Source organism: Camellia sinensis, chromosome 10 (assembly GCF_055761805.1).
Source record: "Camellia sinensis isolate YWXY chromosome 10, ASM5576180v1, whole genome shotgun sequence".
In the NCBI taxonomy this organism is placed as follows: Eukaryota; Viridiplantae; Streptophyta; class Magnoliopsida; order Ericales; family Theaceae; genus Camellia; species Camellia sinensis.
In genome coordinates this window covers 172,539,853-172,611,941 of record NC_138970.1, presented here as the reverse complement: position 1 = coordinate 172,611,941, position 72,089 = coordinate 172,539,853, and the positions used below count along the sequence as shown (strand labels likewise).

General features: G+C 35.4%; 2 protein-coding genes and 1 long non-coding RNA gene across 12 annotated transcripts; 1 reads left to right on the top strand and 2 right to left on the bottom strand.

Annotated features, from left to right (window-relative positions):
• Window positions 1-19,100: 19,100 nt before the first annotated feature.
• LOC114301066 (protein DETOXIFICATION 31-like) lies at window positions 19,101-29,962 on the bottom strand. The gene is made up of 7 exons (XM_082890623.1): window positions 27,603-29,962; window positions 24,004-24,090; window positions 21,138-21,194; window positions 20,762-21,000; window positions 20,126-20,244; window positions 19,809-19,895; window positions 19,101-19,214 (listed from the first exon to the last, which is right to left on the bottom strand). The coding sequence occupies exons 1-7, from the start codon at window positions 28,217-28,219 to the stop codon at window positions 19,101-19,103; spliced, it is 1,320 nt and encodes a 439-aa protein (XP_082746749.1). The 5' UTR covers window positions 28,220-29,962.
• A 6,124-nt stretch (window positions 29,963-36,086) lies between these two features.
• On the bottom strand, window positions 36,087-43,132 carry LOC114301068 (protein FAR1-RELATED SEQUENCE 5-like). The gene is made up of 4 exons (XM_082890622.1): window positions 43,070-43,132; window positions 37,661-37,780; window positions 36,762-36,908; window positions 36,087-36,512 (listed from the first exon to the last, which is right to left on the bottom strand). The coding sequence occupies exons 1-4, from the start codon at window positions 43,130-43,132 to the stop codon at window positions 36,087-36,089; spliced, it is 756 nt and encodes a 251-aa protein (XP_082746748.1).
• A 4,132-nt stretch (window positions 43,133-47,264) lies between these two features.
• Window positions 47,265-55,800, top strand: LOC114301087 (uncharacterized). 10 transcript variants are annotated; one of them, XR_014342936.1, is made up of 7 exons: window positions 47,265-47,417; window positions 47,530-47,739; window positions 48,628-49,293; window positions 49,965-50,070; window positions 51,057-51,146; window positions 51,309-51,475; window positions 53,017-55,800. It is a non-coding gene; the product is annotated as an uncharacterized LOC114301087 (long non-coding RNA). The 10 variants fall into 10 exon arrangements; XR_014342931.1 differs by having other exon boundaries at window positions 49,965-50,123; window positions 51,316-51,475; XR_014342928.1 differs by having other exon boundaries at window positions 49,965-50,123.
• The last annotated feature ends 16,289 nt before the right edge of the window (window positions 55,801-72,089 follow it).

The following is a 72,089-nucleotide window of genomic DNA, read 5'->3' as shown; positions in this document are numbered from 1 at the left end:
ATGAAGAATGAATGACCAATTCTCTATCCAAATTGAAGTGAGGGAGATGGAATTTATAAATTCCTTCGTGACTTTTCAGAAAGGTTGTGACCCTTCAAAATGACATACTCTTCCATCTCAAGAGACACAACCATAGAAGTAAATTTTAATTCAAATTTTCCAACAGATAGACTTAGAAGAGGGGTAAGAGAGGGCGAATGTCCCTTCTACAATTTCATTTTTATTATTATTTATATATACTAGTATTAACTTTTAATTATTTTTAAATTATATAGATTCACTCTTTTAGGTTTTAAAAAAACAAACAAAGTAGTTGCACAACATACACATCTCTATCTATGATGATGTACAAATTTTGTAATTTAAATAAAATAAAAAAATAGACTTATACTTAATTAAATTGATTTCCATAATAATAAATCATAAATCTAACTCACGCTTGAGACTACATTTTGAATCAAATTACAGAATATGAAAACATAGGAAATTACAAGTAGATCAAATAGAAATACACAACAAAATAAAGCATAGAAAAGATAGCAAACTGAAGCCTGTGTGGTATCACAGTCTTCTTAATACCGATTTGCTGCCTCACCGTGGGTGCTGGAGGTCTGTCGGTGTCTGTCTCCCAAGATACGATGGTCTAGAACCCACTAATACAGAAACACCTTTTATTAGCTTCGGTGAACTGACAACAGCACAACTTTCTCTTACAGAAGAATATATTATGGAGTAGACTGACTATAATATGCGAGCAAAAATTTATGTGTTGAAACCAAGGAAGATGACCTCCTTTTATACATAATGGGGAAGAGAATAGAAGCCTCCCAACTATAAAGGTTGGCAACAAATGCACCTATTACTCTTGCAAACTGATGGAGTAATGTACAACGATGGGGAATAAGTGTGTAAGTTATATAGTATATATACACGTGTGTATATTTGTAGCCACCAAACAAATCTAGCCCAAAAAGATTAGGTTGGTGGATTACCAATCCGGCCTAGCCCAAACCTAACCCATTACAACAAGCCTCAAGTCCAAGCCCCAAGTCCCAAGCCCCACGATCTACGACCCACGACCCATGGATCACAGATCACGGACCACGGACCCAGGTCTAGCTCGATCCGGTTTGGTCCAGGCAGGCAGTGTGCACGGGTGCGCATGTAGCAATTTTTGCATAACCAACTTGGACCATAGTATTGGCCCAAGTCCATCCTTGAAGCATCCATAACTCCTTTCCTTCGGAAAATTTGAATGCCCCAAAGTGCTCATGCCCTTATCAAAATCTTGAGATTTAAATATCCATCAAAATTTTCCTCTACAATCATTGTGGGATTGATAGTTGTTATACACAATTCCCAACACCTCATTCATGAGGCCAACTTTATGAGACAATTTCATATTCAATTGTTAATGGTTTTTGGTCATTCTTTTTGTGGTGTAAATATCTTGTTACAAAGAATCTAAACCCATTTAATCCCATCTCAACCAATGGTTGGGACCTACTTTAATTTCACATTAAAGTCACGATAAAATCATTTTTTCCAACAATCTTCCACATGAATAAAAGTTGACTGAATAAAGAAAACTTTTACAACAAAGATTTGGAGAGAGAGAGCACACAGACTAACCCTGCACCAGAAAAGATAGTTGTTGGCCTTAAACCTTTCGTAGTGAAAGCCTATCGGATTTACTGGCTGACTAGTGAACGTGATGTCTTGAACTGCTCTGCTATTTGTGTAAATTGAGACAATAAACCTCACACAAGAGTTGGTCTAACCATTGTTACTGTTCTCACTAGTGTGTCCGTTATGACCCTGGAACACTAGCCTGGTTCAATGAGTGTTTTTAAAGAATTCAGCCTTACTAATTCTTAAAGAAATGGCTCCACTTCGCACTCACCTAGGTGACCTATATAAGGCATCTCATTATACCACAGATAATTATTCATATCACTTAGGTCATTAAAAGTATTAGCTTAACCTTCCACGTCCACAGGGTATCACCGTACAAAGGAATGGGTAAGAGGATTTACTTCTTCAGTGACTCACCCGTTACACGAAGTTAGGTTGTCCCTTTGAACCTAGATCTTGGGATCTCCAGTCAACTAGGTTGGGTTTTCCGTTTCGGTAACATTACTAAAGGCCTTAACCCCAATCCTTTTAACGACGTTTGTACTAACTCTCTAGTTAACTCTTTGATTAGTGGATCTGCAATGTTGTCCTTAGACTTTACATAGTCTAGAAAGACAACTCCATTAGAGAATAGTTGTCGTATGGAATTATGTCTACGAACGGATATGTCTAGACTTTCTATTATACATATTACTCTGTGCTCGTCCAATTGTCGATTAGCTATCACAATGAGTATAGCTGGTATAGGTTTCGGCAACGTGGAATATCTTCAACGAACTGGCGAAGCCATTCAGCATCTTCAGTTGTTTTATCCAAAGCAATAAACTTAGATTCCATCGTTGATCTCGATATATACATTTGCTTGGAAGATTTCCAAGACATGGGTGCCCTTCCTAGGGTAAACACATAACCACTAGTGGATTTGGAGTCCTTTATACCAGATATCCAATTAGTGTCTCTATATTTCTAGTATCGTTGGGTATCTGGTATAATGCAACCCATAATCCCGAGTGTAGCGTAGATAACCTAACACCCGCATAATGCCCCTTCAATGAGTAGTATTCGGATTACTCGTGTATCCACTAAGCCTGCTTATATCTGGCCTTGTACAACTCATCAAATATGTCAAATTCCTAATGACCCGAGAATACTCTAACTGAGAGACACTCTCACCATTATTCTTGGTCAAGTGTCGACTCAAGTCTGCTGGTGTCCCAGACACACTTGTATCTGATTTACTAAATTTCTCAAGTATCTTCTCAATATACTGAGATTAAGAAAGTACAATACCACTAGATGTTATGGTAATCTGAATACCCATAATTACATTTGCAAAGCCCATATATTTTATGTCAAACTTAGAGTTTAACAATCTCTTGATAGTTTTAATCATTTCATCATTACTACCAACAATGAGTATGTTATCGACGTATAGACACAAAATGACATAGCCTTTGTCTGTATCTTTGACATATACGTATTTGTCATACTCATTGATTTTAAACCCATTTGACAACATAGCATTGTCAAACTTAGCTTGCTTCAAACCATATAATGACTTGACAAGCTTACAAACTTTCTTATTTAGCCCAGGAGCTGAAAACCTCTCAGGTTGCTCAATGTAGATTTCTTCATCTAAATCTCCATTTAAGAAAGTTGTCTTTACATCCATTTGATGTATCTCCAAACCACGTAAAGCGGTTATCGCAATCATCATGTGAATGGATGTAATCATTGTCATTGGTGAATACATATCAAAGTAATCTGGACCTTCTCGCTGCTTATATTCTTTAATAACTAGCTTAGCTTTATACTTATCAATTGATCCATCCGCTTTCATCTTTTTTCTAAATATCCACTTACTTCCCAAGGCCTTACTGTCTGGGGGTAGATTAATCAACTCCTACATATGGTTCTATAAGATGGAGTCAATCTCACTCTTAATTGTTTTTTTCCATAAGGGACTTTTAGGTGAAGTTACAATTTCATGAAAAGTTCGAGGTTCTCTCTCTAACATATAAGTCAAGAAGTCCGGGCCAAAGGACTTGGTAGTCCTAACCTTCTTACTCCATCTCGGCTTAGCTACTTCTTCATCTTGATCACTATCATTAGGATCATTTTCATGTTCCTTTTTAGAACTTTGATCCTCTCCTCGATTTTGGCAAGGAAACATATCCTCAAAGAAAGACACATTCCTTGACTTCATCATGGTATTCTTGTGTATATCTGAAATATTAGACTTGTGCACAAGAAACCTATATGCACTATTATTATGTGCATAACCAATGAATATACAATTCACTATTTTCGGACCTATCCTAACCCGCTTGGATGTAGGTACCGCCACTTTTGGAAGACACCCCCACATTCATAAGAAATTATAAGAAAGCTTGCGGCCTTTCCATAATTCATATGGAGTCTTGTTCACTTTCTTCTGAGATATTCTATTTAGAATGTAATTTGCGGTGATAATTGCTTCCCACCACAAGTTCTATGGCAACCCAGAACTTATCAACATTGCATTCATCATTTCCTTCAACGTCTATTTTTCCGCTTAGTGACACCATTTGACTGAGGGGAATAAGGTGATGTAGTTTAGTAGATAATTCCAAATTGAGCACAAACCTCAATAAACAAAAATTCATATTCTCCACCATAATTACATCTTGAAGCCTTAATCTTTCGACTTAGTTAATTCTTAACTTCATTCTTAAAAAGAATAAATTTATCAATCACCTCATTTTTGCTTTTAAGCAAATACACATAGCAATATTTAGTGCAATCATTAACAAAAATGATGAAGTACTTGTTGCCACCACGTGATTGTACCACTTTCAAGTCACACACATCACTGTGCACTAAATCTAAAGGTTCGGTACTTCTTTCAACAGAATGAAATGAAGTCCTTGTCAATTTAGCTTTTACACAAGTTTCACACTTATGATTTGGATTAATCTTGAAAGATGGTATGTGACCTAACTTGATTAATCTACGCAAAAAGTCAAAATTCACATGACCAAGTCTACCATGTCATAATTTAGGGGACTCAAGCATATAAGCAAAAGAAGAAGCTTTCTCATTAACTTTAGGGATAATAGTCATCATATTGAGCTTAAACATACCGCTCGACATATACCCCTTCCCCACATAGACCCCACTCTTGGTCAACATGACCTTATTAGACTCAAACACCATGCGGAAGCCATGCTTGCTTAGGAGTGACCCCGAGATAAGGTTCTTACAAATGTCCGGAACAAATAGGACATTGTTCAGAGTTAGCTCTTTTCTTGAAGTCATCTTCAGGACGGCCTTGCCTTTACCCTTAACAATTGAGGTTGCAGAATTTCCTATGAACAACTTCTTACCGTTTGAAACCGGTTTAAAAGTTGTGAACATCTTTTTCTCAGCACAGATGTGGTGAGTGGCCCTAGTGTCCACTCACCATTCCTTCGGGTTGTACTCGACCATGTTCACCTTAGAGACGACAGCTGACAGATGCATGTCGTCCACATTTTGTGACAGATCCTCTATTTCAACCATGTGAGCCCGACTTTTGTTCTGTGGAGGGTACTTCTTGCAAGGCTTCTTCTTTTTGTGGCAATCAACCACCCGATGCCCATCGCTTCCATAGTTGAAGTACTTTTCATTGAACTTGAAATTAGATTCCTATACCTTGTAAACCGGCCTTTTGAAGACACCGCTTCTTGCCCCCAGTTTTGAACTTTTGCCTGTAAGTGGCTTCTTCTTTACCCACAAGGATTGGCCATGTTCAACCACGTTTGCTTTCACAGTAGAGGTATTCCCCCATTTGCTCTTGTTGTCTTTTTCAATTTAGAGCCTGACAATGAGCTCTTCGACTGTCATCTCCTTTCGTTTATGCTTCAAATAGTTCTTGAAGTCTTTTCAGTTGTTAGGCAACTTCTCAATCAATGTAGCTGCTTGGAATGCTTCATTCAGGAACATTCCCTTTACATAAATCTTGTGCAGAATTACTTAGAAATCTTGGACTTGACTGATAACGGTTTTTGAGTCCATCATTTTGAAGTCCAAAAATCGACCAATGACAAATTTCTTTATCCCAGCATCCTCGGTCTAGTATTTCTTGTCCAAAGCATCCCATAGCTCATTTGTCGGCTTCCTGGCATAGAACACTGTAGACACCCAATTTTTGACTGCCCTTAAGACTTAGGCACTTTATTCTGAATACCCGATGATGAAAAGTTATACTGTATAATCGTTTGGATCTTCAGCGAAGAAATTTGGATTCAAGCTCTAATCTCAAACCTTGCACCCCATTTTGGTCAAACTATTTTCGACCTCAAAACTCTTATTTTAAAATATTTTTCCAAATGCTTCTACGATGTTCCGAGGCTCGCATTTCATTTAAAATATTACACTTTTCGGTAAACCGAGTAAGGACAAAATGAGATACATGAAAGGAAGGTGAACTCTTTAAAAAATATTTAAACCATCTTATTTATAGGTTTGGAGTTTAAGAAAATAAGAGGGGAGGGAAGAAAACTAGTTTAGGAAGAAGTTGAGCATCAAACCGTTGAGAAAGAATAAACAACCTTTACTAAAATAGACATATCTCTTTGAAAACTTAGAAGTTAGATATGAGGCCACCACCATTGGAAAGTAAACTTCCGGGGTTTCAATTTAGACTTAAAAATCACCTAAAACCAAGTCCGAATAAGGGAGATATGCCCGTTTGAAATCGAGCCTGAAGTGTAGTCATTGAGAACCGGCCGGGCCTCAATGAAAATTTCTACAGAGTGTTTTTTTAGACCTTGCCTTGTATTTCTAGGCCCGACCGTGCATTATTGAGGCCCAACCGTGTGTTTTGAGGCTCGACCGGGTCTTAGTGGCGAGAAACAGACAACTGGCGGGAATTGAACAAATATTTTTGTTTGAAGATATTTTGGACTTTTTTGGCTCAAACTCTATAAATAGAACCTCTTCCTTCAGAATTCAAGGTTAGAAAATTTTTCAAAAGGGTTTGAGAGCTAAAACTATCTTCCTTACACAATACATACACCATTCAAGCTTGTTCTTGAAGCTTTTTGCTAGAGTTTCAAACCATATTTCATAAACTTGAGGGTGTTTGGAATCAAGTTTGATCAATAGCCAAAGCTTACTCTTTTCAAGAGGTATAAGCTTGTCATTTTTGTTTTGCTTTCATTTCAACCTATCTCTATCTATTTCTTGTGCTGTTTTAGGCCCATTTCAAGTGTTGAACATGGGTTTGAATAAGCTACCAAAGGTAAAGAGGGTTAACACCCTTTCTTGCACCTTACTCCATAACTCATCCCCTTTGTTTTATCACTATTTTTCTTAGCTTACAAACTGATTTTCAGAGGTTTAAAGGGCTGAAAAACATGGTTTAAAATTCTAAGAGGTGGAGGGGTTAGCCACCATTCCTTAGACTTGCTTACTAACTTTGTTCTCTTTAATCTTTGCTTACTTTTTCTAGCTTTTCAAACTATTTTTTCTTAGCTTGTTTTTGGGGCTGTCTTGTCGCTGTTTTTTTTTTTTTTTGGTTTTAGGGGTTGTTGGACTCATTTAATTACTTTATGCTTTGAATATCATGCTTGTAGTGCAAGCTTGCTTGTCTAGCTTGTCCTTTCATAGTTGTGTTCACTTTCTTTCCCTTTTTGAAGTAGTTTTGACACTGTTTTTTTGTATATTAGGGGCTGTTTTAGGGCTGTCCTAATTTATTTAATTATTTCAATCTTTGATTAGTTCATTTGTTGTATCATAAGTCCTTGTACATAGCTTGTTGCATGTTGTTCTAGCTTTTCTTTAACTCATTTCCATATTTAAGGACCTCATTTTAAAAATCAACTTGACATTCATCTCTTTCATTTGAGAGTTGTTTCAATTGGTTATTCAAAACATAAACTAGAGATTTACGCTTAATGGCTTAATCTCTACAGAGGTTCATTGCCAATGGCGTAGTCTCTTTTTCATGTTGAGAATTACTTCCCGTTTGACGCTTCTCTCCTTTTAAAGGACTTAATCATCACTTCGGACAAATGGACTAAAGAATAGAAATGACTAAAAGAATTGGCTTAAAAACAATCAACATACATAAAGAAAATGAATCATCTTGCTTGGGCTTAGCCGAACGTTATGCCAAGTTTATTAAGTCAAGAATGATCATGCGCTAATTCATGCGTTTTTTATGATTCTTGAAGCATCTCTATTTCCATTTTTTGAATTCATTCCATGATAAGGAAGGAGTGGCCATATTCATTATATTTATTGATTTTTGTCCAAAATTGCATCTGGAACCATCAAGCAATCAATTTGCTCATTGATAGCTTTTGAAGCAATTCCAACATTCTCTCAAGGCTTTTCCATGACAGAAAAGGAAGGAAGGGACAAACAGAGCTTGAACAACTCTATCTACACTGTTTTCACTTCAAAACACAAAACAAAGTTTTGCACAAAATTGAAGCATAGCCAGCCTTCTCTAGGTCTGGTCGGGTTTCATTGAGGCCCGCCCAACCCTCAATGTTTGGTCAGCAGTGTATTTTTGCAGAAAATAGAGGGCACTGGTTGAAGGTGAAACAGAGCCAGCTTGGGGCAAACAGAGCTATTCTTGAACATTGTGCATGTGCATACATGTAATTCTTATGCATCCTCATTTACATTATGATCATTGTAATTAATTAATTTACTATTGTTTATTGTAATTAGTCTCATTAATTATTAAGTATTGTAATAATTATAATTGTCCCTTGGTAGTCGTTGTACTTAATTACTTTAAATAGTGAGTTTATTAATCTTGGTTATCCTTGTTGTAACAACATAGTTAACTAGTTAATTAAACTTGCTTATTTATTCATTCGGTTTCGTAATAATTAGTTAAATTCGGACTTTTGGACTTTGATTCGCACCCTCCTGTGCGAGGGCAATGTTGCAATAATGTGTATATCTTTCAACCCCACGTCTGTTTCCCTTTTACTTACTTGCTTATGATGGTTAGGTTAGAGCATTATATTTTGTTTAACATACTCCATGTTTGCATCCACTTGTATTGCATGCATCGAGACTTGATTCATTATTCTAACTTGCATTGTTAGTTTAACGCTTCTTTGAATACGTGCTTAGACCACATGCTATCAAATTGATTCATATGCCATATTAGTAGTCGAGCCTAGTAATTGCATATTGCATGTGTTGCATTAGTCATATCGCATAGTTAGGATCATGCATTTTTCTAACTCTTTTATTTTTTTGGTTTGGAGTACGAGGTGAACTTTTATTTGCTTTAGCATATTGCATAAGTGTGGTTGTTTCCATGTAAAAGCATGTTCACCATGAGGGTAAGTGCTTAAATGATAAATTACTTGAATGCCTGTGGATAAAGGCTAGTTACTCAAATTGGAATAATTTGATGAATGTTTCTTTAAGTCCACTTTTTCAAGTGGCACATTTGCAAGCACTCTTTTCAAAAACAAACATGAAATCAAAATGTTCCCATTTTTGAAAATTAGTCTATACTTGTATGTGCGTCACATAGTAAAGTTAAGTTAATAAATCGGAACAAGAGCATATAATGTAAATAAGAATCACATCAAGATTAGTAGAGGCTGATCTTTGATCGGGCGAGCGAGAGTGCTCAATTCATGACCTTCCTCACTCGTACCTAAGTTCCCAATCCGAGACACTCTTGGTGATGACGGACACGTGGCCTTTGGCATGAGTCTCGGGTATCCTAAATTTTCCAAAAAATATTTACGTGGTGACTCTGTATCTGGCAAAGCAGTCCATTTTTTGGCATTTGATTCAAAATTGATTTTCTAAAAGATTTGTCGGATTTGGACTCTTTTGTGTTTATCTATTTCACATTGCACTTATGGAATCTGATTCAGAACCACGGGAGTCTGAACTGTAGGGCTTCTCGTCTTCCAAAAGGAGCACGAAAAGTCAAGCTACAAACACGTTGAATAGTGAATCAGCCAAGCCATTTAGAATATAGTTATAGCAAAGGAAGTCTAACTGCTTCCATGCATCTAGAGCTATGAGCTTCTACTTGTCTTGCCCATTCTCCTCCGTTGCCGGTGGATCCTCACTAAAAAACTACACAAGGCTAAGAGTAGTAAGGTAAAATAATATCTTCTACTGCCACCTCTTGAAATTCACTGCAATGAACTTCTTCAGACTCTCATGATAGTTGAGCGGTTCTCCCGGAACAGCAGGAGTAACAACAGGGTTGACCACAGAGGTCACAGCAGGGGTTAGCAAGCCAGTTGCCTCAGGGTTCTGATCCCCACCAATATTAGCAGCAGCAGCAACAGCATCAGTGATAGTTGCCATTTCTGAAAAATACAACTGAATTTCACTATTCACTACAATAAAATTGACTTTTTACGGCACCACATCAACGACATACAATAAATGAATGCCCCAAAGGGCACTATAACTCCCACGAAAAATCAAGCTACAAACTTGGACTAAGCCCATCCTTCAAGCATCTGTAACTCCCTTCCTTCGAAAAATTTGGATGCCCCAAAGGGCTTATGCCCTTATCAAAATCTTGAGGTTTAAGTACCTATCAAAAATTTTCTCTACAATCAATGTGGAATTGGTAGTTATACACAATTTCTAATACCTCATTCATCAGACCAACTTTATGAGACAATTTTTTATTCAATTATTAATGGTTTTTGGTCATTCTTTTTGTGGTGTAAAGATCTTGTTATAAACAATTTAAACCCATTTAATCCCACCTCTACTAATAGTTGAGACATACTTTAATTTCACATTAAAGTCACAAAATGAGTATGTTATCATTTCATCATTACTACCAACAATGAGTATGTTATCAACGTATAGACACAAAATGACATAGCCTCTGTGATGTATCTTTGACATATGCACATTTGTTACACTCATTGATTTTAAACCCATTTGACAATATAGCATTGTCAAACTTCTCATGTCATTGCTTAGGAGCTTGTTTCAAACCATATAATGACTTGACACGCTTACAGACTTTCTTATTTTGGCTGGGTGCTGAATACCTCTCGGGCTGCTCCATGTAGATTTCTTCATCTAAATCTCCATTCAAGAAAGTTGTCTTTACATCCATTTGATGTATCTCCAGACCACGTAAAGTGGCTATCGCAATCAACATGCGAATGGATGTAATCCTTATCACAGGTGAATACATATCAAAGTAATCTAGACCTTCTCCCTGCTTATATCCTTTGATAACTAACCTAGCTTTATACTTATCAATTGACCCATCCGCTTTCATTTTTTTTTCTAAATATCCACTTACTCCCCACGGCCTTACTGTCTGGGGTAGATCAACTAACTCCTAAATATGGTTCTATAAGATTGCTTCTTTTCATAAGGGACTTTCAGGTGAAGTTACAATTTCATGGAAAGTTTGAGGTTCTCTCTCTAACATGCAAGTCAAGAAGTCCAGGCCAAAGGACTTGGCAATCCTAACTCTCTTACTCCTTCTTGGCTCAGCTACTTCTTCATCTTGATCATTATCACTAGGATCATCTTCAAGTTCCTTTTCAGAACTTTGATCATCTCCTTGGTTTTGGCAAAGAAACACGTCCTCAAAGAAAGACGCATTTCTTGACTCCAGCATGGTATTCTTGTGTATATCTGAAATATTAGACTTGTGCACAAGAAACCTATATGCATTACTATTCTGTGCATAACCAATGAATATATAATCCACAATTTTTGGACTTATCCTAACCTACTTGGGTGTTGGTACCGCCACTTTTGCAAGACACCCGCACATTTGTAGGAAATTATAAGAAAGCTTGCGGCCTTTCCATAATTCATATGGAGTCTTGTTCACTTTCTTCCGAGATATTATATTTAGAATGTAATTCACAGTGAGAATTGCTTTCCTCCACAAGTTCTGTGGCAATCCAGAATTTATCAACATTGCATTCATCATTTCCTTCAACGTCCCATTTTTTCGCTCAACAACACCATTTGACTGAGGGGTATGTAGTTTGGTGGATAATTCCAGATTGAGCACAAACCTCAATAAACGACGATTTATATTCTCTACCATGATTACTTCTTGAAGCCTTAATCTTTCGGCTTAGTTGATTCGCAACTTCATTCTTGAAAAGAATAAATTTATCAATTACCTCATCTTTGCTATTAAGTAAATACACATAGCAGTATTTAGTACAATCATCAACAAAAGTGATGAAATACTTGTTGCCACCATGTGATTGTATGACTTTCAAGTCACATACATCACTATGCACTAAATCTAAAGGTTCGGTACTTCTTTCAACAGAATGAAATGAAGTCCTTGTCAATTTAGCTTCAACACAAGTTTCACATTTATGATTTGGATTAATCTTGAAAAATAGTATGTGACCTAACTTGATTAATCTACACAAAGAGTCAAAATTCACATAACCAAGTCTACCATGTCATAATTTGGGGGACTCAAGCATATAAGCAGAAGAATAAGCTTACCCATTAACTTTAGAGATAATAGTTATCACATTGAGCTTAAACATACCGCTCAACATATACCCTTTCCCCACATAGACCGCACTCTTGGTCAACATGACCTTATCAGACTGAAACACCATGCAGAAGCCATGTTTGCTTAGGAGTGACCCCGAGATAAGGTTTTTATAAATGTCCGGAACAAATAGGGCACCATTCAGAGTCAACTCTTTTCTTGAAGTCATCTTCTGGATCACTTTGCCTTTACCCTTAACAATTGAGGTTGTATAATTTCCTATGAATAACTTCTTACCGTTTGAAACCAGTTTGAAAGTTGTAAACATCTTTTTCTCAACACAGATGTGGTGAGTGGCCTTAGTGTCCACCCGCTATTCCTTCGAGTTGGCCCCGACCATGTTCACCTCAGAGACAACAACTAACAAATGCATGTCATCTACATCTTGTGGCAGATCCTCTATTTTAACCATGTGAGCTTGGCTTTTGTTCTGTGGACGGTACTTCTTGTAAGGCTTTTTCTTTTTGCGGCAATCAACCACCCGATGCCCATTGCTTCCACAATTGAAGTACTTTCCATTGAACCTGAAAGTAAATTCCTTTAACTTGTAGACCGGCCTTTTAAAGACACCGCTTCTTGCCCCAGTTTTGAACTTTTGCCTGTAGGTGGCTTCTTCTTTACTTCCGAGGATTGGCCATGCTCAACCATGTTTACTTTCACAATGGAGGTATTCCCCCATTTCCTCTTGTTATCTTCTTTAATCTGGAGCCTGACAACGAGCTCTTCGACTATCATCTCTTTTCGTTTATGCTTCAAGTAGTTCTTGAAGTCTTTTCAGCTATTAGGCAGCTTCTCAATCAATACAGTTGCTTAGAATGCTTCATTCAGGAACATTCCCTCTACATGAATCTCATGCAAAATTACTTGGAAATCTTGAGCTTGACTAATGGCGATTTTTGAGTCCACCATTTTGAAGTCCAAAAATCGACCAATGACAAATTTCTTTACCGCGGCATCCTCGGTCTTGTACATCTTGTCCAAAGTATCCCATAGCTCATTTGCCGACTTTTTGGCATAGAACACGTTGAATAGTGAATCAGCCAAGCCATTCAGAATATAGTTTTGGAAAAGGAAGCCTGACTGCTTTCAAGCATCTATACCTATGAGCTTCTGCTTGTCTTGCACATTTTCTTCCACTGCCGATGGGTCCTCACTCAAAAACCTCGCAAGGCTAAGAGTAGTAAGGTAGAATAACATCTTCTGCTATCACCTCTTGAAATTCACTCTAGTGAACTTCTCCGGGCTCTCATGATGGTTGAGCTGTCCTCTCGGAACAGCAGGAGCAGCAACATAGTTGACCACAGAGGTCATAACAACATGGTTGACCATAGAGGTCATAGCAGGGGTTGGCAAGCCAGTTGCCTCGGGGTTCTGATCCCCACCAACATTAGTAACAGCAGCAACAACATCAGTGATAGTTGTCATTTCTAAAAAATACAACAGAATTTTACTATTCTGTGTTTTCAAAAATTAAACTTAACACTAGAAAATCTCAAAGTTGAAAATTTAATTCAAAACTAGTCTCACCACTTACCTAGAATCGAACATGGTCAAAAAAGTTTCCAAGAAGACTGGAGGGGTCACACTGGTCCCACTTGAGACCCAATTAACCTTAGACAAAACTTTTAAGACCATGTTGACTCCTAATCCATGGGAAATAATTTTTAGAATTAACTTTTTCAGGGAATAAATTAAGTTAAAACAAACTAAGTTTCAAATTTACAAGCAATTAAAAAATTGCTATAAATTGCAAGCAATTAAAAAAAATTACTATAACAAGTATAAACAAATAAAATGCTTCCAAAACACTAAGCAAACAAACTTGCTTAAAAAACACAAGAAAAATATTGCTTCACATTATAAGAAATGAAACCAATCCAAATAAGGATTTTTATGGTTCAAAAAATTCATTTCCATGCTTAGGTATTTCTGTTCAACAAAAAGGTTAGTAATCCAAATTTTTATTGCAATCCCAAATTTATTCATTTGGATTTGTATTTTTTTACCCTTTCTTTGCGCATCGGTATTCTTGTAAAGAAAGTTAGTAGAAAAACGCAACAAAACACAAAGAAAACAATTGAAAGAAACTATAAAAGTAATAAATTAATTTAATAACGAAATTAAGTAAAAATTAAAAATGCTAGGTAAGTCACACAACTAAACTTATAACTTTTAATAAATTACAAAACTTATAACTCTAAAAATTAAAATTAATCAATGGAAGTTATAGGAAATTATTACACAATTAACAGCCAAATAATTCTAGAATACAAAATCATGCATAATTATATTAGGAGAATAAACTATTACTAGGCCATTCTAGGAAGCACTTGATATGTAAATAATTCTAGAAAATTAGAAGTAATTAACCTGCAAATTAAATTAAAATCTAGAAATAAGATACGTACATAATTCTAGACCTCTAAAAAATAAAGAACATGCACATTATCTTAAAAATCTAGAAAATAATAAATATGAAAAAAAAATTGAAATACTGATAAACATTCGAATTATATTATGAAATTATAAAATAAAAAACATGTAAATTATGATAAAAAAATTAAAAATCATACTCATAAAAATACAACCTTATACTCGAACCACATAATATGTAAAATAAATTAATATGTATAAAGTTATGCAGTCCGACAGTGGACTAATCAAGGCAACAGTGCCGAAGCACATGATAAATACATTCACATATACTATAAAATTAATCATGCACTTCCATTTTCAAGAGCATCAGGTACTGGTTGGTTTGTTTGTTTTTAATTTAAATCCCATTGTAGGTATCATTAAAACAATTGCTATCAGCCTACAGGTGGTTCGGAAAACAAGAACAGTAGCATGCAGTTTTGTTTTAACAATTAAATCCAATGAAAAAAAGTCAAACTATAATCATGCCTTCTATGTAAGAAGCAGTGATTATACATATGCATCATTTGCAACAGTACTAACTCTATTTATGTCTCGTTTAAGAACATGTTATTTTAATAATTTTTTAATTTTTTAATTAATATATGAAATAAAAAAAATTAATATGTTTAGAGTGATTTTTTAATTTTTTACGAAAAGATTTGTAAAAATAGAGAGAAAATGAAATTTTTGACTTTTTGATATAGATTATAGGCTTTTCGACTTTTTTAGTAATTTTTTAATTTTTTAGCTAAAATGTTAACTTGTCAAATGAGACCTTAATCTATTAGTTCTGATTTAGAGCATTAAATTTGAAACTCTAAAAGGACCACTAATGAGGTGACAATGTAAAAAAAAAAAAAAAAAGCCAAACTATCACATCAATGGTGGGATCTACATGATGTCACGTCATTAGTGGTGCATTAGTGGTGCTAAATTATTGGTATGAAGCATTTTTCTTAATCTATTACATATGAATATATTTACCTAATATCATGGAAAACATATAGAATCTGTTTTAAGATTGATGTACAAATTGTGTAATTTAAATAAAATAAACAAATAGACTCATACTTAATTAAATTGATTTTCATAATAATAAATCATAAATCTAACTAATGCTAGAGACTACATTTTGAATTAAATTATAGAACATGAAAGCATGGGAAATAACAAGTAGATCTAATAGAAATTTATAACAAGATAAAGCATAGAAAAGATAGCAAATCGAGGCCTTTGTGGTACCATAGTCTCCTTAAAACATATTCGTCGCCTCACCGTGGGTGCTGGAGGTCTGTCGGCCTCTATCTCCCAAGATACGAAGGTCTAGATCTTGCTAACGTAGAAGTACCTTCTATTAGCTCCGACAAACTGACAACGGCAACAATTTTTGTGTTGAAACCAAGAAAGATGACCTCCTTTTATACACAATGGGGAAGAGAGGAGGAGTCTCCCAGCCATGAAGGCTGGCAGCAAATGCACCCATTACTCCAGCGAAATTGATGTAGTAATGCACAATGATGGGGAGTAAGTGTGTGAGTTACACATTGTATATACACATGTGTATATCTGTAGCCACCAAACAAATTTGACCCCAAAAAGATTAGGTTGGGGACCACCAATCCGACCCAGCCCAAACCTAACCCATTCCAGCAAGTTTCAAGCCTCAAGATCCATGGACTCAGACCTAGCCTGGCGGGCGGCGCGTGCGTGTGTGACAATTTTTGTGTAAGCAACTTGGACTAAGCCCATCCTTTAAGCATCTATAACTCCCTTCCTTCAAAAAATTTGGATGTCCCAAAAGGCTCATGCCCTTATCAAAATCTTGAGATTTAAATACCTATCAAATTTTTTCTCTACAATCAATGTGGAATTGGTAGTTATACACAATTTCCAATACTTCATTCATGAGACCAACTTTATGAGACAATTTTTTTATTCAATTCTTAATGCTTTTGGTCATTTTTTTTATGGTGTAAAGATCTTATTATAAACAATTTAAACCCATTTAATCTCACATCTACCAATGGTTGAGATATATTTTAATTTCATATTAAAGTCACCGTAAAACTATTTTTTCCAACATATGAAGCGCGGGGTTTAATGTATAAAATTTAATAATTTAGACAAAATATAACAAAAAATCTAGTTTCTCACAATTATTGTCGATAGATTGTTTTAGAATTGATATTTTATAACTCAAAACAAATATAGAAAAATATATTTATTTATTTACATTTTTTATCTTATTTTCATCTTTTATATCCGTAGAAATTGATTACACTTCTTTTTTTAAAAATTTGATAGAATATTTGTTCTCCCCATGTTTGTATCATGTGTCCATTTCTGGTCATAATCAAGTCATAATTAATACCATACTAGGTCATAATCAAAACCACAAACGACATAAGTAGGGGTGTAAAAATGGTCGGTGGGGGGCTCGGGATGGGCCCGACTCAATTAGGCACAGGCCCGAGTCCAATCCAGAATCTTAAGCATGGGCCTAGGCCGTCATTTTGAAATCCAGCTCGGTTTGGCCTGCCAGCCCAAAAAAAAATTTGTAATAGAAAAAAAAAATTAATAACAAACAAATAATAGAATTAATAACATTTTTTTAATTATGAAATGCATAATCCTAACAGAAAAAAAAAATCAAACAAATAATAGAATTAATAACAATTATTTTTGTCTCTTAACCAGAGGAGAAATATTTAAAAGTCCTTTATCCTTAAATACTTTTCAACTAAAGTGATTCAAAAATAAAATAAAATAAAAACTAAACTTCATTAAATTTAGGATACAATTGAACATAATTTCAAGAAGTTACCCAATACTTCCAAAGAAAAAGCAAAACTTATCCACACTTTCCATCTAAACAAAACAAAAAAGAGTTGGTAATTCAGTGCTATTTGGTAACATTTATATTTATTAATTTTTTATTTACAAAAATATTATATATTTATATTTATTTTCACTACATATAAAAATAGCAAACATATTTGATATATATTTTAAAAACTTGTTTTAACCACTAGATAGAGAGGTGTGGCCAAAAATATTTATCACAGTACAAGATAATGACCGAATGTAATTTACAAAAAAAAAAATAAAAAATAAAAACAAAAACAAAAACAAAAAAAGTTGTTGCTAGTTGGAGGTAATGTTGCTAACAATCAAATATGCTGGCCAAATGTAGTGGGTAATGATAGTGATGAGCAATGGGTAAGGGCTGAAAAATTTGTGAGAATTGAGAAGAAAAAAAAAAAAAAAAATTAATGTTGCTAACAATCAATTTTTGTGGTTCTAAGAATTTAATAAAATTTTAAACTGTCTAAAAATTTCCAAAAATAAAAAATAGATACTAAAAATAAACACTGGTGCCAAAAAGATTTACATATAACTTTTCTTTTCTTTTTTTTTCACTCGAAAAACACAAGTTGCTTTAACAAGTCCTATCCAATTAGCCAATTAGATAAATAGGGAATAAAGTTTTGATAAAATGGAAATAAAAGTGGGACCTAGAGCTACTTAAAATCCCTAAGGTAGAAGGGAAGGCGTCGTCCACATCATCATTGTAGGGCACAAAGACCCCTGTTTGATCGAGGGATTTGGAAAGGGAAAAGAAAAAGGTGTGTGAAATTAGGTGAAATGTAAATATATTTTATTCATATTTCACCAAACTTTTTCCTTTTCCTTTCTAAATTTCTCTTCAAATCCTCCAAAACACAGCGTAAGGGATGCGGTGTGGTTCGGGTGCAAATTAATTTAGTGCTATTAAAGCAAGACTACCGAATAACAAATCCTCTCACATAACTTATTTTCCTAACTTTTATGATACCGAAATATATAGATATTTATTTATTTATTTAAAAATTTTAGCTATATTATTCCCACAGTCTTATATTATTTTGGTACAACTAATTTTATTTTAAACCAACGGGGTTAGCCATTAGGTGGCTTAGATCTTTTCACTTAAATGTGAATTTTCTCTATATTTATTGGGGTTGTTTCTATTTCACTTTTGAGAGTTTTTTTAATTATTTATTTTATTGAATCTTTTTATGATTGTAATTTATTAGAATATCATATATGAATGAAAAAAAAAAGAAATTCATATTAAGTTTTGACTATTAGATATATTTCTCAAAAAGCATCTAGTGATTATAATTATCTTTGTTAATGTAACAAATTTGGGAAAGTGAAATCCTGTGTCAAATTTGGCAAAGTGAAATCCTGTGTTTATGGAGAAACGCTTGTGAATACGAGCTTAAATAAATAATGAAAAATCACTTTTATCTGTTGGAATTGGAACAATTATAAAAATCCAAAATCACATACTTCATTTACTTAAAATTTTTGTTATCATTATTATTTCTTCTTTTAAAAAGAAGTTTATAATCTTAGGTTATTATCTGCCCATGCATAATAATCTATACAATAGAAATCCTCAGTTACAAACTACTTAAAAAATAAATAAATTTGCAAACTAATATGCCTAATATTTTGGGTTTTCCACATATTGTCACTTGTTTTCCATGTGCTTTGTGGAACCAATCCATTTTTGCAGATCAAATTTCTCTGTCATCTGTCTCCCCTTCCCTTCCCATTGTTTTAATTTGTCTCCAGCAACAGAAGCCTGCATTTTACACCAGATTAAAGATTTATTACAATAGATCATTCATCTAATATTAGGGCTGCAAGTTAAACAAGCCTAACTTGAAGAAATCGAGTCTAGCTCAAAAAATTTTAAGACTTGGATTGTATAATTTTAAATTTGTTCAAGGTCTGAACTAAAATTTGTCAGCCTGAATTAAATTCAGACCGGGTTTGGACAGTAATTTTCACAACCTGAAATTCATAGTTAACAAATATAAATTATATATAATAAATATGAAATATTATAAATTATAGATTATTTTATCATGTTTGGATTAAATTATAATGCAAACTAATTTTGTTTGGTACACGACTCAAAACTAATTTTTTAATTATGGTTTGTGTTTACAATTTTTGAGTTTTTTTTTTTTTTTTGGGTAAAAAAGGCAATACATATGAATTTGTGCAACATGAGCCAAGCTTGAATTTCTTTGAATTAAACTCATGTTCGAATATGGGCAAAAACAACTTTGAGCCTGGACAGATGCTTAACCCATCTGACTGAACCCGACCGAGTTGCATTGCAACCTAATAGAAGGTGCATCTTTTGAAGGAAGTTTATGAGAGTAGTTACCTCATTATTCCAATTTGTTCTATTTGTAATCCACAGCACAACACAGGCTTCTAAGACTGTTCCAGATATCACTCCCCACCAAATCCCCTGGATATCAATCATGGCAGCAAACAAATACTTTAACAAATTTATAAACAAAGATACCAACCAAATACAATGTTAGATAGACTTTGATTGCATAATTGATCATTGCATAGAAATGCTTGTTTGTGTAATTTAAAATTTTGTTTTCAAAAACAAGTTGTCTAACAATAGCATTAGTCTAACTATTCCAACTATATCAATCAAAATGTTTCAACAGGACAATGAGAGTACACCTTGATACCCATGTTGAACTTGAAACCCGTTAGCAGACTTAGAGGAATGCCAAACAAATAGTAGCACCCTAAGTTCACATATGCTATGTAAGCTTGCCAACCTGCTCCAATGGCCACCCCTGCATCAATATCATCACTCAATGATCAGTGGATTGGACTGTGCAGTTTAGCCCGTGAGCCTATCATGTATCCCATTTTAAGTTGTTTCATTTAATGGTCATTCTATGTGAATTATTCGTGAAAAAAATCAGAGGTGATATTATGATAATTGTAGTCAACAATGTTAATAGCTTTTTCTTAAAAAAAAATGGATAATTTATCGAATTAGTTTGATTTTTTCATGGATCTACAAAATGAATAATTTGGATGATAGAAGTGATAATTGTAATGGGACTCATGGGTTGGGCTGCACAGTCGAGTTCACACTGAAGGGGATTGGAAACATTTCTAATCCAAGAAAAGAAAGCATAATTTTACATAAGGTTGGGCTTTTCTTCGATCATTGGATGGTCCAATCACCCTTTTTGATATCACAAGTCATTGTCCTGGACGGTCCAGTGAAAGGAGAGAAGCCAAGTGCTTGTAGATATGTAGAATCAACAAATAAAATTAACTAGAGTCATAATCAAGAAATACCAGCGAGAGCAAGTTGAACACTGTAAACAACAATAGCAAGTCCTAGCAATGGTGTGAGCTCATATACAAGCTCTTTGACCGCTGCATCGTTTGAGAAGAAGGACGGGTATTCCTTTCCGCCAATGATGAGAATAAGTGCAAGGAAGAGACCTATTAGAAATGAAGTTACTGCGACCACCACGGCTGAGAATTTTGCAGCTGTCGGGTGTGCTGCCCCAAGTTCATTCGATACCCTTACGCTGCACATTTCCATGTCAATTGACTAAGTTAAATTTTCAGTTTTAAGATTTTTTATTTTTTTTTATTTTTAAGTTGTTTATAAATATTTTGGTAGATTTTTAACCTAAGATTTTTGAAGGGGTGTTTCTATTCAAACCTTATGGCTGCATTGAATCCAAAGCCTACCATTGTTGTCCAGCCCAGCATGTTCAAACTGCAAAGAAATTCAAGATTACACAAAACATCATTAAGGACAACAGCAATATTACAAAATTGAAGTACTTGCAATTTCACCAAAGATAACCAAGGTGCGTTGGCAAAATGTGATTTTTCTTTGGACAGTTTCACTTTATCGTCGATTTAGTGGACAGGGCGCATGACTCAGCATGAAAGTTATCTATCCTATATAGTAAGTAAAAGAGAATTTTTAACCCCAACCTTTTTGGGAGTTCCAATCTCCCAATTTAATTTTTCTGATTTTTTAATTTTTAAAAAAAAAACCTTAGCATTTATTAACTTCCCCCAACTCCCAAGTCCTACCTTCATAATAACACTTTAATGTATTAAAAACAAACATAAAAAAAATTCTTTGAAATCCAACACGTATGAATTTCTTGAAAAGTCCAAACACATATGATTATTATCCCTCATAATAATAATTTAATGCATTAAGAACAAACATAAAAAAAAATTCTTGAAAAGTCCAACACATATGATTATTATCAAAATATTAAACTTTAATATAATATAATAAAAAAAGATATTTAATTCCTTGAAAAATCTAACACATATGATTATTATCAAAATATTAAACTTTAATATAATATAAAAAAAAGAAAAAAAGAAGGCATTAAAAAAAAAAAAAACATTTAAAAATCGCAATTCACATATATAGATAACTGTAAACACAATCCGTGCATAGCATGGGTGATATGTTAGTACTATATATTAAGCAAAAGGGGGTTTTTAAACCCCAAGGCTTGTGGGAGTTTCAATATCCCAATCTGAATTTTTTTAATTTTTTATTTAAAAAAAAAACTCAGCATTTATTAATTTGGTCAAAATTTTCTGATCAGTATTTATTAACTTTTTTCAATTCACATTTCTTTCCACATGCCTGCATTTATTGATTTGGTCAAAAACTCCTGATCATCATTTAAAATCACCTCATACAAATAATTATAGATACAATCCGTATATAATTACTGCAGTACCCTTTTCAACTTTTCTCATATACTATGGGTAGTAATAAGATTGTTAAATTATTTTTATAAAAAATCTTAAAAAATATTATTTATATATTAAAAAATATTTAAAATAAATACAAATATTGAAAATTATCTCGTGCATAGCACCGGGTGATAGGCTGGTTAGATATAAAGACAAAGTGACAAGTTATAAACAGTGACCAAAGGACGTTAAAAAATGGGAAATTTAGGGCCGGTTTTGGGGCACAGCCCAGAAAGCAACAGTTTTGGAGCCTCAAAAATATCCAAAAAAAGTCTGCAAAACAAATATTAACTACTGTACTGACACAAAAAAAAATGCCCACTTAAATTAGAAAGATAGGCCCAAGTTTATTTGAAGAGGTCCAATCTAAATAGAATGGCCCAAAATTTTGAGGCCTCAATTTATGTTTCAAATATATTTGAAAAATGATTGCAAATATAATAAATTCAAAGCTTTAAGCTGGCAATAAGAACTGAAAAACAGAAGATTCATATTATGTTTGGTTGAGGATTTGAGAAGAGATTTGGAAAGAAAAATGAAAAGGTAGATAAAATGTGAATAAAATATCTATATTTTACTTAATTTCACACATTTTTTCTTTTTCCCTTTCCAAACCCCCAACCAAACACAACGTTAGGGTTTCAAAGACCTATTACTTTCTTTCCCTCTCTATTTTTAATTTTTTGATGGAAGTATTCATCTAAATATATATATATACATATTTTAAAAAAAAAAGTAATTGAGAAACTACTATATTTCTTAGCTTTTTTTATATTGCAAATTTTTTTTTTTGGCTGAACTATGATGAAAGTCCCAATTTTGTAATATAATTTAAAAATGGAGTTTCAAGTTACAGACTCTGTAGTGGAGATGGGTTCTTATTTTTGCTTAATTAAATATTTATTTGATCATGATTAAATATATATATTTCTTTTATCTATTATAATTACATGACTTTTATTATTTTATATTTCCTTTAATTGATTATTTGATTTGTAATGATTTTTTATAAACTATATCAAACAGGTAAATTCTCAAAAAATATATAGTTCTGAGCATAAAAAAGAAAAAAGAAATAAGGAATAAAAGATTAGTTCACTTTTTATTTGGTCCTCTAGCTTATATTTTGATCGTTTTTGTTATTGTAAACTTTGTTACTTATTTAAATAAATTTTAATTACCTTTTTGTTAACAATGTTAAATGCAACAATTTAAAACAAAATTTGATACATAATCTTTTGCTTATAAACTTATTTTTTAAAAGTATAATATAAAAGGTTCCATATTTAGGACTCGTTTTGGGTCCTAGAAAAGTCAAAGCCGGGACCTATATAAATAAGCCAAATGTGAAAAAGAGACGCCTTATTTGGGTTAAATAGATAGAGTAGAATTAGCGTTAGAAACTAGCATATTTTGTTATACTATTGAACACAATCTTTCATTTTGTATTCATTTTGTACGTGAAATATTTCATAAAAAATTTTAGATTCTTAGATTAGATATACAATAAGTTATAAAGTGTAATACAAGGATGAAAATTTGTTCATGATCATTTTCATGAAGCATTTTTCATGATGCCTAACATTTTTCATAAAATTAATTTATTATTCTTCATTGTTCTATGTTTGGACTTTAAACACCTGACCTATGATGCCCCTTTTAACACCTTGGTTTCTATTGTAATCATGTTTGTAAAGTTGCTGATTTCATTAATATAATTCATTTTTTGATGATTAAAATGAAAAAGAAAAAAAAAACAAGAAAAGGAAAGAAAAGAAAGAGAGAGAACTCACCATATTGATGATGCATCCACTGAAACTTCAGTATCCTTTAAATACCCAGCAAAGAGAGTAAGCGACATTGTATACCACATTTCTAAGCTGCAAAATTTCTTCAAACATCAAAGTCAAAGTTCATGAAAAATAAAATTTTTTATCTAATTTTCTGTACGCTATTTTTGTAAAAAATCAAACCAACTAAAATAATTAATTTCCAAAATAATAATAGAAATTCAACTGACTTTCCCATTACTGAAGAATTGAGTATGTAGTTATTGTAGTTCCTATTATAGTTACTAGGTCTCGTTTGGGAATAAGCTTTTGAGTAACTCTTTAGTTTTTTGGCTAAAATGTGATGTAAAAAAAATTAGTATGTTTTGGATGACTTTTTGACTTTTTACGAAAAGATGTACAAAAAGTAGAGAGAAAAGAGAATCTTTGACTTTTTGATATGAGTTGTTGGTTTTATGATTTTTTTAGTAATTTTTTGACTTTTTGGCTAAAAATGACCGTTGCCAAACATTGTTATAGTGTTGTTGTTTTCTTTATTTTTGTAATGCATTGTATTAAAACCTATATTTGATCTTCTGTAATCTCAAATTAAGTTCCTTTTTGATTAAAAAAAGTTGGTTTAGTTTGACTAAATATGTTACTTCTTTATAATAATTATAAAAAAAAAAAAAAATTTGAAAATCATTTTAGATTTGTGTAAAGATGAATTTACCTTCAATAGTTTGAGAAATTTCACCATGTCCTTTTGATTACGTTAATAAGGACTCGACAATAATCTCAAGGGGTTTGGCTTGATGGAAGAGAGGCAACCAAAAGGCTTATCACTCAAGAAGTTGTAGTGTCGAATCTTATAAAAGCCAAATATCTCGAACCTTGAGACTACTGAAAATTCATCTAGTCGTTAATTTTTAGACTCCAAAATTAATCGAAGTATGTATAAACTGATTAAAATACTCGGTAATATTGTAAGGATGATAAGTTAATTTATAAAACACTTTCAAACTTTCTTCATAAAAGAAAAGTAAACTGTTTTAATAAAATATAAAATGCATGAGCTTTTTTAAATTAAAAAAAATAGAAATAAAAAACTACTAAAAAACAATTGCCAAAGTTCACCTTAATTAATTAGGGCATTTTACCTAATGGTTGTATAATATTTTTGTGGTGTGAGGTCACAGGTTCAACTCCGATGTAGAGGAGTTTGATACCTTTTGTAGTGGTGGTTTATTTCTCCCTTCATATTGGGATTGGGATTGGACTTGGGCTTAGTGTATATATATATATATATATTGAACTAGAAAAAAAGACATTTTGTAAAAATATCATAGCATCTGTAGGTTCTGGTCTGACAAACCAGGAATGAACCAACCCCCAAAAGGCAAAGTCACAATTAGAGCACAACACGATCAGCTTTAACCAATTAAGAAATGCTAGTTGTCCCCATAAAGAGTCAAGCCTTGCTCACCTGTACAGAAAAAAGGCACATTTTCACGTTGCTACCACCCCTAGTGGTGATTTAATATATTATTTGTTAAATTTTGTTAACTTTCTAATTATTATGAACTAATCGTTAAATGTAGATTATATAATTAATCTCAATCCAACCTTGGTTGTCACGTGGCACTTTATTATATTACCATCATTATGTATTCATATTTATATGTTTAGCTAGTGATTTTCAAGGCCGAAATTTAAGTGAAATTGATTGACATTTACGATTTGAGTTAGACAGTGTGATGAATTATGATACTACTCTATTCATTTCAAAATCGATTATTAATTGAATTAAATTGAGTTTTCAAATCATTTTTTTTATGTAATAACTTAGAGACTACAAACTCACTATAACACATAAGAATTTTAGAAATCAAATTTTTTGATCTTTAAAAATAAAAATTTTGTTTCAAAAGACATTTAGAGACTAATTTTCATAATCACGAGGATAGTCGCTAAAAGATCATTCTGAAAAGTCAAAAATAAAGCTTTTAGCGACAAAATTTTAAAAATGTCACTAATAAATAGACTTTTAGGGACAATAATTTGGTCTCAAAATGGTTTATTTTTTGAGATAAAAAATTTGATCCCAAAAGGATAATAATTTATCACTAATGTCCTATTTTTATTACTAAAAATATAATAACGATATTTGTATTAATAAAATTATTTGATCCCTAAAAAATAATTTTATTCTCAAATTTTGATTTTCAAACCTTTAATTTTTTTTTGTAGTAACCGTTCACATGTGGATGCTTTGTTCTATGATACTAAACAGATGGCTTCTAGCTTTAATTGATGTAGTATTTTGTGGGTCACTCAAAGCCTGTCTATATTGGATTTGTCGATCCTACTAGTAGTGTCAATGAAAAATTATTACAATTTTTTGTGATTTTCTCTTTTGATAGATGTGCTAGCTTGCGTGTTAGTGTCATATATTAACTTGTGAATTATACGTAGAGAGTGGGTTAGCAGAGAAGAGAGAGAAGAGAGAACCACCAGGTCACGAAAAAGTGTATGTGAGGGAGAAAATATGAATGGAAGGTTGTGACAGTCCAAGGACGTGTGACACTCCACATTGTTACTATTATGAGGGTGTTAAATGTCAAAATTAGGTGAGGAAAACTAGGGATAGTGTCACCCACTTCAAATCAAACCTTTCACAGTTGAATTAGATCACTTTATGTTTTCTAAATGATATTTGTTAGAGAATTATTATTATTATTTTAAATTTCAACATAAATTTATTTATTCTAACGTGTAGATCATATCTAAAATAATAATAATAAATTCATATTTATAGTGAGTATTCATGTAAGAAGTTTTATGAAAAAATTTAAAAGGAAAATTATATTTGTAAGTTGTAAGTCATGAAATTTGTCTCTTATATTGATTTGGTGTCTGTAATTTCAATTATATTAATTTTTTTATTAATGTTTTATATTTTGCCAAAATAATTTAGTTAATAACTCAGTAAAGAAATTAAACATAAATAAAAGGTAAAATGATCAATTTAAAAGAGAATGAACCATCTTAAATAATGAGAGTGAGTGAACTATTTTGTTATTGTTGATTTTAATATAAATTTTTAAAAGCTGTTATCAATTGAAAAGAAAAAATAATATAAAGTAAAAAATTCAAGTGTGAACTTGATGCAAATAAAATTATAATAACCAAATTGATGAACATTTATTTAGTGCCGCCAATGACACTTAGAGCATCTCTATCCAAACTTTTAAAATTTGGTGTCACATTTTTTTAAAAGTTTAGGTGACAAATTGACATATGTCAATTTGATATAGAAAATCTTCCCTCGAGTTCGTGTCAAATGTGAACTCAACATTTGACATATTAAGTGGATTTCATTTTTCATGTCAAAATTGAGATGTTGTGCCACATAGAATTTGATATTTCGGTTGAAGTTGCTCTTATGTGGTAGAGTTTGCAGATTTTTATGAATTGATACCAGAGATAAATTAAAGATAATGAGAATAATTTGCCCAAAAGATTAATATAAAAAAATTAATCATTCTAAAAATGCTTTTGATCCATCATTTTAAAAAATTTCTTAATTCAAAATTCACAACAATAAACAAAGAAAAACTCACACAAGCATTACGGCAGAAGCAACAGACAGCTTAAGAAATCTCCAAAGACTGTAGAAAGCCAACCATGAAAACCCATTCCAAGCACCACCACAAACCCCACATAGAACATACACCAACTGAGCCACCACAATGAACCACCATGATGAGTTCAGCACCACCGCTGCCCCCGCCAGGCCCCACCCCAACTTCATCATCAAAACCCAACTGAAAAAAGCATGCAAAACCAACACCAACCCCGCTATCACCGCCATCGCCGTGAACTTTCCCTGTGCCTGAAGAAACTTCGCGAGCGGGTAGTTCATGGTGTAGGCGAAGAGCTGTGGAATCATCCACAGCGCGAATTTGCCTGCTTCCTCGGATATTTGGTCGGTTTGGCCGATGATTTTTAAAATGTGTGTTGCGAAGATGTAAACAAATACTAACATGAGAGCAGTGGTGTTGAGGATGAGCCACGACCTTTGCATGTAGATCCCTAGTATTTCGAGTTGCCCGGCTCCGAATGCTATCCCACATAGGGTTTCTAGAGCACTTCCCATGCCCCACTGTAATAGCGTTGAGAGAGTGAGTGAGTTTCGTCGATGAAAACTAACTGGACAAAAAATAAAATAAAAGAACATAATAATGATCCTATGGTTTTTTTTTTTCTTTTAATTTTATTTTATTTATTTCAAGGTTGAACATAGAAATAGTGGAGGTGAAGTTTTAAGCATAAGATAGATTAAGCCGGGCAAGTATCCTGCCATTGAGTAATTTTACGGTTTATGTTGAGGGTGTATCTAATTAATAATAAAAATTTAAAAAAAAATAATAAAAAAGTGGCAATACATCATTGAATAAGAACACGACTAAGCGATCATTCTAATCCAAGTAATAACGAGGCATTTTGACAAATGGATTAAAAGTCACTTTTTAATTTTTAACTCATTTCATCTCTCAAAATAAAACAAAAACAAAAAAAAAATAAAAATAAAAATAAAAAAATAATTTTTAATTATCTTTCCAAAACGTTCTAACATTTGGGCTGGTGACCATGAGGTGGCACGGAAGAGATACAAATTGATGGGCATTAGGAAAGTATTAGGTCAAAATTGTTAAAATATTCAACCTAAAGGCAGGGGATCACTTCCTAACAATAATAAAAGTGAGCAATTTGTAGAAAGACATTGGAAGTTAGAGAGGGAATTGGCTAAACTTTAGGAGCTCTCTATAATTTTTTTTAAATACACATTTATTTTATATTTAAATTATAAATTTAGGTAAGACCTTAAAAATAAAAAAAATAATAAAAAAAGGTGAGCGTCCTTTTCCGTTATCAATTCCAAATCTCTACCCAAACTCTTTCTTTTTTCTTTTTCAAATACTTTTTCAAATCATGATTTAAACACAATCTTAATAAAAAAACAAATTGAAAATAAATTAGTATCTAAAAGCACCCATAATATTAAAGTCTAGAATTTTAGTTACAATAATTAAAGAAGAAAACAAATTTTACATAAAATATTCCGTAATATAAAAAATCAATAAAAATATTATTTAAATTAATACTTCAAGTAATAAAAAAATTATCCAATTGAGTTTTTAGTTGGGCCGACATTGTTCCCTAAAACATAGAACCAGACAGAAAATAGGAGATGGCTACTGTCGGGCCCGTGGACCCATGACAGTTACCGTTTCGATAAGTCAAATATTTTGATGTGTAGAATTTGTCGAGTACTTTATACCTGCAAAAAATCATATTGATCGAATATCGATAGTCCTTTGATTTTAAAAATAAATTGTTAACAAAAATGTGTTCCGATCAAGGAACTACCGATATCCAATCAACATAATTTTTTGCAAGTATACAAAATTCAATGAATTCTACATATTAAACGATTTAGATTATCGAGCAGCACCTACAATGAATCCTACAAGTCTAGCAGTACATTCCAATCTACTATGTGGTGAACTGGAGAGAAACTATCTCCTAGAAAATATATTGAGGAACAAAATTTTGCAGAAGTAAACCGTACCATGATGCCATAAGCAAATCCTGCAATATTGGAGTTCTCAACTGAAACCGCAGCGAGTTCGCTAGTTCCGAGCTGTCCAGCGAAGACTTTAGTAATGGCACCAAGAGAGTACTGGCAAATGGAGGTGAAGATGGCTGGACTGGCTAAGAACCAGAGCTTCTTCGACTCGGCATAGAATTCTCTGAAGAAGGTTTGGATTTGGCTACTACCCAAAAATGGTGAACTTGAAAAAAATGTGTTTGATGAATGGGCTGGATTATTATGGTCATTGTCCTTTGAGGATAGAAGTGGGTATTCACCTCCATTTTCCATGGCAAAGAATGAGGGAGGAAAGGACTCTAATGTTGTTTTCTTAATTTGTTAAGTTAGAAATTGAGATTTATAGAAGAGCATGTTACTCATAAATAAAAAAATTTTCCTCATCCAGCGCCGATCCTCTAAAGTCAAACTCTGAACTTTGAATATTAATGTTAACTGCACAAGGAGAGAAAATGGGAAAATTGCACTTCAGTGCTTGTTTTAAAAATAATAAAAAAAAAAATTATAAATCAATGATAAACTTTACAACTTTAATAATTAAAGTTACAAAAAAAATTTATGACTTTGTAAAAAATTTGTGAAAAATGTTCACTAATTTGTAATTTTTCTAAAAAAAAATCAATACTATTGATACATGATATTACTGTTCAATAATAAATTATCATACAAATATAATTAATCTCATTTAATAGATATACAAGTTATTAGATTAATAACTATATTTGACCAAAAAATTTCACTTAATCATACGTTATTTTTGTTAGACAATATTCAATATATTCATAGAAAGAAAATTAAGAAAGGAGAGATTCTATTTGATTACAAAAATCGACACAGAGTATGGAAACAAAAATAAGAAAAAATCATATTTTTATTCTGTTACAAAAAAAAAAAAAACAGAATCTGGAAAAAATAAATAATGAAAACAGAAAATCAAACCGAATACTTACAGTATTATCTTCTCAGAAAATTCGATCAAGTCCAGTGTTGAACACTGTGTCCTTAAGACAGATCTGCCTCTCCACGATACTTTCAGATTATGAACTCTACCTCACAGGATAAAATGATCAACGACAACTAGTAGCAGCACTCCCAACTAATTGCCCAACGAACACACTCTGTGTTTATACTCTTTCTCACAGAAAATTTATGCATCAAAATGTAGGAAGTAAAAGCAGAAAAGAAAAACGAAAATTTAAATTAAAACAAATGGAGGACTTGTCTATTTATAAGAGACTTAGTGGCTATTCAGGACAAAGTTAAACAGGCATGGAACCTATTCGGTACAGTTTTGAACAGGTAAAGAATCTGTTCGGGTTGGATTTGAACAGGTAAAGCACCTGTTCGGGTTGGTGAGAAAGCTGTGTTGGACCAAACTGCCAACGTTTTTTAACGTTGGGGTCATTTCAGAATTTATTTTGAATTTCAACCGAAATTCAAATTCCAATAGAAAAAATAAATTTCAAATGTTTTCAGTCCAAAAAGAAAAGCATTGAGCCGAACAAGTCTAACCCAACCTCACATCACGCAACCAAGCCCAGCCCATCCAAACGGACGACGATGCGCGCGTGTTTGTTTTGGGTCCAATAGGTTTATCCCACTTTGCCCACAACCTCACCTTTCCACAAAATTTGGGTACTCCTTAGGGCCACCATGCACCCAAGCCCAGCCCAGCCCAGCCCAGCCCTCCCAAATAGATGACGATGCGTATGTGTTTGTTTTGGATCCAATGGGTTTATCTCATTTTGCCCACAATCTCACCATTCCACAAAACTTGGATACCGTTTGAGGCCTTCCCCAAGATGCAAACTCAAAGCATATAAACCCACACAAAGTTTGCCCACCAAAGTAATGTGGGACAAACCTTAACTCCATCATTTATGGAAATTTTACCAAAACTCCATTTTTACGGAGCTCATTTTAGCATCGATTTCCCATTCACCTGATATTGGTTTTGAGCAATCAAATATATGGCGTGAATGGTTACGCGGCAAAGAACGCATTGCCATATGGACCTGCCAACTTTGGCACATGGGTCTCACTTAAAAAATTGACTAAAACTTAAGAAAAATTTGGGCTGTGTTTGGTAAGGTTTTGAAAAGTTGATTCTAGACTTTGGTTTGAGTGTCGTGTTTGGTTAGAGTTTTCAAAAATTGATTCCACACCACTTTTGAAAATACATTTACCCGAAAATCTCCCCGGACGTCCGGCTGGATGACCGGAAAAGTGTTCGTGTTTTTTTTTTTTTTTTTGCACCTGCTATTTTTATATTTTAAATAACAAATATTTTTGAATTTTTTTTAAATTTTTTTATGAGTTTTGAATAGAATTTTGGATTGTGTGTTTGGTAATGAGTTATAGAGTCCAGATCCTCGGTAGCACTTTTCTGCGGCCCTTCCCGCCGCGCATCAAAACGACGTCGTTTTGACTATTTTGTTTTTTTTCTCCACCTCTTATTTTCAGCCCCTTTTGGTTGTTCAGCCCTAGCCCCTCTGAGAGAGACGAACAGAGCTAAATAGATCATTGAACGGGAGAGGCGACGAACGCGAGCCGGTGAAAGACGAAGACAGAGAGGCGGTGGTGAGGCGAGTGGATTTGGCGAGAGACGAACACAGATTTGGTGTTGATTTGTTGAGGTTTGACGAGGTTCATTTCATATCTCTCTCTCTCTTTCCCCTTCTTCTTTGATTCATCCAAAAAGAGCCTTCAAATTACCTAGAAATTTCATCTCTCTCTCTCTCACCCCTTACTTCTGTTGAATTTTGTGGGCTATTTTTGTGAAATTTTATTAATTTGTGAAATTGTGGAAGCTAAGGTTTTATTAATTTGTTAAGGTTTTACTAATTCTATCCATTTTTTCATTAAATGGAATGATTTGTTGAGGTTTGCTGATTCCAGAGGTTGAAAAGCATAATTTTCACTATATATATACATTTGGCTAAAGTGAGTATATATATATATATACATTTTATCATCTAATGGAATGATTTGGCTGAAGTGAGTAGTATGGAGAAGGATATAAAGTAATATGAACCAGTAGAGGCTTTGAAAAACTGATGTTGGTGATTTACATGTGAGTTATAATTGTTGAGATTGTTGTTGAAGAAAATGGAAAGCCTTATTGAGTGTCCATTAAGCTGTAATAGATAACAAAAATACCCCAGCTATGCCCAATTCCTCTTGAACCTAAGTTGAGTCTATTTGTCCCTCCATTGAGCTATAACAGAGAACAAAAATACCCCATGCTATGCCCAATTCCTCTTGGACCTGAGTTGAGTCAGTTTGTCCCTCAATTGAGCTGTAATAGACAACAAAAATACCAAGACTCAAGAACTACAATAGTAGTAAAACAACTATTATACTGGGTAAGGAAAATGAGGCTGTTTCGACTCCAATGTAAATCTCTAATGTTTTGATGCATAGCTGCCCACTAGGCCTGGAACACAACACCATGCATTGCTTCAAGCGATTTACATTTGCTCATAAAGATAGATAATTATTGTGGTCATAACTATTTAATTTTTTACATGCTTAATTAGCTGCTTAGATTAAGGTTCTATGGTTATATCTGAAATTGACTTTTGTCTTTACTTGTAATTAGGATTAAAATGTCAATGGGTTCAAACAATGATGCTGGATTCTTGCAAAATAAACGATGCAAATATGGGAAAAAAGCAGGAGTGTACATATCAGAATAAGAGAAAAATCCAGGGAGGTTGTATTTCAAGTGTGCAGATAATATTTGTGACTACTTTGCATATGGAGTGGCTCCAACTGGGAATGCATCAACTATCCAAAGGAGAAGTAAAGCTATTCATATGAAGAATGAAGATGAGAGCGGGTATGATTATGATTTTGAGAGAACCAATAAAGTTTTGAATATCTTGGAACGACTTAAGGAAAACCAACGAGAACGACTTGAAGCTATGAAATTCTTGATGTTGACAACCATAGTGATGGTTGGTTTTACCATGCTAATGGTGCTGCTCAAGTGAATGTATCCATTTCTACTGAATATAACCAATGCTTGTAGAACTTGTATTTGGTTTTGAAGCATTTATATGTGCATGTAAAATCCAAACAATGCTTAATTAATGAAGTTACTATGCTATCTTTCAATTGTCTTAATTAATGAAATTGGGTGTTATGTATATTCACAATTATAACAGCATTTGTTTTTGCTTATAATGACCAATAACGATTTAGATGATGTATTTTAAATAAATTGTACCAATTTAATTATATATATATGCATGCATTCTACTCAAATATATATAAAGAATCTATCCATCCCTATCCCAAATATATCTATATATGCATGCATTTTACACCATGGATCAAACATACATAAAAATCGAAAAAATCATACCATATGAATTATGCTCTCAAGAATCAAAGCATAAGACTTCTTCTATCATAGCATAACAATTCTGTTCTCAACAATTCTGTTGTCATTCATAGCATAAGAATTAAAAAAACAACATTGTTTCCATTGAAAACATCCAACATCATAAAGCCAACCAACACCCATGAAACAAACAAACGGCCAACACCCAACATTCTGCTCTCAAGAATCATAGCATAAGAATTCTGCTATCATAGCATAACAATTTTGCTCTCAACAATTCTGCTGTTATTCATAGCTTAAGAATAAAAAAAAACAACATTGTTCCCATTGAAAACATCCAACATCATAAAACCAATCAACATCCATGAAACAAACATACAGCCAACACCCAACATCATAAAACCAACATATTCGTCTCAGTCATACAACCAACACCTAATAGGATAACCATCACTAACATCAAAAAAGAACATTGTTCCCAAACATTAAAAAAAATATATAAAAAAGATGTTCATAAAAAATATCCAAATCCGAACAACATAAAAAAATACACCCAAATCCAAAAATATAATAACATCATCGTTCAGTGTAAGCCTTCCAGGGATGTCCATCCACATGACGGTCAGCAGGACTATGTGAGGCTTGCGACAGTTGGACTGCAAAGTGTTGAACACTAGTACCTCGAAACAACTCCTGAAACGATGTCTGAGTGGGATAGACTAAAGGCATTGACTGAGGCGTGTTATTTCCCTGCAATAGTGCTACATTTATTAAAATATTTATACAATGTATACTACCATTTCAATGTAAAGTATGTAATCAATTATAACTCACATCATATGTAGGATACATGACATGATGAACACTTGTACAACCCATGGCAAAGGGAGGTTGAGATTGGGATTCAGGAAAAGATTGAGAAATATAGACACCATGACCATGACCCTGAAGTAAACGAACATAAAGAAAATAATATATGAAATGAAAAAAAAAATGAATAATGCATTTTCATTTAAAAAAACACACAATATGAAATATTACCTCAACATAATTACTACCCATGGCGAAATGAAGTCAAGATTGACCTTGGGGAGTATAAACAGCAACACCCTATATAGCCAATGCACCAAAAAAACAAAATTCACATGACTAGATTGCAAGAAGAACCAATTGAAGATATGTGGGAATCTTAGTTAATAAAGTAAAACAATGATTCCGTATGGGGTTCAATTTCCCTAAGGTCTATGCATGTCAATGGTTGCATACAATATTAAATATTATCTATATTGAATGATTACCCATGGCAGAAGAAGGTTGAGATTAACCTTGGGAAGCAGGAAAAGAACCACCCTACATGCATCACAAAAGATCCAAAATAATAAATATCACGTTACTAGTTGCAATAATAACCAATCCAATAAGATTAATACAAGGTTGCACACATTAGTAAATATTACCTAACTAGAATTATTACCCACGGTGACAGGAGGCTCAGATTAACCTTTGGGAGCACAAAAAGCATCACCCTGCAAACGGCCAATTTATTTAATTCATTATTTTTCCAACACACAACACAAAATTGATAACACATATCACATAACACATAACAATCACGCATAGCAAAATATCATTTAATCATATGCAACATTTTCGTGTAATTACCTGCTTAGATTGCATCATTTTCTTCTTTGCAATAGATTTTTCCATCCCGTCCTTGATCCTCCTTCTTCCCTTACTAGTTACTTGTCTTTTCTTCAGTCCCTTAGTTTGGATTGGACAATCTACTTCATCACTCTATGGGCATGTGTTAGTTGAGGAATTTCTCAATTCAGTGACCTCCACTTGACCATAAGTGTGCACACTTAATTTTTCTTCAATTATTACACTCAATTCTTCACCTTTTGCAAGTGACAAATGATAAATTTCTTCACTTTCAGCAGCTCTACTTGCTATTGCTCTAAACATATTCATCAATGACCTATATCGGTCACTTTGATGTAGTTTCACATCAGCCTTGACGTCATACCCACAGCTATCTTTCACACTTTCAGCCCTTGCTTTTTTAGTCCATCATTTCAGTATGTATTATGCAGGAAGGTCCGTTGCATTGAATATATCTCTAAGCACCTTCAAACAATGTCGACACACTATGCCCTTCACTTCAAACTTCTTACAACTACAACTCAAAGAACCATCTCTATCCATTGTCACATTCTTATCTTTTTTTCCATCTACCACCGTTCGAAATGTGAATATGGTACGCTCACCATCATTAATAGTGCCTACAATGGACGCTTCAATGGACTGCACGTACTCATTTTGGAATTCCTCAAAAATTATTTTGGTGTAAATATCTACTATTTGCTTTAACATCAAAGTTGGAATGGAAACCCTTGGCAATTTTTGGGACAAATTATACTCGGCTTCCAATTCTTTATACCTCTTGCCATAGAGCACCCTCTCAAAATGCATGAAAAATTCCATCAAGTTATGATCATAATTGAGATAATCCTTCAAAAATACATTGAATGATTCACTTAGTTAAATAGTACTCATTCCAGTTACCCAAGAATTCATAATATATGGCCATCCCCATTTCTCCTTCACACCAAAAGTCTGCTCCAACCAATGATTGTTGCGTGCATCATATCTATCAAGCATTTGGTCCCATTGTATTTTGAATTATTCTCCATCATCAATTTCATGCATAAATTTTGAAAACACACCCTTCACTCCTACATCTCCAAAAAGAGAACTTACATGCTTCACAACATTTTGCATCAAATGCCATGTGCAAAGTCGGTGGTTTGTATTAGGCATGACAATTGGAATGGCATTAGCTATCGCAGCATCTTGATCTGTGAAAATAGTTTTTGGAGTTTTGTTTGACATTGCCTTCAAAAAAATCTGAAACAACTATATGAATTATTCGGTAGTCTCATCAGACATCAACACTGCACCGAATATAACTATTTCTCGATGATGATTAAATCCAACAAAGGTTCCAAAAGGTCTATGCTCGTTATTTAATTTGTAAGTAGTGTCAAAGGTCACTACATCACCAAATTGAGCATAGTCCATTATCATTTGGGCATTAATCCAAAATTTATTACTTATCGGCTCTTCACAATCTAATTGGACTGCATAATAAAAGGATGGATTTTTCACAGTTTTCTTACGAAAGTACTGCAATACACTACCCGCTTCTCCATATTCCAAATCCTTTTGTCTCTTCGATCTCAAGTAATTTTTTTGGTCTAATTTGATGAAGCCAAGTGATGCTTTTCTACCAGATTCCCTACAAAATAGCTCATAAGCAGGCCTAAGAGAAATTCCAAATTCTGAAGCCAATTCTACGTCAATTGCTTGGGTGGTAGATATTTTTCTTTGGGATGACAAAATATGAATGCACTTTTGAGGCACAAGGGCATGATTATGATGTTCAACAAAATCAATTGGAACATATTTTCCTAAATTTCTAACTTGATACTCAATCGGGCACTACAACCACATCTCACCTCTTGTCTCGAAAATTTTACTAGTGGATCTTGTTTGTCAATACCCCGAGTTCTCTCTTTGTAACATACAAAAGTCTATGAAGTTATTTCCTTAGTTTGTTTGTTTTTGTGTGCGTACGCCTTCCTAATACTAAAGCCCACCTTTCCATCATAGTTATTGTAAAAGTCACGTGCAGCTTGTTCAGAGTCAAATGGCATGCCTAATTTCGGATTCCAGCCATAACTGGCCAACTCATTAACAACGTTATTTTCTTCCATTACCTACAATTTAGTACTATACAAATAATAAAGAAAATAAAATTAACATAAACACCAATCGAATAACGTAATCAAAGTAAGTAGGCTTGGGATATAAATTTTTTCTTTAGGAAATAGGGCAACAATATCCCAACTGCCAAGCAAACACAAAAAAAAGGCTACACACTTTGCAACTCATTGTTTTTCAAAGCAGACTACAAAACATACTAATGATCAAACTCAGCAATACAAGTTGTGTGCGTATGTGTTTCTATGTGATCCAAAGACATTAAAATGAGAGCTTATCATACAGTAAAATGAAAAGCTTTGGCTACTTCAAGAGAGATGTATATATTGAAACCAAAAAAATCAAAGACACAAAAACAAAGTGATGGATAGGATTTTTGAGAAATGGGCCTACAAATAAATTTTGTAAAATTTTATCCATTCATGTGCTTTCTATCCTAGTAGTGTTTGGTTTCTGTGTTTGTAGCATTGTTGATATTAAAACAAGCCTTCTCAACCAACAAAAGAAAATTTAGAGCAATGATCATCACAAATTAAGCTAATTCCCATCAATCGCCAAAGTTTCCAAAGATATAAAAAGAAATATAAGAAATAAGCTAACAATGATCATCACAAATTAAGCTAATGCCCATCAATCGCCAAAGTTTCCAAAGATATAAAAAGAAATATAAGAAATAAGCTAACAATGATCATCACAAATTAAGCTAATGCCCATCAATCGCCAAAGTTTCCAAAGATATAAAAAGAAATAAGCTAATAAGAGAGCAATTAACATTTTTTCAAAAGAGCTAAAAATAAGAAATCAAAAAAATTAGAATCATCATTTAAACACACCCTCCACCAACACAGACACAAACCCAAAAATCACAAGAGAAAGAAGGGAACAACAACCAAAAAAAGCAAAAAAGAGGTCAACATGGCACACATTGATTTGCAGAATTAACACTCAACCCACAAATGCATGATAAAGAATAACAATTTTGATCTAGAAATGGAAAACCCACTATCCAGATGTGTAGTTTTGACTAAAATCAAGCAGTACCCACTCATGAATCATGAATGCAGATCATAAAGAACACAAAAATGCACACATAGCTTTCGAAATTTCAAACAACACAAACAGACCTAGTTATATATGTATATATGTCTATATCAGCAAGAAAAATCTGAAATGATGAAACAACATTGTGTAATCGTTTGGATCTTCAGCGAAGAAATTTGGATTCAAGCTCTAATCTCAAACCTTGCACCCCATTTTGGCCAAACTATTTTCGACCTTAAAACCCTCATTTTAAAATTTTTTTCCAAATGCTTCTACGATGTTCCGGGGGCTCGCATTTTGTTTAAAATATTGCACTTTTCGGTAAACTGAGTAAGGACAAAGTGGAGATACATGAAAGGGAGGTGAACTGGTTAGAAAATATTTGAACCATCTTATTTATAGGTTTGGAGTTGAAGAAAATATGAGGGGAGGGAAGAAAACCAGTTTAGAAAGAAGTTGAACATCAAACCGTTGATAAAGAATGAGCAACCTTTACGAAAATAGACATATCTTTGAAAACTTATAATTTAGATATGAGGCCACTACCATTGGAAACTAAACTTTTGGGGCTTCAATTTAGACTTAAAAATCACCTAAAACCAAGTCCGAATGAGGGAGATATGCCTGTTTGAAATCGGGCCTGAAGTGCAGTCATTAAGACTCGGCCGGGTCCATTGAGAACTGACCGAGCCTCAATGAAAATTTCTCCAGAGTGTTTTTTTAGACCTTGCCTTGTATTTTTAGGCCTGGTCGTGCATTATTGAGGCTCAACCGTGTGTTTTAAGGCTCGGTCGGGTCTCAGTGACGAGAAACAGATAGCTGACGGGAATTGAACAAATATCTTTGTTTGAAGATATTTTGGACTTTTTTTTGGCTCAAACTTTATAAATAGAACCTCTTCCTTCAGAATTCAAGGTTAGAAAATTTTCCAAAAGGCTTTGAGAGCTAAAACCATCTTCCTTATTCCTTTGACCTTCAAACCTTCTTTAGCTATACATACACCATTCGAGCTTGTTCTTGAAGCTTTTTGCTAGAGTTTCAAACCATATTTCATAAACTTGAGGGTGTTTGGAATCAAGTTTGATCAACAACCAAAGCTTACTCTTTTCAAAAGCTATAAGCTTGTCATTTTTGTTTTGCTTTCATTTCAACATATCTCTATCTATTTCTTGTGTTCTTATGCTGTTTTAGGCCCATTTTAAGTGTTGAACATGGGTTTCAATAAGCTACCAAAGGTAGAGAGGGTTAACACCATTTCTTGCACCTTACTCCATAGCTCATCCCCTTTGTTTTATCACTATTTTTCTTAGTTTACAAACTAATTTTCAAAGGTTTAAAGGGCTGAAAAACATGGTTTAAAATTCTAAAAAGTGGAGAGGCTAGCCACCATTCCTTAGACTTGCTTACTAGCTTTGTTCTCTTTAATCTTTGCTTACTTGTTCTAGCTTTTCAAACTTTTTTTTTTTAGCTTGTTTTTGGGGCTGTCTTGTCATTGTTTTTTTGGTTTTAGGGGCTATTTGACTCATTTAATTACTTTATGCTTTGAATATCATGCTTGTAGTGCAAGCTTGCTTGTCTAGCTTGTCCTCTCATATTTGTGTTCACTTTCTTCCCATTTTTGAAGTAGTTTTGTCATTGTTTTTTGTATATTAGGGGTTGTTTTAGGACTGTCCTAATTTATTTAATTACTTCAATCTTTGATTAGTTCATTTGTTGTATCATAAGTCCTTGTACATAGTTTGTTGCATGTTGTTCTAGCTTTTCTTCAACTCATTTCCATGTATAAGGACCTCATTTTGATAATCAACTTGACATTCATCTCTTTCATTTGAGAGTTGTTTCAATTGGTTGACGGTTATTCAAAACATAAACTAGCGATTTACGCTTAATGGCTTAATCTCTACGGAGGTTCATTGCCAACGATGTAGTCTCTTTTTCATGTTGAGAATTACTTCATGTTTGACACTTCTCTCCTTTTAGAGGACTTAATCATCACTTTGGACAAATGGACTAAAGAATAAAAATGACTAAAAGAATTGGCTTAAAAGCAATCAACACACATAAAGAAAATGAATCATCTTGCTTGGGCTTGGCCGGACGTTATGCCAAGTTTATTGAGTCAAGAATGATCATGCGCTAATTCATGGCATTTTTTATGATTCTTGAAGCGTCTCTACTTCCCTTTTTTGAATTCATTCCATGATAAGAAGGGATGAGTGGCCATATTCATTACATTTATTGATTTTTGTCCAAAATTGCATCCGGAACCATCAAGCAATCAATTTTCTCATTGATGGCTTTGGAAGCAATTCCAACATTCTCTCGAGGCTTTTCTATGATAGAAAATGAAGGAAGAGACAAACAGAGCCTGAACAATTTTGTCTGCACTGTTTTCACTTCAGAACACAAAACAGAGTTTTGCACAAATTGAAGCACGGCTGGCCTTCTCAATGAAGCCCGACCGGCCCTCAATGTTTGGTCAGCAGTGTGTTTTTGTAGAAAACAGAGGCCAGTGGCTGAAGGTGAAACACAGCAAGCTTGGGGCAGACAGAGCTATTCTTGAACATTGTGCATGTGCATACATGCAATTCTTATGCATCCTCGTTTAAATTATGATTATTGTAATTAATTAATTTACTTTTGTTTGTTGTAATTAGTCTCGTTAATTATTAAGTATTGTAATAATTATTATTGTCCCTTGGTAGTCGTTGTACTTGATTAGTTTAAATAGTGAGTTTATTTATCTTGGTTATCCTTGTTGTAATAGCATAGTTAGCTAGTTAATTAACCCCACTTATTTATTCATTTGGTTTTGTAATAATTAATTAAATTCGGACTTTTGGACTTTGATTCGCACACTTCTGTGCGAAGGCAATGTTGTAATGATGTGTATGTCTTCCAACCCCACGTCTTTCTCCTTTTTACTTACTTGCTTATGATGGTTAGATTAGAACATTATATTTTGTTTAACATATTCCATGTTTGCATCCACTTGTATTGCATGCATCGAGGCTTGATTCATCATTCTAATTTGCATTGTTAGTTTAACGCTTTTTTGAATACGTGCTTAGACCACATGCTATCAAATTAATTTATATGCCATATTAGTAGCTGAGCCTAGTAATTACATATCGCATGTGTTGCATTAGTCATATCGCATAGTTAGTATCATGCATTTTTCTAACTCTTTTATCTTTTTGGCTTAGAGAACTAGGTAAGCTTTTATTTGCTTTAGCATATTGCATAAGTATGGTTGTTGCCATGTAAAAGCATGTTCCCATGAGGTTAAGTGCTTAAATGATAAATTGCTTGAATGTCTGTGGATGAAGGCTAGTTACTCAAATTGGAATAATTTGATGAATGTATCTTTAAGCCCACCTTTTCAAGTGGCACATTTGCAAACACTCTTTTCAAAAACAAACATGAAATCAAAATGTTCCCATTTTTGCAAATTAGTCTATACTTATATGTACGTCACATAGTAAAGTTAACCTAATAAATCGGAACAAGAGCATATAATGTAAATAAAAATCACATCAAGATTAGTGGAGGCCGATCTTTGATCGGACGAGCGAGGGTGCTCAATTCATGACCTTCCCCACTCGTACCTAAGTTCCCGAACCGAGACGCTCTTGGTAATGATGGACATGCGGCCTTTGGCACGAGTCTCAGGTTTCCTAAATTTCCCAAAAAATATCTAGGTGGTGACTTTATATCTGGCAAAGCAATCCATTTTTTGGCATTTTGATTCAAAATCGATTTTCCAAAAGATTTGTCGGATTTGGATTCTTTTGTGTTTATCTATTTCACATTACACTTACGGAATTAGATTCAGAACCACAGAAGTCCGAACTGTAGGGCTTCTCGTCTTCCGAAAGGAGCACGAAAAGTCAAGCTACAAACACGTTGAACAATGAATCAGCTAAGCCATTTAGAATAGAGTTCGGGCAAAGGAAGTCTGACTGCTTCCAAGCATTTAGAGCTATGAGCTTCTGTTTGTCTTGCCCATTCTCCTCCACTGTCGGTGGATCCTCACTCAAAAATCACACAAGGCTAAGAGTAGTAAGGTAGAATAACATCTTTTACTGCCACCTCTTGAAATTCACTCCAGTGAACTTCTTTGGGCTCTTATGATGGTTAAGCGGTCCTTCCGGAATAGCAGGAGCAGCATCAGAGTTGACCACAAAGGTCACAACAACAGGGTTGACCACGAAGGTCACAGTAAGGGTTATCTAGCCAGTTGCCTCGGGGTTCTGATCCCCACCAACATTAACAGCAGTAACAACAGCATCAGTGACAGTTGCCATTTCTGAAAAATACAACTGAATTTCACTATGCACTACAAAAAAATTGACTTTTTACGGTACCACATCAACAGCATACAATAAATACATGCCCCAAAGGGCTCTATAACTCCCACGAAAAGTCAAGCTACAAACTTGGACTGAGCCTATCCTTTAAGCATCTATAACTCCATTCTTTCGAAAAATTTGGATGCCCCAAAGGGCTCATGCCCTTATCAAAATTTTGAGGTTTAAAACTCATCAAAATTTTTCTTTACAATCAATGTAGAATTGGTAGTTATACACAATTTCCAATACCTCATTCATCAGACCAACTTTATGAGATAATTTTTTATTCAATTCTTAATGGTTTTTTGTCATTCTTTTTGTGGTGTAAAGATCTTGTTATAAACAATTTAAACTCATTTAATCCCACCTCTACCAAATGGTTGAGACATACTTTAATTTCACATTAAAGTCACAAAAAGAGTATGTTATCATTTCATCATTACTACCAACAATGAGTATGTTATTGACGTATAGATACAAAATGACATAGCCTCTGTCTATATCTTTGACATATACGCATTTGTCACACTCATTGATTTTAAACCTATTTGACAATATAGCATTGTCAAACTTCTCATGTCATTGCTTAGGAGCTTGTTTCAAACCATATAATGACTTGACAAGCTTATAGCATTTCTTATTTTAGCTGGGAGATGAATACTTCTCGCGTTGCTCCTTGCAGATTTCTTCATCTAAATCCCCATTTAAGAAAGTTGTCTTTGCATCTATTTGATGTATTTCTAGACCACATAAAATGGCTATCGCAATCATCATGTGAATAGATGTAATCCTTATCACAGGTGAATACATATCAAAGTAATTCAGACCTTCTCGTTGCTTATATCCTTTGATAACTAGCCTAGCTTTATACTTATCAATTGACCCATCCGCTTTCATCTTTTTTCTAAATATCCACTTACTCCCCAAGGCCTTACTGTGTGGGGGTAGATCAACCAACTCATAAATATGGTTCTATAAGATGGAGTCAATCTCACTTTTAATTGCTTCTTTCCATAAAGGGACTTTCAGGTGAAGTTATAATTTCATGGAAAGTTTGAGGTTCTCTCTCTAACATATAAGTCAAGAAGTCCGGGCCAAAGGACTTGGCAGTCCTAACCCTCTTACTCCTTCTTGGCTCAACTACTTCTTCATCTTGATCATTATCACTAGGATCATCTTCAAGTTCCTTTTCAAAACTTTGATCATCTCCTTGGTTTTGGCAAGGAAACACATTCTCAAAGAAAGATGCATTCCTTGACTCCATCATGGTATTCTTGTGTATATCTGAAATATTAGACTTCTGCACAAGAAACCTATATGCACTACTATTCTGTGCATAACCAATGAATATACAATCCACGATTTTCGGACCTATCCTAACCCACTTGGGTGTTGGTACCACCACTTTTGCAAGACACCCGCACATTCGTAGGAAATTATAAGAAAGCTTGCGGCCTTTCCATAATTCATATGGTGTCTTGTTCACTTTCTTCCGAGATATTCTATTTAGAATATAATTCACGGTGAGAATTGCTTTCCTCCACAAGTTCTGCGGCAACCCAGAACTTATCAACATTGCATTCATCATTTCCTTCAACGTCTTATTTTTCCACTCAGCAACACCATTTGACTCAGGGGTATGTAGTTTGGTGGATAATTCCAGATTGAGCACAAACCTCAATAAACGAGGATTCATATTTTCTACCACGATTACTTCTTAAAGCCTTGATCTTTTGGCTTAGTTGATTCGCAACTTCATTCTTGAAAAGAATGAATTTATTAATTATCTCATCTTTGTTTTTAAGTAAATACGCATAGCAGTATTTAGTACAATCAACAACAAAAGTGATGAAGTACTTGTTGCCACCACATGATTGTACGACTTTCAAGTCACACACATCACCGTGCACTAAATCTAAAGGTTCGGTACTTCTTTCAACAGAATGAAATGAAGTCTTTGTCAATTTAGCTTCTACACAAGTTTCATACTTATGATTTGGATTAATCTTGAAAGATGGTATGTGACCTAACTTGATTAATCTACACAAAGAGTCAAAATTCACATGACCAAGTCTACCATGTCATAATTCGGGGGACTCAAGCATATAAGCAGAAGTAGAAACTTTCTCATTAACTTTAGGGATAATAGTCATCACATTAAGCTTAAACATACCGCTCGACATATACCCCTTCCCCACATAGACCCCACTCTTGGTCAACACGACCTTATCAGACTAAAACACCATCCAGAAGCTATGCTTGCTTAGGAGTGACCCCGAGATAAGGTTTTTACAAATGTCCGGAACAAATAGGACATCGTTCAGAGTCAACTCTTTTCTTCAAGTCATCTTCAGGACCACTTTGCCTTTACCCTCAACAATTAAGGTCGTAGAATTTCCTACGAACAACTTTTTACTGTTTGAAACCAGTTTGAAAGTTGTGAACATCTTTTTCTCAGCACAGATGTGGTGAGTGGCCTTAGTGTCCACCCATTATTCTTTCGGGTTGGACCCGACCATGTTCATCTCAGAGACGACAGCTGATAGATGCATGTCATCCACATCTTGTGGCAGATCCTCTATTTCAACCTCTTATAAGGCTTCTTCTTTTGGCGGTAATCAACCACCCGATGCCTATCACTTCCACAGTTGAAGTACTTTCCATTGAACCTGAAAGTAGATTCCTTCGACTTGTAGACCGACCTTTTGGAGACACCGCTTCTTGCCTCCAGTTTTGAACTTTTGCCTGTACGTGGCTTCTTTTTTACTTTTGAGGATTTGCCATGCTCAACCATGTTTACTTTCACAGTGGAGGTATTCCCCCATTTCCTCCTGTTGTCTTCTTTAATCCAGAGCCTGATAACGAGCTCTTCGACTGTCATCTCTTTTCTTTTATGCTTCAAGTAGTCCTTGAAGTCTTTTTAGCTGTTAGGAAGCTTTTCAATCAATGTAGCTGCTTAGAATGATTCATTCAGGAACATTTCCTCTGCATGAATCTCATGCAGCATTACATGGAAATCTTGGACTTGACTGATGACGGATTTTGAGTCCACCATTTTGAAGTCCAAAAATCAACCAATGACAAATTTCTTTACCCCAACATCCTCGGTCTTGTACTTCTTGTCCAAAGCATCCCACAGCTCATTTGCTAGCTTCTTGGCATAGACCACATTGAATAGTGAATTAGCCAAGCCATTCAGAATATAGTTCTGGCAAAGGAAGTTTGACTGCTTTCAAGCATCTATGGCTATGAGCTTCTGCTTGTCTTGCCCATTCTCCTCCACTGCCGGTGGATCGTCACTCAAAAACCTCGCAAGGCTAAGAGTAGGAAGGTAGAATAACATCTTCTGCTATCACCTCTTGAAATTCACTCTAGTGAACTTCTCCGGGCTCTCATGATGATTGAGTGGTCCTCCTGGAACAACAGGAGTAGTAATAAAGTTGACCACAGAGGTCACAACAATAGGGTTGACCACAGAGATCACAACAGGGGTTGGCAAGCCAGTTGTCTCAGGGTTCTGATCCCCACCAACATTAGTAGCAGCAGCAACAACATTAGTAATAGTTGTCATTTCTGAAAAATACAACATAATTTTACTATTCACTACAACAAAATTGACTTTTTACGGCACCACATCAACGGCATACAATAAATACACGTCGTAGTTTCTCACTTTTACGACTTGCTTTTTTTGCACGTCGTAAATATTTTTCCAACCACGGCATGTCTATTGCGTACGCCGTGAATGGTAATAATGATGATTTTTTTACAGCTTGCAATGCATGCCGTAAAGAATAAAACTTTCTACGACGTACATACGGTGTGCCGTTAATACATCAATTATACACGACGCACATATGCTAGTCATGAAAAGTGAATACTTTTCACGGCGCATACAACGCCCGCCATTAAAAGTATTGCATTTTTTACGATGCACACATCGCCTGCCATTAAAAGTTTTACCTTTTTACGACGCACAATGCATGTCGTGAATTGTATAATAAAAAAAATAAAAATAAAGTGCCAAAATAAAATTTGGGACGCCAATCACCAAAAAAAAAGAACAAAAATATTATAAATTTTTTTTTTTTCAAAATAACTATGTTGTTTTCCTCTAATTAGAATAGAACATCACAAGGGTTTCAATCTCTCTCTCTGATGATGACGAAGGCCGAATCAATTGCTAGGGTTACCAACATCATCTCATCTTTTCTCTTTGGTTATGTATCTGAAACCAAAGGTATCTATCGTCGTCTCATGCTTCTCTTCTCTTTTTGGTTGTGTATCTGAAATCCCTAATCTATTCTTCACAAATAGGTTCTCTCTCTGATCTCTGTTGCTCTCTCTCACAGAGTCACTACCGTCACTCATCTCAATGTCACATAAGACCACATAGTGTTCGTCAATCTTCCACCGTCGCTCATCGTCGCACATCATCACATTGCTACCACCGCTCACCATTCCCCTGTCAATCACCACCACCATTGATATCACCATCCCAAACCAGCAACCATTCTCTTCTTATCTTGCAGCACGATCCACCACTGGAGCACTACCCCCAGGCATGTCCTTTATATTTTTCGCTCTGTGTGTGTATCTCTATCTCTTTCTCTCTTCCCCCAATTTCAATGTCTAGGATTTTTTGTTCCCTTCGCATACCTTCACACAAACCCACCCCCAAATTGACCCACCCACCGCCATTGACAAATGATGGAATTTTGAATTCTTTTTTTAATGATATGATGATCTTGATTCATGTATTCAAAATATCAAATGGGGTTTATTAATCTTGTATTTGGTTGTGTTTTTTTACAATGCTTCACACATGTTTGCATAAATTCCCCACTCAAATTACATATTATTTTTCTACTTCTGTTTATTTTGGTTAATTTCACTCACTATCTTCTTTGACTATTTGTAATGTTATTTCCCTTATGTACGAAATTATTTGCAAAATTAAACCCTTTTTTTAATACGTACAAGTTAACCAATTATACTAAATCTTCATATATACTTTATATAGCTTATGAATTCTTAGCAGCCAAAATGGAAAAATGTTGAAAGCATTTGATTGTTGAAGATTTTTATGGTTGGAAGTTTTTTTTTTTTTTTTTAGGGGGGGGGGTAGGGGGGTTGAAGTTTGTTAAACAAAGAAGTTGTAAGAGTTTTGGGAGGAAAAGGGTGTACATATACTTATATATTATAGTATTCTTAGCACCCAATAAGGTAAGAGGTTGAGAGCATTTCAGTGTTGATGTATTAAATGGTTAAATTTTGTTATACAAAAATCTTGCTAGAGGTTTGGGTGAAAAGGGTACTATTGTTTTCTCTGATGTAGAGCATGCTATTCTAAAGAGTAAGCCCATTTTGGTATTTGTAATTCACTGTTGACATTGTAATTCTGATACTTTTTCTTTAGACTTATGCTTAAAACTCTTTTTGTAATGTAGATGACCGTTCACTTCAAGAAGTGTTCAAGTTGTTTGATTTGATCCACATTGTTACTACTGACCACAAAATCCTTACCAAAATTACTCAAGAAGTATGAAAAATTCACCTGTCCTTGTATAAAAGTTTTAATGCTCTACTCAAAATCTTATTCACTATTTTTTTCATGAAGTAGGTTGTCGAAGACTTTGCTGCAGAGAATGTGGTTTACTTGGAGTTAAAAACAACTCCGACGATACTTACTTACATTGGACCATTGGTGTTAAAAGAATTGCTTTTCATACTAAAATTTTGTGCAAAATATTTATATCAAGTCACTGACTAAAGTAACTATGTCACTTATGAAATTGTGTAATAGTTGTTTTTAAATGAAGTAGATGAATGATGGTCATGTAAAGAAATTATGTTCAGGGCGACCAAGTTGTGTGCGTAAAAAAAATTTGAGTTAATTTTAGGTCATAACTAACATAAAATAATTTAGTACCAATAAAAAGGAAAAAGAGATGTGATTGTTTAGATTGTTATTTGTAATGTTTCCAATGGAGTTCCTTTGAATTGACCATGTAATCTGGTTGTATTATTAATGTAGGAGCCCCTCAAAGTTTCTAGACTTCTCAAGGAAATTATTAAAGTCTCTTCTGGTTATCATCACTCCTCTGCCATTATAGGTTTATATTTCTTGCTAGATACTTCATTTATCATGGTTTCATTGGGCTCAAGAATATTTACATGTTTTTCAATCGATATTCACTATTTAAGCTACTTTATAGAGTATTATAGTTAATGTCTAATCAGTGGTTTAAGCTTGTGTCTTGTTAATATTATTTTGAACTCCCTTTCCTTCCACAATGTAAAATGCTACATATGCAAATTAAATCTATTTTCTAGTTTCAGTTTTGACTTCTCATTTATTAAAGTCTACTTTAACACTTAACAACTACGCATCTTTGATTATTAAATTATTGTTGTATCTCTTAATGCCTAATGGATTCCTGTCATAGGAGTCACGATTCTTGTTCAACTTATAAGAGGAGATCTTAAAAATTTTATGTACATTTGGAAAGTGTTATAGTCCTTCTGTAACATATATTGCATAGATAAAAGCTTTCAAGCACTCTTTCCACAAGTGATGGCACTGATTTTTGCACTAGAATGTGATGACACTTGACTTTTAAATAGTAAGTTCCTACTGTTTCTAAACTTTAATTATTATTATTATTTTTTTTTTTTTTTGGTTTTTGAGTTCTTTTGTGATGGGACTTAATGCTTGGTTTGGTTTTCTGAGCAAGGGATCTAAATCTGATCACGTTAATGGTACTTTGAATGACAATTTCCTCAGGTTTCCTCTATTTGGTAAAGATTCTGCTATTTCTCTCCAACTAGAGCTGGTAGACAGAGCTGCTATTTCTGCTATTTCAGTCCAAGAATTTCATACTTGATAAAGTGTGAGTTGAATGGATTAATTTCGTACTAAAGAATATGAGTTGAAATCCAACATGTAAGTATGATATAACTTTCGTTCTTTAAATTGCTAATAAACAATTTCTTTAGTTGGTTAGTTTTTTATTTTGTTGTACACTGGGGTGATCCTCCTATTGTTATCACAGCAGCCACAAACCTAGAGTGATCCTCCTGTTAAAATTAGAATTTGATTTTTTTATGATGCTTTTAAAGGTTTTTTTTTATTTTTATTTTTATTTTTTTTTTAAAAAGAGAGACTCTAATTTCTTCTATAATAGATTGAAAGTTTCTTTTTAAACTTGTAAATAATATAGACTCTAATTTGACTTGGATTCTTTATTTTGAAACTTTCTGAGTTGTGTTCTTGATCTCTGCTACCCATTTCCCAAAAGGCCTTTGTCTCACCCGAACAAACTTGCTTTTGTTGTTGTTGTTGCCACCTCTGTTTTCTGAATGTGCTGCTGCTCTGTTTGGCACCTGAGAAACCTTCTCTTTGCTACTTTTGGAGCTGAAGTTCCATTATAGAAATTATTAAGTTAAAAGTGTGTGTATGTATTTGCTGAATGAAGAGAAGAGAATGAAAGAAAGGAAAGAGGGGAGAGAGAGAATATAGGAGTGGGTGATATTCTACTTGAAAATTTAATTCATGAACAAAAAGATGTTTAATTATTGATAACAACAGATTTGCATTAGTTGAATCTCCAATTTGTGATCACATGTGCTTACATTTGTTAAGTTATTTCTTACATACAAATTAGCTTGATAAATTCTTATTTACATACCATTTGATGTTTCTAATGGATGTCTCAATTACTTCTTAGTTGAAAAATCAATGATAAAAACAGTGGGCTTATATTTAGAGATAATTTATGCTGAAAGTTGAAAAAAAAAAAAAAAAAAAAAAAAAGAACAAGACAGACGCCAAGATATCGATTATTTTCAAAATAATCACTTTCCCATACTGTGGCAGGTGCGACCTGTGGTAAAAACTGGATATGAAAACCTGTTGCTTGTAAGGTTGCTGTTGGAGATAAGAGTTCCTTATATTTGCAAATCATCGGTGTGTACTCACTCAGTAGTAACTTGTATTTTGTTAATTGAATTGATTAGCACAGATTAAAAACAAAAAAAAAGTAAATAAAAAATAAAGATCAATTTGGGATATTTATATTCGCTTCTTTCAAATTGTTCTGGACTTGACTGCTATGGTTTGATATGTAAGGCTACAGAGGGACTCACAGTTGAGGGAATATTGAAGAACTGGTCAAAGATAAAACCTGTTATTCTGGAAGCATGGGATGAGAATAGGGATGCTTTAATAGAACTTTTTGGAAGGGTATGGGATGAATGGATGGACAACGACTTAGCTACTTGGATTGGTGCAAATAGGTAACTTACCTTAATTATTTGCAATGACATTGAGATGCTATCAAAATTTACAATAGTTCTAATAAATCCGTTCGAAACTTCTTTTCTTGAATGTTAATTTCCGAAACTCTTGCAAACGAATAATTTTTGTAGATAAAATGAAAAGGATAGTAGAAGTAGTAAGTCTTGGACCGACGAGTCTGTAACCAAGTCCTAACTATAAGTACCATGGATTTGGTGATTTATTGTTTTCCCTTCAAATATGCTAAATATGAATCATAAGAGACAAACAATTCTTCAAGGGATATTCTGTAAGGCCAAGCTATATCTAGATATATTCTTAACCTAGTTTCGACGAAGATTGGTGCGACATATAATGGCTAATAATCTAGATTTAAACAATTTAGCTGGAAGCTAATGCATCAATATATTCCTTTATATAGATTTTTTGCATCGGAATTGAAGTAAACATGTGATTTGGCTTTTAGCAGTAATTATTTTGGGCTAAAGAGACCAAAATGATAATGATAGTTTGTGAATCTGTAAAATTTTCTCTTTTTTTTACTTTATGCAATATACCGAACCTGAAATATGTGTGTGTCACATGCTAGTGAAGAAAGAAATGATGTGCACATTGCTTGCTTGTTGCTATGAAGTAACAAACAGTTGAATTAGCATACTTGAAAATTCATCTTTGAGTCAAGAAAAAATGTTTGATGGAGAAGTACATTATCATGTGCTATATATATAAGAGCATATTAGCTCAAAATAAGTAAGGACCTACTTCAAAGATTCTAACATACTAATGCACCCTTAACTTGTTATTGTGACCTGTCCAACATTGGTTAGTTTCAAATTGAAGAACATATTGTAAACCAACTACGAACTATCTGAGGATAGCATTTGGCCCAATAGCTCGGGCCCTTGGTTGTTTCCTCACTAATCAGGATTCGAAGCCCACCAGTCCCCTCTTCCCTTGGGATAATTAATATGTTATATTATGTCTTGTAAGAACAAACCCCCCCCCCCAAAAAAAAAATATATATATATATATATATATATTTGTGAACTATATGGTACACAAGTCCAACATATTAGTTTCACTGCAAAATAAATGATCAATAAAATACACAATATATACTTTCTTGAATGTGTAAAGCTAGTTACAATCTTTTTTTATTTTTTTGGGTACATTGGAGTCATTAGCCTTGGGTAAGTTACAGTCTTATAGAGTGCTATTTAGTGCATCAAATAGATACTTCGGATATGGATACTTGATTGAATCAATCAACTCGGTAGTGCCAGTTAAAGTTGGCACCATTGTTTAGAACATCGTAAACCTTCTATGGAGTAGAATCATGATTACTTTGATAGTTTGGTTCTCTTGTCAATTCTATGAGAGAGTATGATACTATGATACTGATGTAGTTAAGTTAATGTGGAACCCACAGAAGATGATAAATATTAAGTGATTAGTCTTGGTTGAGCCTTTGATTTAATATTGCTAAATTTTCATTTTATTAAATCTTTTAGATGCTCAAGTGATAGCTGGTTGATCTCAGGACGTCGCGGTGGCAAATTCCAACCCAAGCCCAAGGTTCAAATTAAGAGAGAGAAACCAGGTGCTGACACTTCTCATCCAAATGCAGTTGAGTCCATTCCATGTCCACAACAAGCTCAGTCAATTCCTTCTGAAACTGAATACATGAACGAGGGTTCAAACCTTGCATTCCCTGTGGCGCCCCAAAATTCATGACCGTAAACCAAAAAAAATACAAATTACAACTCAAACAGGATAGCTAACCAAAACATCTTAATATACACATATAAGCAAAATTAATACCATAGTTAATTCATTTGTGTTCCACTATAGGATTACAAAACACTGTCAAACCAAAAGGCATAGGAAAAAAAAAAAAAAAAAAAAACTACTAGTCGAAATCTTCAAGTGAACCACGACTCCAATCATCTTGATTGCCTTCGGGATAACCTTCACTACCGTAAATTGCTTCCTCGCCTGGCATGACATGCCGTGAGCTTGAAATGCCCAGTAAAAACACACACACCCCCATATCTTTTATCAATCAATCAACCATTCACAGAACAAATCAGGTAACATAACAAACAATCTTATAAAAGGATCTATGAATTAGTAGTTAGTCTAGACATCTAGAATCCTCCAAAGAGATCCTTCTACCCAACCACAAGGATTGAACACCGGACTATTCAAAACTCCCCATTTTGCTACTTTGCAGACCTTTCCAGCTATGCCTACCTTCCGGTTATTTACCTGTCAGTGGCATTAATGGACCTCAAAAGGGACGGCCAAACAAGTGGCCTCGCTTACACCAAAATCGTGCCTAGGGCTTGCTTACACCCTGCACATACCATACCGAATCGTGCCTAGGGCTCGCTTAAACCCTGCACATACCATATCAAAGCGCTCGCTTACACCCTAAAACCACCGCATAGAGTCGGAATACATTCGTGTCAACCTAGGGGCTCGCTTAGACCACTTGCACAAGACTTAACTCATTAATTTGGTTTTAATCCCATTCACATGTATATTACATAAATCATTCTGAAGCACAAGGGTCAACGTCACCCATTACTAACCCCTTTTCATTTCCCAATTATTAGATCTTTTGCCAAGCAAGTTAGTCACATTCGGTAATTCGGTAATATAAAAGAGCAAGAGACAAACATAAGAGAAGAAATATAGCCCATGATAGTCATACATAGGTATGGTAAGGCAAGCAAATAACATTAGGCATGCTTTGAAATACTTAGAGACAAATAACACAATAAAACACCATTTCCAGCACTGTTCGGTTCTGCAAGGCTAACAAGAATGCTTTGGGAAAACTACTTCTAGGTCAAATTAGGGGCTGAAATTGCACAGAAATAATAATTAACCTGTCTAGTTTCAATTTGAATTCTCAGAATTTGCTCAGCACCTCCAGAAATTCATCTACAAGCTATATTCAAAAACCTGTTCAAATTTGTTACCCTTTGGGAAAACTAGCTTTCCTCTCAATCTACCCAATGATTTTCACCCAAATAAATTCCATAGGAAAGAGGAACCATAATTCTAAATTTTGACAGAAGAACCAATATGAGATGATTTTTCTGTAATTTTATAAAATTGCAAGAAGTGGATTGTTTTTCAGAGACTCATGACCAGATTTTTAAATAAAATATCCAAGCCCTAAAAACACATAATTAGGGGTTAATAAAATTATCACAAGCTCTAAACACACCAAATAGACTACACTAAATTCAAATTTGAAAAATAAATAAATTTGATATTTCTTTTAAATTAGAGAAGTTGCAGCAATGCATAATTTGACAAATTTGTAAGGCAAAGTCACTAAATCAAACCCACACTTTTATACACATCAAAAACCCTATTTCCCATTAATATGCAACACAAGAGAGCATCTAAACAATAGGATGGGATGGTGAAAGAATTGGAGAAGACAAGAAGAAGAAGTGTTCTTACCTTCTTGAGTCACTTTTTCTTCTTTTTCTCTTTTTTTTTTTTCCTTCTTCTCTACTTCCCTTAATCACACTCTCCCTCTCTCACCCTCTCCCTAGGCTGCTAAAAACGTGAGAGTGGAATTGAGTTAATGCTTCTCAATTTATAGGCTATGAATTGGGTTATAAAGACCAATCTACTCTTCTAACTTAATGCCTAAGCAAACTTATAAATATCTCGATATTTTTCCACTAATTTGCTACTAATTTGCTCAAATAAATATTAAAATACATAATAAAACGATTTTTTTTATAAATATATTTATAGCTATTTATTTGCTCAAATAAATAATTAAGGTTCAAAGAATTAGTAAATATGCAACTAGGCTAAAAAAGAAAATAAAATGTATAAATTAATTTAGAAATTAGGAGGTAAAATAAATAAAAGTCAAGTGTTAGGGTATTTCTAATTATAAAGTGGTGTTCTAGGCTTTAAAATTATTCTTTATTGGGCCATTATACAGACTTTTATGGAACTATGGGCTAAAATGCTATTAACCTAAGGCTTAGGGTTTCACGTGCAGTTACCAAGCATTAGGGTCTCTACATTCCCATCTAACAATATTGTTGATTTCCCATCGTTAAGGAAATATCCAATATTTTTTTGGATGATTTAGAACATTTTGGATGGTTTAGAACTTAGCGATAGTTTTTTATTTTTAGAAATATAGTTTTTAGATGGTTTGGAATGTATAGATAGTTTTTGGATATTTAGAACTTATGGGTAGTTTTTTTATGGATACTTGAAATAATATTTTGATGTTTGATTAATGCTTATATATATATATATATATTTGTGAAACTTGTTTGTAATGTTTTCTTAAATTATACAAAATAGGTGAAATATAACTTGCTGATTTTTATTTTTATTTTTTTAAATTTACATATTCTACGACATGAAAAAAATGCTGTAAAACTTGGGCTATCTACGACAAGCAAAATAGGTCATTGTATTAAATATTCGATGACCAGTAATGAATGTCGTGGTTTGTCCCTTGAATTAACAGTGTGCAAAAGTTGTTGTAGAAAATAAAATACGACGCACAAGATCTGCTGTTAAAGGGTTTTTAACGGCGTGCAAAAGTAGTCATAGAAAAAGTAATAACGACGTATAAAATCTGCCGTTAAATAGTTTTTAACGGCGTACTATAACATGTCATAGAAAAAGTAATGACGACGAATAAAATCTCTCGTTAAATAGTTTTTAACGGCATACAAAGTATGTCGTTGAAAGTGAATGACTTTTCATGACTGGTTATAATATGACGCGCGTTGCACGTTGTTGAAGGGTTTTTACGGCGTGCATTGCTCATCGTAAAAACCTTTTTTTGTTGTAGTGATTCTGTGTTTTCAAAAATTAAACTTAACACTAGAAAATCTCAAAGTTGAAAGTTAATTCAAAACTAGTTTTACCACTTACCTTAGAATCGAACATGGTCCAAAAAGTTTCCAAGAAGACTGGAGGGATCACACTGGTCCCACTTGAGACCCAATTAACCTTAGACAAAACTTTTAAGACCATGTTGACTCCTAATCCATGGGAAACAATTTTTAGAATTAACTTTTTCAGAGAATAAATTAAGTTAAAACAAACCAAGTTTCAAATTTACAAGCAATTAAAAAATTGCTATAAATTACAAGCAATTAAAAAAAATTACTACAATAAGTATAAACAAATAAAATGCTTCCAAAACAGAAAACAAACTTGCTTAAAAAACACAAGAAAAATATTGCTTCACATTTTAAGATATGAAACCAATCCAAATAAGGATTCTTATGGTTCAAAAAATTCCTTTCCATGCTTAGGTATTTCTGTTCAACAAAAAGGTTAGTAATCCAAATTTTTATTGCAATTCCAAATTTATTCATTTGGATTTGTATTTTTTTCCCTTCCCTTGCGTATAGGTATTCTTGTAAAAAAAGTTAGCGGAAAAATGCAACAAAACACAATGAAAACAATTGAAAGAAACTGAAAAAGGAATAAATTAATATAATAACAAAATTAAGTAAAAATTAAAAATGCTAGGCAAGTTACACAACTAAACTTATAACTTTTAAATAAATTACAAAAATTATAACTCTAAAAATTAAAATTAATCGATGGGAGTTATAGGAAATTATTACACAATTAACAGCCAAATAATTCTAGAATACAAAATCATGCATAATTATACTAGGAGAATAAACTATTACCAGGCCATTCTAGGAAGCACTTGATATGTAAATAATTCTATAAAATTAAAAGCAATTAACTTGCAAATTAAATTAAAATCTAGAAATAAGATATGTACATAATTCTAGAACTCTAGAAAATAAAGAACATGCACATTATCTTAAAAATCTAGAAAATAATAAATATGGGAAAAAAATTGAAATACTCATGAACATTCAAATTATATTATAAAATTATAAAATAAAAGACATGTAAATCATGATAAAAAAATTAAAAATCACACTCATAAAATTAACACCTTATACTCAAACCAAACAATATGCAAAATAAATTAATATGCAGATACATGCGACTTCCCATGCATAAAGTTATGCAGTCCGACAATGGACTAATAAAGGCAACAGTGCCGAAGCACATGATTAGGGGTGTAATTTTGTCCCGTGGCCCGCGGGTGGCCTGAAGCCCCCCTACGGCCCAAGGTGGGCCCGGCCCGTTAAGGCCCAAGCCCAGCCCGAGACCTTGGGCCAGGGCCTGGTCCATCGTTTTGAAGCCCGGCCCGTGGCCTAGCCCATCAACCTACTCAAAGCCTGCCCAAAAGCCCGGCCCGAGGGCCGGCCTGCCCAGCCCACCCGAGGCCCAGTGTTATTTTTAATGAAAAATAATAAAATTTTGATGAAAAAAATTTTTAAAAAAAAATTTAAATTGTTTAGGCCCGCCCAAGCCCGCACAAAGCCCGAGCCCGAGCCTAAACCCAAGCCTAGGGGCCCAGCCCGAAGCCCGGCCCACTAGCCCACCCAAAGTCCAAATACCCTTGTGCCTGGGCCTAGTTTTCTGTCCTGTGGGTCGGCCCAACACAACCTGATTTTTGGCGGGAGCCTGCAAAGCTCGACATGGGCCGAGCCAAAATTACACCCCTACACATGATAAATATATTCGCATATACTATAAAATTAATCAAGCACTTCCATATCTAATAGCATCAAGCACTTGTTTGTTTGTTTGTTTGTCTGTTTTTTAATTTAAATCCCATTTTAGGTATCATTGAAACAATAGCTATCAGCATGTGGGAATTCCTCCAGGTGGTTCGGAAAACAAGAACAATAGCATGCAGTTTTGTTTTTAACACTTAAATATAATGAATAAAAGTCAAACCATAATCATGCCTTCTATGTAAGAAAGTGATTATACATATGCATCATTTGCAACCGTACTAATCTATCAATTTTGATTTACAGCACTATAAATTTAAAGTTTTAAAAGGATCACTAATGAGATGACAATGTAAAGAGAAAAAAAAAAAAAAGAAGAAGAAGAAGAAGAAGAAAAACAACAACAACAACAACAACAAAGGCCAAACTATCACATCAATGATGGGATCTACATGATGCCACGTCATTAGTGGTGCATTAGTGGTGCTAAATTAGTGGTATGAAACATTTTTCTTAATCTATTACATATGAATCTATTTATCTAATATCAGGGAAAACATATAGAATCTGTTTTAAGATTGATGTATAAATTGTGTAATTTAAATAAAATAAACAAATAGACTCATGCTTAATTAAATTGATTTTCATAATAATAAATCATAAATCTAACTCATCCTAGAGACTACATTTTTGAATTAAATTATAGAACATGAAAACATAGGAAATTACAAGTAGATCTAATAGAAATACATAACAAGATAAAGCATAGAAAAAATAGCAAACCGAAGCCTGTGTGGTACCACAGTCTCCTTAAAACATAGTCATCGCCTCACCGTGGGTGCTGGAGGTCTGTCGGTCTCTGTCTCCCAAGATACGAAGGTCTAGAACTCGCTAACGCAGAAGTCAATTTTGTTAGCTCCAGCAAACTGACAACAGTAGCAATTTCTGTGTTGAAACCAACGAAGATGGCCTCCTTTATACACAATGGGGAAGAGAGGAGGAACCTCCCAGCCATAAAGGCTGGCAGCAAATGCACCCATTACTCCTGCAAAATTGATGGAGTAATGCACAATAATGGGAAATAAGTAAGTGAATTACACGTTGTATATACATGTGTGTATATCTACAGCCACCAAACAAATTTGGCCCCAAAAAGATTAGGTTGGTGGACCACCAATCCGATCTAGCCCAAATCTAACCCATTCCAGCAAGCCTCAAGCCTCAAGATCCATGGACTCAGACACAGCCCAGCAGGCGGCACGTGCGTGTGTGACAATTTTTGTGTAAGCAACTTGGACTAACTCCATCCTTCAAGCATCTATAACTCCCTTCCTTAAAAAAATTTGGATGCCCCAAAAAGCTCATGCCCTTATCAAATCCTTGAGATTTAAATACCCATCAAATTTTTTCTCTACAATCAATGTGGAATTAGTAGTTATACACAATTTCCAATGCTTCATTCATGAGACCAACTTTATGAGACAATTTTTTATTCAATTCTTAATGTTTTTGGTCATTTTTTTTATGGTGTAAAGATCTTGTTATAAACAATTTAAACCCATTTAATCTCACCTCTACCAATGGTTGAGACATACTTTAATTTCACATTAAAGTCACCATAAAACTATTTTTTCCAACATATGAAGCACGGGGTTTAATGTATAAAATTTAATAATTTAGACAAAATATAACAAAAATCTAGTTTCTCACAATTAGTGTCGATAGATTGTTTTATAATTGATATTTTATAACTCAAAAAAAATTTGTAACAGAAAAAAAAATTAATAGCAAACAAATACTAGAATTAATAACATTTTTTTAATTACAAATGCATAATCCTAACAGAAAAAAAAAATCAAACAAATAATAGAATTAATAACAATTATTTTTGTCTCTTAACCAGAGGAGAAATATTTAAAAGTCCTTCATCCTTAAATACTTTTCAACTAAAGTGATTCAAAAAAATAAAAAATAAAATAAACTTCATTAAATTTAGGATACAATTAAACATAAGTTCAAGAAGTTACTTTGTTCCAAAGAAAAAGCAAAAATTATACACACTTTCCATCTAAACAAAACAAAAAAGAGTTGGTAATTCAGTGCTATTTGGTAACATTTATATTTATTAATTTTATATTTACAAAAATATTATATATATTTATATTTATTTTCACTACATATAAAAATAACAAACATATTTGATATATATTTTAAAAATTGTTTTGACCACTAGACAGAGAGGTGTGGCCAAAAATATTTATCATAGTACAAGATAATGACCGAATGTAATTTACAAAAATAAAAAAAAAAACAAAACAAAAACAAAAACAAAAATAGAAATAGAAAAGGATATGAACCAGTGCTCTTTCTCTTCTTTCTTTTGCAAGTTCGAGCTCCAAGGCTATGGCTTCTCCATTTAACTCTGGGTCAAAATTTTCGCTTCTGATGGTGCGGAGGCCAATTTCTAGTGGGATTACTGCTTCCATGCCGTAGGCTAAGGAGAATGGTGTTTCACCAGTTGATCACCGAGGTGTGGTGCAGTAAGCCCATAAAACATGAGGAAGCTCCTCAGCCCACTTTCCTTTTTCTCGCTCTAATCTTTTCTTCAATCCATCCAAGACGACTTTGTTTGATGCTTCCGCTTGGCCATTTGCTTGGGGGTATGCCGGTGTAGAGTTGTAGAATTCTATCTTGTACTCCTCACAAAAGCCTCTGAAGATTTTACCATCGAACTGAGTGCCGTTGTCAGATATTAGAGCCTTGGGTATGCCAAATCGAGTGATGATATTCTGCCAGACGAACTTCTTTACATCTTTCACCTTTATTGATGCGAGTGCTTCTGCCTCCACCCACTTTGTGAAGTAGTCTGTTGCTGCAAGAAAGAACTTTCTATTGCCGGGTGCCGTTGGAAGTGGCCCTACTATGTATAAGCCCACATTGCGAAAGGCCATGGGCTAGTTAATGGTAGAAGCTCTCTGGCTGGTTGATGTATTTTGTGTGCGAACTTTTAACATTTCTCGCACTTCTTGACATACTTCTCTGAATCCGCCTGCATGTAAGGCCACCAATATCCCTGCGAAATCGCTCTGTAGGCTAATGATCTTTCCCCTTGGTGGCTCCCGCATACGCCTTCGTATATCTCGAACAAGAATGCCTCAACCTTGCTGGGATGGACACATTTCAAGTAAGGTCTTGTGAAGGATTTTTTGTACAACGCCATTGATGGGGAGAGCCAAAATCACTGCGACTTTGCTCTGATCTTGTTAACTTCTTTCTTTTCTTCGGGTAAGACGCCGTCTTTTAAGAACATTATAATGGGATCCATCCATGAAGGGCCTAATTCGGCGCAACATACCTCTTCTATTTCGGGTTCTTCGATGCTTGGTCTTAGTAGGTAGTCAATTAGCAACGGATGTGGGATGGATGTATCTACCATCGAAGCAAAGCCTGCTAGTTCATCTACTCTGTTGTTTTCTTCTCGGCCAATCTGCTCTATCCGTACTACTTTGAACTTCATGATCTCTTTTCTGACTAACTCTTGGTACGTAGTCATCCTTTCATCCTTTGCTTCGTAGTCGCCTGAAATTTGGTTTACCACCAGCTATGAGTCACTGTAAACCATTAGTTCAGTGGCCTTCATGTAGAGTGTTGATTTTAGTCCTGCCAGAAGCGCTTCATATTCCGCTTCGTTGTTTGATGCTGGGAAGCCAAGGTTGACTGCCTGTTCCACTACTAGGCCATCTGGTGAGATGAGGACTATGCCGAGTCCTGCACCGTGTCTGTTGGATGCTCCATCCACGAAGAGCTTCCACATCTCTCCAGCGAACAACCTCCAGCAAGTAGAGGGATCGGATGATGCCTTGGGGTTGTGAGTGGTACTGGTATTTTCTTCTAAGTCCATGCTTACTGTTTGCCCCTCACTATCTGATTGTACCAAGTTTTTATTTGTTGATGCGTCTTTGGGGCCTGGTGTAGCATGGTCTGCCTCTTCGTGCTTGTCTTTAGGCCCGTGTGATTCACAATGTGGCTGAGTATCTGGTATTAGGGGTTGCGCATTTACTGCAACACTTTCTGTCCCCATTTCGGTTGTTCCAGTCAAATCAACTGGGCAGATGTGATAGCTTCCTAGCGTGAACTCAGCCACAAAGTCTGCCAAAGCTTGGGCTTTTATTGCAGTCCTAGGTTGAAACTTGATATCGTACTGCCCCAATTCCATTGCTCACTTCAAGATTCGCCCAAAAAAGTTCGCCCTCTCAAACAAAGCTTTTAATGGAAAAGCTGTGGGGACGATTATGGTGTGGGCATGAAAGTAATGCAACAACTTCCGGCCAGTTTTTCCAATGGCAAGTACTTGATTTCTGCGCCCAGAAATGTCTTGCTGACATAAAAGATGGGCAAGCGTTGGATTCCTTCCGCTCTGACCAACACCGCGCTGATCACGTGCTATGAAATGGCCAGGTACAAAAAGAGCTCTTCTCCAGGTATTGGGGTTACCAGTAACGGTAGAGAAGACATGTATTCTTTCAAGCTCTCTAGGGCGCGGTCGCATTCTTCATCCCATTCAAACTTGCCTTTTAGTGCTTAGAAGAATGGTCGGCATCTGTCTGACGACCGACTTATGAACCGGTTGAGCGCAGTTGCCATGCCGGTGAGATGCTGCATTTCTTTTACTCAGTTGGGTCTCTCTAGATCCTGGATTGCTTTGATCTGAGAGGGGTCAGCTTCGATACCTCGGTTGGTCACTAGGAAGCCTAGGAATTTGCTAGATCCTACGTCAAACGCACACTTAGATGCATTAAGGCGTAGCTTGCTCTTCTTTAGGATTTGAAACATCTCATCTAGGTCCCTGAGATGGTCATTCTCATCCTTGCTTTTGACCACCATATCGTCTATGTATGCCTCCATTGTTCTACCTAACAATGGTTCAAACATTTTGGTGACCATCCGCTGGAATGTTGCCCCTGCGTTTTTTAGGCCAAAGGGCATGACCTTGTAGCAATATAGTCCTATTGGCGTTGTAAAGGATGTGACCTCCTGGTCTAGTTCATACATAGCGATCTGATGGTAACCTCTGTATGCATCAAGAAAGCTAAGTCGGTTGTGCCCTGCCGTTAGGTCTACCAGTTGGTCTATCCTGGGTAAAGGAAAACTATCTTTTGGGCATGCCTTATTGACTATTTTGTAGTCTACACAGACACGCTATTTCACATTCTTCTTTGGCACCACTACTGTGTTGGATATCCACTTGGGGTAGTGCACTTCTCTGATAGCTCCTACCTCTAGAAGGTTTCCCACTTCTTCCGCCACTATCTCGGCGTGGTGGAGTGCTGATCTGCGAGTGCACTGTATAATTGGTCTGGCATTTGGGTGGACGTTTAATTGGTGACAGATAAAGTTTAGGTCAATGCCAGGCATGTCATACGGCGTCCAGGCGAACACTTCGATGTTAGAGGTTAGGAATTCCACCACCTCTATTCTCTCAATGCTGGACAAAGACGAGCCGAGCAGAAAGAACTTCTCTAGGTCTTTTTCATCTATCCTTACCTGTACCAAGTCTTCCACTGCCTTCTGTTCAGCGGCCTTGCCAACATCCGCAAACAGTTCATTACTCTCAAGTTCTTCTACCATTTGTGCATACCCTTTGGTAGCGCGGCTGCCGGTTACTGTGATGAAACATTGTTTGGACATAATTTGGTCTCCAAAGACCTCTTCAATTACTCCGGCTTCGTTAGGAAATTGCAATACTTTACAGTAAGTTGACGCTACCGATCGCATGGCATGCAGCCATGTCCTTCCCAGGATTATGTTGTAAGTGGAAGGGACTTTCAATACCCAGAATTCCACTTGTTTTGTCATGCTTCCTGCTTTGACTAGGAGGATTATCTTGCCAACTGGCCATTCTGGCATTGAGTTGAATCCGATCAGGAGAGATACGGCAGGTGCCAAGTCTTTATCCTCCAGTTTCAATTGTTTGAAAGCTTCATAATACATAATTTCCCATGAGCTCCCATGGTCAATCAAAATCCGTTGGACGTCAAAATCCTTGATGCGTAGAGTGACGACTAGAGCATCATTGTGAGGGCTATTGTAGACGTCCCCGAACGTCCCGAGAGGGAAATCTCATTCTGTTCATATTGGGCTCACTACAGTTTGGACTCAAATTGTCACGGTCCTGTATCTAATCTCGCAGAGTGCAATGCAAGACCTATGAATCATCAAAGAGTCCAAATCTGGCAAATCGTTTTGGAAAATAGATTTTTAGAAAGAAGTGCCAAACATGGACTGCTTTGCTAGTTACAGAGTCGCCACCTAAATATTTTATTTTGGGGGAATTTAGGAAACCCTGACTCGTTTGCCTAAGGCCACGTGTCCGTCATCACCAAAGGTGCCTCGGCTCGGGAACTTGGGTACGATTGAGGAAGGTCAGCTATGAGCACCCCCGCTCGCCCGATTCGAAGATCGGCCTCTACTAACCATGATATCGGGTTTTGAAAATATTATGCGTTCTTATTCCGGTTATTAGCCTAGAATTACTATGTGATGCGCGCAGCAAAACAAGTATAGACTGGGTCGCCTGAATTAGAAAAAAGCATTTCATGTTTGTTTTGAAAACGGTTTGCCACTTGCAAGCAGGCTAAAATGTAGGATTTGCCACCCCAAGTGGGCTTAGAAAAGATGGTTTTGTCACTATCTAGTGGGCTTAAAACTCACAGTCAATGCATTATTCCAATTCAGATAATCCAACCTTCACCCACAGGCATTCAGGCTGTTATATCACATAAGCAAATAGCCTCATGGTAAGCATGCTATCATGGCAGTCACTCACACACATGCAAGGATGCTAAAGCATAAAAGCTTACCTAGTACTCCGAGCCAAAACAAAAGCTAGTTAGTAATCAAATGTATGATCCTAGCTCATGTTAAGATGGCTAATGTAACGCATGCAAAATGCAACTAGAAATAGGCTCGGCTATTTTAAGATGGCATATGAAATGCAACAGATAGCATATATTCAACTTTGGAATAGAAAATACAATGCAGTTAGTATGATGTGCCGAGCCCGGTGCATGCAAGACAAATGTATGGATGCACGCATGCATAGCATAAGGTATGCTAATTTAAATATGCCCTAATACTAACCATTGAAAGATGGTAAGTAAAAGGGAGAAAGAAATGGGGTTGGAAGACACGCACACATGCACGCACACTTATTACACAATTGCCCTCGCTCGGAGGGTCCGAAATAATAATACAGGCCGAATAATAAATTAACTATCCTAGCTAATTAATTATTACAAAACTTCTAATTAATTAACAAATTAATTACAAAAAAAAAAAGCCTAAATATGAAACTAAAGAGACCGCCGCAGCTCTGCCTCGGAATGCGTGGATGATGCATGCTTGACTCGCCTTGCTCGGAAACCCGATACCATGCCACTGTTACCTCTGTTTACACTGCCTTACTCCTCTGAAAATTATGAAAGTTTCCAGGACCCTTCTGAATAACTCCCTAAGTGTTGTGGGATGCCACCGGCCATGATAGAGCATTACCGGCTATGAGAATGTGGCCATCGGCCGAAAATTGAACCACCGGCTGGACTTTGGTAGCCGGTCGGCACTGTAAGTGGCCAGCCGGACATTTCTTCTTGCAGAACCCTGTTTTGACAGCAGTAGAGGACAGACAGTGCATGGCATGGAAATTTCAAAGCAATGTGTGCATGGTCACTCCCCCAATCATGCAATGGACTCAAGGGAGTGTGGCCCTTGGTCCTCAGGCCACCAATCACGCATTTCGATGCATGATGGCCAAAGGCACCAAGCTTGCAAATCAATGTAAATGCATGCAATAAAACAAATGAATGCCTCATGCCCTATCATGTTGAGATCAAGGGCATCGACGACTGAGGGTTGAGACATGTTTCGTCACTTGGAGTACGAACACACCTCACCCCTCTTGCTTGGTTTGACACCCCAAACCAAGCAAAATGTAATGCATGTATGCAACATGGCTCAAACATGCGAAGTAGCTCAAGTATGCCATATGGGACTAAGGTAATGAACATGCCAAATGCAATGTGTCAAACATGCAAGATGCAATGCCATGCAATCTATCATGCAAGCTAGGATATGAAATGCAACTAGCTAAACAATATGCAAATGTGCAAACATGATACAATGCAAGCCTAATACCAAAGCAATGCAATACATCAAACATGCGATTATATACAAAGATGGACTTAAACCGAGATGGGAAGGCCTCAGCCCATCCCAAAACAGTGGCCAAGAATACTAAAATAATGGTGCCAATCATGCAAAATAAACATGCCAACCGAAGGGCCTAAGACTAAGGCATGAAAGGAAACTTCAAGAACACTCAAAGGTGACAAAAATGGACATTAAGCACTCATGTTAAACGCTGAAAAGCATGCGAAGGATGATGCCAAAACATGCTAGGGAATGGGTGCGAGATAGAAGGCATTCAAGGCCACAAAGAAAGCATTACTCAACACCTACCCCAAGCAAACATGGCATGGATTTTTCAATGCAAAACAGAGTTTTATCATGCAAAAATGAGCCCCAAAAACCTCTGATATGGCAGCCCAAAGCCTCAAACACATAGGCATGCACAAAAGCCCCAAACATGGAGCATAAAACCATATCTCTTCAAGGCATTGCAAGGGTAACAAATGCAATTATGTAAGCATAAAACATGAACTGAAATGGCATAATAAGTGACTCCAAATCATTGAAATAGCCCAACTAAAGCATGCTTATGACTCACACACCCAAGGTTCACAAGCCAAAATGCATGGAGGCTACAAATCATGGCAAGCATGGCCAAATCAGTACCCAACAGACCTTAAGCATGGAAAAATAATGCTAAAACCTTCTTGGAACCAAACCAAAATCATGCTAGAATGTCATCTCATAACATAATACATATTAGACCAAAACATGAGATTACAAGGCAAGCATATAATGCATGAAACGGACCATTAATCTAACCAAAAACAGTGATATAATATGACCAAGTAACATCCAAAAACCTCTGAAATGGAGCCAAAAACAACTAAGCATGCATGCTACCCTTGTGAGCCAAAAAAATGAACAAATGAGAGACCAAGGGAGAGGGGTGTCCCTTCCCTATACAAGACTTCAAGACCCCTTCACCACCACTGAAAATCCACTGGATTTCAGTGGTAAGAAGGCCAATACGCAAAAGGTTCCAAAGCTCAACAAAAGAAGGCACAAAAGGGGCCAAACAAGGCCTAAGAGGGGGAGGTCGACCCCAAACACAAAAGAGACCTTAATGAAAGATCTTAAGCATGAAAATACAAGACTTTTTCAGTTATACACAAAGCTTAAATCAGTATGCAAGATAGGTTAAAAACTAGTGCAAGAATGGAGAATATAAAGCAACTATACTCACCCTTGAAGAACAGTTGAAGAACAACAAGTCCAGCCCTTTTTCTGATCAAAACCAACCCAAAACGTCCAAGAACAATCTCTCAACACCTCAAGAACTGAAGTATGGTGTAATACTATGTGTCCTAGTGCAAAACTAAGAACAAAACACACTTTTGAACTCTCAAACACACACAAATGAAGAGAGAGAGGGGGATATAGAGAGAGAGTGGTTTATATATTAGATATATATATATTATCTCTGGTTTTGCTGAACCTCTACAAAGGAAGAGGAAGGTTCTCTTATATAGAGCAAGATGAAGGCTTAAAGCTTCTAAGGGAAGCTAAACAAAAGGGTCAAGGGGGTCAAGCTTCTCAAGGAAGCTAACCCAAAGGTCCAAGCTTCTTGAGGAAGCTAAGACAAAGGGTCAAGCTTCCTCAAGAAGCTTGAGCAAAGGGTCCAAGCTTCTTGAGGAAGCTAGGGCCAAAAGGGTGCAATTCCTCCATACAATGGAGGACAAATCCGTGCACTCCAGCTGGCACAGCTGGCATGCATAATGCCTGAAAAAAGCAAAAAGGTGGTACCGGCCAGAAAAGGAGTCCATCGGCCAAATAAATGGTCGGCCGACCACACAAAGTGCCGACCGGACATCACCAATGGCCGGTGGCAAGAAAACACGGCCGGTGGCCTCAAGCCATGGCCGGTGAGGCGTAGGGATGGCCAACAAGCCATTCTCTACCTTCCAAAGCAAAAACCAACAAGTGTTTGGTCCAACCAAGCACAAGACAACCGAGTTGAGAGATCCTGAGGCAAGGCACGTAGCCGAGACCTCCGGGAACTCAAAACGAACACGAACATGGATGATCACCGAGTGTTCAAACGGTGACGTCCAAGTCTTGAGGACGGTCAGAAATGGGATGTCTACAGTTGCCCCTCTTTGACAGAACTCGAAAGTCATAACAATGACGGGAGTGAGTGTCAAAGCCCAGAGACGACCCATTTTTGACAAGGCCAAAAACTTAGACAAAGCATACAAGCTACAAGCAAAGATATACGCCTGAAGGCAGGGGCAAAATGCATGACAATGCACAAAGCCGAGCATAACTTATGATCATGTAAAGAAAGCTGTAACGAAGCATATACATACAATAAATGCAACAGTTTTAAGCAATCTAACATAAATCCAACTACATTGCAATGCAGAAAGGATGTAAGAGAATTATGTAATTCTCGCTACGTTTCACGCGGAGAATACAATAGCTGTGCGGTTCGTCTGGTCGTGCCAGCTTCAAATGAACCGTTCATACAATATCGTGCCTATAAGAGAAAGAAAACTTAACAGGTACAATATCGGTAGCAGTATGCATAACAATGCAATCTGAAGCTGCGTGACAATGCAAGTCGAGTAGGACGCGTAACAATGCGATCTGAGGTAGGCATAACAATGCTATAAACACATGTAAGTGAAGAACATGTGACAATGTGCACAATGTGTGAAGATGTAGACACATGTAAGTAAAGCATATGCAACAACGCATACAATGTATATAAAAAGGGACTTGAACACATGTAAGTAAAGCATAACGTGACAACGCATGCAATGTGTATGAAAAGGAACTTGAACACATGTAAGTAAAGCATAACGCGACAATGCATGCAATGTGTATAAAATGAACTTGAACACATATAAGTAAAACATAACGCGACAGCGCATGCAATGTGTATAAAAGGAACTTGAACACATGTAAGTAAAGCATCACGCGACGACGCATGCAATGTGTATAAAAGGAACTTGAACACATGTAAGTAAAGCATAACGCGACAACGCATGCAATGTGTATAAAAGGAAACTTGAACACATGTAAGTAAAGCATAATGCGACAACGCATGCAATGTGTATAAAAGGGGACTCGAACACATGTAAGTAAAGCATAACGCGACAATGCATGCAATGTGTATAAAAGGGGACTTGAACACATGTAAGTAAAGCATGCGGGTTAACGCAAGCAATGTGTAACCTCCTGTGAGATGCATAAACACATGTAAGTAAAGCACACGCAGAAACGCATGCAATGTGTGAAGCAAGCGAGGTATGAACACATGTTCAGCATAAGTATAGTGAAGGCATGCTACTCGCATTTGTTAAGATGCAACCAAATCGAGACGAGGCATTTGTTGAAAGGAAGACGCGTAACGAGCGTGCTTATTACAGTGACATGCGGAACTCGCCAGATAAAAGGATACGGGAAAGGGTACACTTTGCGCGCACCGAGCATCACACACAGAAGACATGGCTCGAGGTCAACACGAAGACCAGTTAACATTCAAAGCGCACTTTCTTGCACTATCTCGAGTAATGAAGGTGCCAAACCGTATAATTGACCCGAACAAAGGCGCAAGAGGTGCATCGATCACAAGAGGAGGCCACTGGTATTAATCCAGACACTCTGCTGCCCTGCTCTCCTTTTGCTTTACTTTCCTTTACTACTGTTAGTTTTAAGCACATTGCATTGCCTCAGGCAGGTTTTACTTTTTCAAGACTATGTATTATTGCAAAGACATGATGGAAATGAAACAACTATTTTGTTCAAAAGGGTGTGACATTTGTACTTTCTACGCATCACATCGCGTGGCATCACATAACAATGTGAATGAAATTGAACTTCGTTTGAAAATTAAGCACTTGAACCGTAATAATCAGGTAGTGAACCGACTTACAACTCGATAAGCAAAACAAAGAAACTCGATAAGCTAACCAAGTGCGAGTACAACTCGATAAGCAAAGCAAAGACTTAAAGAGAATGAAATACAACTCGATAAGCAAATATACAACAACTCGATAAGCCAATAGGCGTGACTCTGCAAAATCAATCACTAAAGACACTGGAAGTGGAACCAGTCACAAGTTTTCAGCATTTTCAGCAGATGGACAACTCTGAGGATAGTAGGGAAGGCCACCGGCCAAATAAAGAGGTCACCGACCACAATTAATGGCCACCGGCCATTATAACTAGCCGATCGGCCAAACATGGTGGTCGGTCGGCACTATTTATGGCCGGCTGGTCAAAAATGGCAAGAACCACCAGAATGTTGACACCTGTCCTCCACCCACCTTATCCTCTACAAAAGGCCTCAGCTTCGTAGTTTTTCTCAATTCAACATTGATTTGCTCCAAATAAAAGAGTTTCTTGCCCAAAATCTCATGGCTTGGATTGCCAACTTGGACGGCTTGGAAAAGTTGAATTTCCGGAGCTTCGACATAAATGCACTATTCACTCTGAGTCGTACCCCGCTGCACTTTCCGTTCCTTCATGCCGTGGCAAGGTTTTAGAACCCAGTAACACATGTCTTTAGCTTTGGCGGGCAAGAGGTATGTCCTACCTTCGAGGATTTCCAAGCTTTGATGGAATCTGAGCGCAACGAAGAAGTCTTGCCTCAGCTTCATTTCAGCCACGCCCAAGCCTTAAGGCGAATGTGTGGGCTCACAATGCACGATGCTCGCTCTTTGATTTGTGACGGAATGCTAGATGTTCCGAGTTTGATTTGCCGGTTTTCTGATACGGGTGACCGCGGCGACCATCATTGGCAGGGCTTTCGGCGACATGCCCTCTGTTTGTGCATGCTATCTTACTTTTTGCTTGCCTCAAGCTCCGGAGGGTCTAGTGTCTGGTTGATCGAGGTTGCCCAAGGCTTAAAAGAGGGCAAGAGCTGTATTGCCATGACTCTGGCTGAGACGTTAATAGGCTTGGACGCCTTTTATCGCCGAGAGACGACCAGATTTGAGGGGAGTCTCCTACTACTGCAGGTAATGTTTCCCAACCAATCTCACATATGTATTTTCTCACATCACTCGGCCCTCAGGCTCGATTTTTCTCACAAAACCCTTTTCTCACTTTTCTCTCAACGTACATCTCTCTATTCTTTATTCTTTCATTTTTCATCCCTTCCCAGGTGTGGTTGATGGACAAGTTACAGGTTGTGGACTCTTGCCCAGCATACTCGGCTCACGGCTACTTCTTACGACAACGCCTAGTCAATGCCCTTGATGAGGGCTGGTGGTTCAACTGGATGTGCAGTTTGTCCGCAGACTGCATTGCTTGACGGTGCCATTGGCTCAATAAACCGGCAATGGGCTACAGCATGTCCCGGCAGACTGAGATTCAGTTGATTGGCTTAACTCACTGTGTGTTTTACATCCCATTCCGATTCCAGCGCCAGTTCGGCCATGACCAAATTTTCCCACCAGAGGGGATAGAGTACCCAGCTGCATTTTCGGTCCGAGGCGCACAGCTTGCTCGATATGCCACGGCGTGGGGAACTAGAGAGCTCTTGGTCCCCACTCCCACTTTCAGTTGCACTTTGTCTGATGAGTGCATAGATTGGCTCAATGAAGAGGCACAGATTGGGCCCAGCTTGGCATCAGAGGCTTCGACCAACTCTGGGAGGGGGCGCAGAAACACCTGACTTATCTATGCCCCAGATTTATTACTTTATTAGTACTTTTAAATTTTTTTTATGAATGTAATAAAAAGCAACTTCAATTTGTATGCAAGAGCAAGAGAACTCTGTATTGAAATCAATGAAATTGAA

Coding starts and splice junctions, on each gene's coding strand:
- LOC114301068 (XM_082890622.1), bottom strand. CDS start 43,132: ATGGCAACTGTCACTGATGCTGTTGTTACTGCTGTTAATGTTGGTGGG. Junction 36,909..37,660: donor ACAATAACTATGATGGAAAG/GTGGGCTTTAGT, acceptor TAGTTGTTTCAG/ATTTTTTTGAAGGCAATGTC. Junction 36,513..36,761: donor TGCAAAATGTTGTGAAGCAT/GTAAGTTCTCTT, acceptor GTATTTTTGAAG/GATTATCTCAATTATGATCA.
- LOC114301066 (XM_082890623.1), bottom strand. CDS start 28,219: ATGTTCTTTTATTTTATTTTTTGTCCAGTTAGTTTTCATCGACGAAAC. Junction 21,001..21,137: donor GGATTCAATGCAGCCATAAG/GTTTGAATAGAA, acceptor GGAAATGTGCAG/CGTAAGGGTATCGAATGAAC. Junction 20,245..20,761: donor TGTTCAACTTGCTCTCGCTG/GTATTTCTTGAT, acceptor ATATTGATGCAG/GGGTGGCCATTGGAGCAGGT.